Below are 72,089 nucleotides of genomic sequence, written 5' to 3' on the forward strand. Positions count from 1 at the left end.
CCGTACAGATGATGTACAAAAAGACTGAGAGAAATTAGAGAAAGAAAAATATTTACACAAGAAAAACTCAAAACCTTCAAATGCAAATTTGTGTTCATTAATACAATAAATGTATTTATGAAAAAACATTTTAAAGACCAAGAAACCTTGGGCTGTTTGGGAAAAAAAGCAACTGGGGAAGTGTAAAAATATAAAGAACAAAGTCTAGAGATTTTTGAAAGGTATAAAAAAGAAATATGGACATGGTAAAAAAAGAGAGATCTGATATGGTGCAATATATATGCACAGGTGAAAGCAATATTAATCAACACAAAAAAACAGCCCCACAGATAATCAAAGAGAAATACAGGCAAAAGCATCCTGATATGAAAATTTTCACAATACAAAAAATAAAATCACAAAGAAGCAACGCAGAACAGAACATTAGTAAAGTAGAAGTTATAAAATAGAAGCTGAAGTTATGGAATATCTGCGATGTGAAGGATTTAGTGTAGAAAGTCTAACACAGGTTATATCACAGCATGATGGAACAATGAGTCCCCAAACTAAGGAGAAACAGGAGGAGCAGGAGACATCTGAAGAAGAAATATGGGCATGGGAAAGAAAAGGAGATTTCATACGGTGCAATATTTATGCAAAGGAGGAAGCAAAACTAATCAAATACAAAAAAAGAGTATCACCAAAGACATTTGAAGAGAAATATAGGCAAAGGCATCTGGACATGAAATATTTTACAATACAAAAATAAGAAAACAAAGAGGAAAAGTAGAAAAGAGGATTAGTAATGGGGAAACTAAAGAAATAGAAACTGAGGTTATGGATTACCTAAGAAGTGAAGGATTTAGTGTAGAAAATCTAACTCTGATAACATCACAGCAGATAGACCAATGGATCCCCAAATTAAGGAAAACCAGTGGAGTGTGAAACACCTGATCAGTTGCCATATGAATATACTGTGGAGCCTTCCACAGGAAACCAGTACAAATGTCCAGTTGAAGTAGCACAGCAAGGGAAGGAACAGGAAACTGTGGCAACTGTGATGCAGTCAATGTTATGGAGTGATAGGTCAGTGAGTTCCTGTATGAAAGAGCAATGGATAACACAGGATGAAGCTGAAGAGAATATGGCACAGGAAGATGCTCTAGAACTTTTTATAGAATGCCCACAGGAAATGGACAACAAAGAATGTGCCCTCAGTTTACAGGAAATGATTTAAGAGAGGAGTTGCTTGATTTAATAGCGATGTAAGGACATATTAAGATTTATGAAAGATATGGACTACAAAAAGTCATTAAAACCCAAAAAGTTAGAAGTTTGATAAAACAAATGAACACAGTAATTAGGATTGTGCATAAAAATTCATGCAATATAACAGAAGTAAATAGGATATATTACTGTGCAGCTAAATTAATAACAGATAAAGTCTTGCCACAAAAACACAAAGCAGTGAGGGAAAGGAAGGGGAGAAATCAAATGCCATCATGGAAGCTTTGAATAGAGAAAACTATAAAGCAATTAAGACAAGACGTGCTACTGTTAGAGTACGGAAGAGGGAGCAGATCAACAAAAATACTCAGAAAGGTGTATGTGAGAAAAGCAATGCACAATATCAAAACAGATCAGGATCTATCGTGTACTATCGCAAAAAATAAACTAAAAATATTAGCGCAGATAGAAAAAAATTAGAAGATACACAGATAAGTATAAAGTAGAAGTACAAAACAAGCAATTTATTGATAATCCAAAAAAGTTTTATAGAGAATTGTGAAACAAGGCAAAAGGAATTGAAACATCACCAAAAAAAGAAGAAATAGATACAGGTTGGAGAAATATCTATGAAGATCCTGTGGAACATAACAAGGACACTGAATGGACAGAAGAAGTAAAAGAAAGAATAAGAAGTTAAAATGTACAGGATATGAAATGGAATGAAGTAATGGCCAAAGAAATTGAAACAAAGTTAATAAAAGTCCTTAACTGGATAACCTCAGGCTTAGATACAGTACCTAATGTCTGGCTAAATGTATTAACATTTTTACATGAAGATTTACCAATGAGTAAGAATTATTTATATGTTCACCCTGAACAAGTTCCAACCTGATTAACAGGAAAAACAATACTCCTCCTTCAGAGCAAACTTGGAAGCTATCCTAAAAACTATAGAGCAACAACTTGCTTTTCAAAGAATGTATACACTATACACTGGAATTGATGCCAACAGAGTTTATAGTCATTTACAAGAAAACTCAGTCATGGCAATAGAACAAAAGGGTAACAAAAGAAAGTAATTTGCCACAAATGATCATTTGTTGTTAAATAAAGTCATAATGGAGAACTGTAAAAAGGGGAAAATCTAAGTATGTCATGGATAGACTACAAAAAAAAAAAAAACATTTGACAGTATTCCACTTTCATGGATAAAAGAGTGCTTAAAAATGTGTAAAATACATCCTACACTGATCAAATACATTACAATGACCATGAAACGGTGGCAAACCTCTTTGCAGTTAAGCCATTATAAAGGACAAATTATTATTCTAGGGATAAAAATTCAAAGGGATATATTCCAGGGTGACTCTCTGTCACCGCTGTTCTTTTGTTTTGCCCTTAAACCATTAAGCTGTCTACTTAACAGATTAGGTCATTGCTACAATTTGGCTCACAGAAAACAACAAAGTATAAAGACTTTTCTTCTTTTTGTGGATGATTTAAAACTGTATAGTTCATCTGATGAGGAACAGAATGCACAACTGCAAGTGGTCAAAACTTTTTCAGATGATATAAGAATGCCATTTGGTCTTGATAAATGTGCAAAAGCAACCTTTAAAATAGGAAACCTGCAGCACCAAGAAAACATCAGCCTGGGACAGGAATGTGATATAAAAGAATGTTACCAAGAGGGAGTGTATTAATATTTGGGAATTGTTGAAGGATCAACAATAAAACATGAACAGATGCAAATAAGACTTAGTAAGGAATATTTTAGAAGACTAAAATTAATACTGAAGCCAGCCCTGACATCTAGGAACAAAGGCCAGGCTATAAAGAAATTTGCTTGTCCTTTCCTACCTTACAGTTTTGTAATGATTGACTGACCCCAAAAGGTATTGGATCAGTTGAACAGGAAAACAAGAAAAACTGCTTCATGCTTATCAAATGATTTATAAAAACAAGTGTATACCAAGACTATATATTCCCCATTCTGAAGGGGGTATGAACTTCCTCAAAACTGATTACATGTATAGATCTGCAGTCGAAGGACTGCATACATATCTACTCACCTCACAAGACCCAAATGTAGTGAAAGTTTTAAAACATGAGGAGAATAAGTCTAAGATGACTTATTTGCTTAGTTTAACAGAAGCATATTGGTGTCAAGAGGGAATGGAAATCAAACCAGAAGTAGATACAAAACAGACAGCAACTGTATGTGTCACAAAACAAAAGAATGAATATAAGGTGAAGGATCAGATGAGAAGGCAAGCATAGCCAGCCTTAGGCATAGGCCAACTAGGCAGGGGCGCTTTTCCAGTATTTATTTGGTATAGGTAGACCAGGATGGTGGCACCTGGTAGTGTGGTGGTGGGGCGCTGTGGAGCCCTTTTGCCTAGGACACCAGTTGACCTAAAGCCACTCCTGAAGGCAAGAAATACGAAAAATGCAAAAATATAGTGCAAGTACAGAAAACTCTTGGAATAACCTCATGTTGATTAGGATCAAATGCAGGAATGGTTAAGGACAGGTGAAGTTAACCAAAAAGATGAAAGTTTAATATTGGCGGCCAAGGATAGTGGACTACATACATGCTGGTTTACAAAATCCATTGAACATGTGGGAGAAACAGACAAATGTAGGTTTTGTAAAATAGAACTGGGAGCAGTCACACATCTTGTTGCTGGCTGTGGTATACTAATGGCAGAAGGACTGTATACTGAAAGGCATAATAATATGACAAGACTGTTCCATTGGGGACTGTGTGAAGTTTATATCACATGGGATCACCCATTACCAACAGTTCAAAAAATAGATGTAAGAAAACCAGATATAGTAGTCCATAAAAAGAAGACAAAAGTAGGATTGATCATTGAAATTGCTACACCCAGTGATTACAGTGTCATACATACAGAGAGACACAAAGTCATAAAATACCAGGATTTGCAGGCAGAAATGAGGGCAATGTGGAAGGATACCCAGACATTTCCAACACTAGTATGAACAATGAGTTTTATTTAGATATGCTACCAATACATGTAACTCCATATGAATTGCAGGAGACAGTTCTGGCCACATTGTGGGTGCTGTGAAGAGCACTTCTGAATAACATCAAAGACTGAAACAATACGAATTTCATAAACTTTAATCATACTTTGAGTTTGAATTTGGGGCCATTCCCGTCATGGTATTAGAAACCCAAAAAAACAAAAGACTTGGAAAGATTAAAAAATATATATATTGTGCCCTGAAACCTGTTTCTGTTAAATATGGAACAATGTGGGTTTTCTTAGGGGAGATGTTGCTCTTTGGATCCTGTGGCATTATTTGAAAAAGTAATAGCAGCACTCAACAAAGGAATGGCAGTGCATAGTGCTTATCTTACCTTTCTAAGACTTCTGACACAATAACACATGACTGGTAAATTAGAATAATTAAATGCCAATCCATGCATTGTGCAAGAATGAAAATAGCAGCCGTATTAAGGGTTCACAATGGTGTTCTGAAAGTAAGGGCTGCTGCCTGATTTGCAACACGCATGTGTATATATATATATATATATATATATATATATATATATATATATATATATATATATGTTGTTTGCCTTTTCAGCTTTTCCCAGTTCAGGGGTCACCACAGCGGAACTCCAGTCTGCTAATGATTGGCAGTCGATTTTTATGGTGCCGAGTTGCCAGCCCGATGCTCAACCTTCAGCGAAGGCACGCCCATTCATGCGTGTCTTTTGGAGGCCACTCGACTGCGGGGAGGACATGTAGACTCCACACAGAAGGCGCTCCAGCCGAGAATTGAACAGGAGAACCTCTTGCTGTGAGGCAACAACGCTACCGCTGTACCATTTGACACAATACCCCACTCGGGCATCATAGATAAGCTATCCAGCCTAAATATAAACCCCTATGTCACAAGATGGGTCGCAAACTGGCTCAAAGACAGAACCCACAGAGTCAGAGTTGCTGGAGCCATGTCAGACTCAAAACCGGTCACAAGTGGCGTCCCACAAGGTTCTGTCCTGGGACCTCTCTTGTTCGGTATTTACTTTTCTGAGGTACAGGCCAACGTGGGAGGACTATGGCTCACCAAGTTCGCAGATGACTGCAAACTGGGCACCATAATCGACTCTCCAGCTGACACAAACATCCTTCAAAAAGGTCTCGCAGAGATGGATAACTGGTGCCAGAGCCATGGTCTAAAGCTAAATGCCAAAAATTGTATAGTCATACCCTTTGGCAAAAACAATGTGCCCACAAATTACCACATAGGTGGTAACCCATTAAGCACAGAGAAAGTAATTAGGGATCTGGGGACCCAAGTTGATAGCAATCTCTCCTTTGACAACCACATTGCCAAAGTGGTTAGAAAGACCTTCTACATAGCCCACCTCATCATGAAAGGATTCACATCTAGATCAAGAGAGGTAATCGTGCCCCTTTATTCATCTCTCATCAGGCCCATCATAGAATACAATGCCCCCTTTGGGATGTGCCTTACCTGACACCTGCAGCAATTAGAAAGACCCCAAAAGTACCTCACCAGGAGGATCAAGGGACTCAAACAGATGCCATATGCTGCTCGGTTAAAAAAACTCCAGCTCTACTCAGTTGCATACCGCCTACTTCGAGGCGATCTATGCCTGACATATAAAGCTATGTCCAACCCAGAATTAATGGACATGCTCCACCTCAGTAAATCTAAATCCCTTAGAGCCACGCGATTGAGGGACTTGAACCTCAGCACAGAAATAAATAGAACATGCTGGAGGGACAGATTCATAACCCAGAGGCTCCCTTCGCTCTGGAATAGAATTCCAATTCATGTTAGGCAGAGCACCTCACTGACTCTCTTCAAGAAGAATCTTGATGAGTGGATGGGGGATCGTAGGTTTGTCCCGGGGATTACTTCCGTGTCACTATTAGACAGAGGCACAGTAAACTAAACTTTAAAAAGGGCACAGTATACTCAAATCAAGGGGTGGCGTAAGCCAAACACAATCGGGCTAGGCTTATAAATGCCCCAGGGCAGATAGCCTAGTATGAACCTATGAACCTATGAACCACCGCGGATATATGTGTATATTAAAGTTAAATATTTTATGTACACTTTTTTATTTTTAGAATTCAGGTACATAATGCAAAACACAATTGGGTGAATGACATAAGCACCTAACATAACTGACATCTAAAGATACCCAACTTGGCAGGGTGGCCTAATGGTTAAGATGTTTGCCTTACAAACGCAAGGTTCGAGTCTCACAACGGATAATTGCTAGGCTTAAAATGACTTGCAAGGGCAGTTAGCCTATTACTAATCTATGAACCTATGAACTAGATACTTAGGAGATGCAGGAAAATATTCCAACCAAACCTGGCTTTGCTGTAACAGTCTTTATTATAAAATACACAAATGCACGAATACAATTTAAAAACATGAAACACTTAACTTTTATCATCGTCTTTTTTGTCCTCTTCTATCAGACTTCATCAGACAACTTCCCATATACCACTTCACAGAATATATACCCACACCTCACTTAATTAATGAAAAACAGCTAATTATGCAAATAGGTTTAACAATTTAATTATATAAACCAATATAATTGTGCATTCATGCATTTTATAATAAAGACTGTTACAGTGAAGCCAGGTAAGTTGTGCAAAGGCATGGAGGTTGGTGGGGGTGTTACTGTGTGCTTGTGTGTGAACATGTGTGTGCATGTCTGTTGGGACATGCATGAAGTTGCATGAATGTTTGTGTTTGTAAGTGTGTGTTTACCTGGATAATCAAACTGGGGCTAGTTAGGGAGATAAATTAGAAGTTAAGAATTATACAATAAAGGCTCATTACTTTTCAAAAACAAGCATGCTGATTGGACAGCCCAACCAGTATGCCCATTGTAAATCCATCACATACCACTAGAAAAAAGTCTGGCTACTGAAGTACCACTGAGTGGCCAGACTTTCTGTTGGCATAGACTGAGTGATTGAACAAAATAAGAAAAATCAAGTATATTTACAAAAGTAATGAAACAAAAACCTCCCTGATTTTTCTTTGTATTTTTGCACTGTCCCTTGTAAAATCTATATTCTCCATCTCTTCTCCTGCACTGCACTGATGTTCTGTGCAAGCATGAGAATGCAAGCACCATACACATGCAACATACATCAGCATGACGAGGACATTGTTGAAGAGGACTGAATTGCTTTTATACAAAGACATTATTTAAAAAGGTAAGCAATTTCTTTCTTAAATAATGTAATTGTATAATAGCAATAACCCACTCCTTTGTGTGGGTATATCAGGATTTAGCAATAGTTGCCTTTGTTTACTCACTTGAGATTCTCTCTCATGATCAAACCACACCATCCATTGGTAAACCCTGATATACCCACACACAGTCATGGATTATTGCTAAATTATGCACACTATTTCTAGAGCTCAACAGCATACAGTTGAAAGAGATCTTAGTGAGGAGACAAATATGAGTCACAGACTAGTTGAAGTAACTACCAAAATACATACGAGGTGTAAACTTGTTCTTTAAGGCAGTTAACACTGTCTCTTTTAGAAAATCTTCCTTCAGCTTTGATCTGGAGTGTTTGTAGTTGTTAAGGCTTCATAAAAATGGTTGTAGTAGTGTATTTCAGGATGCAGGAGAAATCTTATAGAATGCCTTTTCACTCATTTTTATAGTGAATTATGTTCTGCTTAGGAGGGCACCATCTTGATTTTGCAATGGATAAGATGTTATTTTAAAACTGAGTTTATTCCGTATGAGAGTGCTATAAGACTCTTTTAGGAGTTTAAATGTAAGGAATTTTAGTAAAATTAATGCTCTTAATATAACTGGCAGCCAGTTTGTTTCCTTTAATATCATGCAATGGTATTCTGATGATGAATAACTAAAATAATCTTAGTTTCTACTTTTTGAAATAGACAAGAATTCAGGGCTATATTTAGTGAAAGGAAATGAAAGCAACTGCAATTTCAGACCTTGGAAGTGGGATGTTAATGGCAGAACCTTTCCTAGCCTTCTTAGTACATTTGAGAATAAGTATGCATACTTGAGTTGGTTTATTGCACTGCAGACCTGCGCCTCAGTTTGTCCTTGCAGCAATAATTTCCGATCATGTAGCAAGCCCAAGGATTTTACTTGGAAATGTTGAGAATGGGAATTCCATCGGGTCCTCTTATTAATACTGATTGAATAGAAGGTAATCTTTGAAGGTTACACACGAACATAAGCATTATCTTTGATGGGATTAATGATATGTTTGCTGATTAAAAATGTTCAAGATATGACTGAAATCTTGTAGAAACACAAATTACAAGTGTCAGGAGAGATTTTTGTGAATTGTTTATTTTTTACTTTTTTTATTTGTTGACTAGATTAGTCCGATTAAGCTGATAGCGTCTTTTCAGGATAGGTGGTATTTATACTAGTAGCGGAAATTTGGCCAGGGCATTGGGGAACTTCCTCTGCTCTTTTTGGTAGGTGCTGTGGGATCTTTTGTATCTACCTGAGTTACCACCAACTCAAGCAGATGAATGAATTTTCTTTTGGCTTAGTTTTATTTATTTATTGACATTTGATTACCAGGAAAGTCAGACTTGGTAGGAGCCCATTTTCAGTGGAGGCCCAGTGGAAAAAACTCCAAATAATTACAAAGCATTTTAAGAAAAATGTTATAGTCTTTAAAAATAATACAAAAAGACAAGTACGGTTTAAATAGCTATACCAAATTAGACATGATATCAAGATAACATGGTTAAGAATAGATGCAAGTTATGTGACAATGAATTAATAGAAAAAAATTGCTAGTTTATAGATAAATTAAATGTAAGTTAGTATAATATAAACAGAAAATGTAATATGAAGTGAGAGAAAAGCAGGCTTATGGAATATTAAAACAGAAAGTGAGGGGAGAGAAATTGCTAGAAGTAAGGAATTAAGTGAAGAAGGGAGACTAAGGAGATATAAGGTATGAATAGATATTTTTTTCACATTTGGGGATATAGTGTATCCTGGTGTTGAGGAAGAACAGAACCAGTTTTTGGCTGGGAAGTCCTTCAGAATGGTTTTGAATAATGGGAGGAAAGGTATTGACCTGATGGATACAGGTAAGGAGTTCCAGGCCTTTTGTAGCAAGATGCAGAGATGGCTTATGGTACCAGACTACTGGGCTGCATCCCCCCAACTTTCTCATATAAAAAAAATAAATAAATAAAAGAATGTAATTACTATTTTTTTACACACTAATAGCAGTTCAAACTGCAAACTAGTGTGTAAAGCCAAAGATGCAATGCCACCCAGAACTCAGAGCACCAAACATGAGAGCTCGAGTTCTGATAAAAAAAAAAACATTTTTTGTCGCCGGACAGTTTTTAAAACAGTCCAGATTGGGAAAGACTGCAGGTACCAATGAAGATGCCCAGAAGTCATTGCAGTTTGAATCTCAGGAAGTAGAAACATGCCGAGACTGTTAAGTCAGCAGTCTGTCACGTAATATGAGTATGTGACTTGGCTTGCTGATTAGTCCTTTTACTCTCATGTTCTCTTCACATGCTTTAACTCGATATAGTTAAGTTGCAAGGGAGAGAGCGAGAGATGGAGGACTCTTAGAAAAAAAGTGAAAATTGTTTACTTATTAATCGGAGATTCAGAACCAAAGTATAAAGTGAAAGAAGACAAGGTAGGCTATTTGTAAATTAGCCCCCCCCCCAAGAGATAAATTAATAAATTAAATTCTTATTTTATTTTTTCCTGGCAGGGTCAACCAGATACTTTCTGAATTTATTTTTTTTCCTGGCAGGTCAACCAGATACTAGTAGTTTGTGTGTTTTGGGGGCTGTTGATGACTTTCTCTTTTTAATATAATGCACTGGCGGGATCAACGAGATACTAGTGGTCTGTGTATTTTGGTGGCTGTCGATGACTTTTATAATGTAATATATATATATATATATATATATATATATATATATATATATATATATATATATATATATATATATATATATATATATCAAATATTATATTTTAATATAATATCCTTGGATGGTTAACCAGATACTAAGGAGGCAATGTGTTTTGGGGACTGTTGATTTTTTTTAATATAATACACTGGCAGGATCAGCCAGATACTAGTGGTCTATATGTTTTGGGAGCTATTGATAACTTTATTTTTTAAATATAATATCCTGACAGGCTTAACCAGATAGTAAGGAGGCAGAGTGCTTTAGAGGCTGCTTGACTGTGGATGTTTGTTTTCCTAAGAAAATATCCTGGCAGGGATCAAATATACTAGGTACTCAATGTTTTTTAGGGGATACTTGTGGATGAACTATTTTTTTAACCTAATCTTTTTGCAGGGTCAGTCAAGCTAGATTAGGATGGTGTGTGGATGTTTTGTTGTTGAAACTCTAGCCATGTATGAGTAAAGTGTGCATGGGTGAACTGAAGTAAGATCACCTACAAGTTGTTGACTGTGTGATGCTAAATAATTACAATAACGCAACTGTTATCCTCTCTTTTCATTATTTTAAACCTGTATGCTCAAAGCAGATATTGTGGGTAAGCAATATGGCTGGGGGCCTATGCCTAGCAGATGTGAATGAAATTACTGGCCTTACTGTAGTACTTCTGACTTGCATTGCAAAAGTAATGTACAACTGAGTGAAGTAAGATCAAACACAAGCTCTGAACTCTCACTATTGTTTATGTGAAAAAATACATATATTAATAACATGGTTGTCATTTATCCTTTTTTTTGTCTTTTAACCTCATAAGATCAAATCAGATACTGTGGGTGAGGTGGGCAGTAGGGATTGTGGCTATGTGTGAATGAAGCAACTGGGCCCGCTGTTTACTGTTGTAATTCCAGCTTTGCAAGACTGTAAAAGTTGTCTGTACTTTCAGATGAATGTAATCTAATTATAAAATGTATTAGTCATTCTTAATGCATGTTATTTCATAGCTGTTCATGTATATACTGAATGTCTGCTTAAAAATGTTTGTAATATGTTAGAGCTTTTCCCCCGGACATATGCTGAAAAGGGTTTTTTGACTATAGACAGTTGGACAAACCTGGGTAAACAAAAGTAAAATAAATGAATTGAAATGTGTATTTGTATAAGGCGAGCTGGCACATATAAGTTGCGACTAATGTTTCTGTCAACCAAATGAAATGAATGCAAGTGTGTTAATTTAATCCTGGCAAGGCCAAAGCAGATAATTTTGTGTGGTAATGGGGAGGGGGTTTGTCAGTGAATGAAATGAGTTGACTAGCCCTGCTGTTTACTGTTGTACTCGTTTTGGAAGATTAATGTGTATTTTGGTAAAGTCAGGTGCCGTACAAACCTGTGTCAATGTCTCTCAGAACCACTGGCATATTACACATTGGCGTGACCTTGAATTGTGAATAATAAATTAGGATAGTACAGTGGGGATTCCAAATATCACTTGGCATTGTAAAAAATTAGATTACCTGATACAGTACAGTCTATGTTTACTGCGTCATGTGTACTCATAACAGTTTCATGCAGTCAAAACCAACCACTTTTTTACTGTTTAGAGATGTTTAGGTTTTGTGCTGTTACAGCATAACCTAAACACCTCATTAGATCTGAAATGTGATTTAGTCAAGTATTTGGTAGACTATTCAGCATGTGGATAGTGATTGAGCAGTTATTTTATGTAAAATGGTAAGCACAATCACTGGTGTCCCCACTGTATCATAGCTCCACCCTGTCGAGTTAACCCCACCCCTTTCTAGATGGCCCCACTCCATTGAGGTGTCTCCTACAGCCCCCCCCCCCTTTGATTTGAAATCACCAGTCACCACTGGCAAGATGGTACAAGTACGGACAAAGCCCAGCAGATTTGATAGGTTTGTGGACAGACAAGAGTTTTTGGCCATTGGATTATAATGACTGACTGGGAATATAGCTGTATAAAATGTTATTCAGTGCTGTATAAGCAGATGGATTCTGGATAATTTTATAAGTGGTAAGAGACCATGTATATGTTTGTTGATGGGGTACTTCTAACCAATTTAAGCTTTTTAGTTGTATACAGTGGTGGGTTCTGAAAGGGATATTTGCTGCAAATTTAGCAATGTTGTTAAAGCATTGCTCACGTTTTGATTTTTGTGATGCCTGAACGTTAGTTTTTACTCTATAAAGCATCCCTAGGAGCACTAAAAAGACATGTGGGGAGGGGATAAGTAGTGGCAAGTGTAGTTTTAGTTATGTCAGTGAGAATGTTTTTTGACTCTATAAAGCATCCCTAGTAGTTGATGAGTTTTTCTTATGCAATTTTGTATATGTAGGTTGAAGGTAAGATTGTCATCCACTATCATTCGCAATAATTTGTATGAGAAGTGACTAATGGTTGTACTATCAAGAGACAGGACTTTAAATTTTGATTTGTCATGAGAAATGGATTTGAGGGAAACAGTAGGAGTTTTTTTAAAGGGTGAGTATGAGTTGTGATTTACAAAGCCATATTTCAGTCACTTTTGAAGCTTCCTAAGTAGCTTTTTGGAGGTGTGCTATGTTGTCAGATTTGCAAATGAGTGTGGAGTCATCTATGTACTGTATTAGAGAGGACTGTTGTTTGGAAGTTATCTATGTACTGTATTAGGGAGGACTGTTGTTTGGATGTGTGGAGGGTGCTGGTGAGAATGTTAAGGACGACAGGACCAAAGCTAGAGCTTTGTGGTACACTGGTGGTGACTGGAAGGTATGGAGAGAGGGTGGAGTGGCATTTTACTGAGTGATGTCTATTTAATAGGTTTAACATCTCATCTGTAGAATGGCACACTCAGGATTGCAGTACCCCACTCCTTATGCTGCACTTCAGTGTCAGTGGTCAATCTACTTGCTGTGGGAACAGAACCCACAGTGTTCTGCACCAGAGATGATTGTGCTACCTGATGTGACCCTGACACTGCTAGGGCAGTGTTATCTGCATATGGAGTACAGTTTATATGTAGTAGACCCAATAAAAGACCATTAATATGTAAAGACAGAGGTAAAGGACCAGCACTTACCTTTGTGAAACATGCTTTGTTAGAGTACCAAGTTCTGAATAAGTGTGATTTCAATGATTCAAAACATTGTGTTACTTAGCCAGCTAGAGAACCATCCAAAGGCATTCTCTGAAAAGTCACGGTAAGAAAATGTTTGAACTAGAGTACCATGATCCTTCTTCACAAAGGTCCTTTTGTGAACTAAAAAGTTAGCACCTGTGGTAAATTCTTGTACCATATTAATTTATATTTGGTTGGTGAGAGGGAATATTGCAGTAATAGTGAAATATTTTGGGTGTAAGCCATGTTGTTCAGCAGTAAGGATATTATATTTGTTACTATATGCCAGAAACTGGTTGTAAAAATGTTTTCTAATATCTTTGTCAGAGAACAGATACTGGCAATTGAATGGTAGTCATTTATAATGAAAGCTGATGGAACGTTTGGTTACAGGTGGATTATGTCAAGCTGAAGCTATACGGAAGGAAACCAGTGGTGAGGTCAAGAATTAAGGTGTTCATCAAGGGCTTACTTAGCTGTCTACCTTTAACACTAACCTCATGATACAGAATGTTATTGCCAGGATTGTTGTTTTGCAGTAGCTTATGCACATTAGTAAGAATGAATGTTTTGGTTTTAATTTATTTATTTTGCTGTTAATTACTGGAATAGTCCGACTGTATTAAATTCCCATTTTCAACAGAGGTTTGGAGAGAAAATTTCCTGGTAAGGAATAAATTTATTAGCACAGTTAAGGTGACTCTTCTAGTCTTGTCATGCTGTGTTTTGAAATTTTATTTGGTGTCTTGATTCAGTAGTTATCCAAGGGGTAAAGCTTCCTGTCCTTCATTTTTGTACAGGGAATAATAGGATGTTGTTCATAGGTCAGTGCTAGACTAACTCCCCTTGTGGGCCATTTTAAGCCTAGCCAGTTATCCCATTTGAGAATCAAATCCTGTACCTTGTGTTTGTAAGACAAACACCTTAACCATTATGCCAAACCCAAAGTTCAAGTTGAGTGAGCAAACTGTATCAGATGATTCAAGGATACGTCTTGCATATGTTGTTATTGCTGGAGTTTTACGGGTGATTGAAGACCGCTGTGAAACCATAAGGAGATCACAGGGCAATAATTGCTGAGTTTGGTAGGACTTACAATAAAAAAAAATGTATTGTGACACAGTATTTCTTAAGACACAATTAAAAGATCACACAGTTTATTAGTGCATAAATAATCTGATATGCAATAAGTCTGTAGGTTTTCCTTTATAGGTTCTGTAATAACACATCTTTGATCTGTAAGGAAAAAAAATAAATTAGAGATAGCTATGGGTTTTAAAAGAAGAAGAATTGCAGAATGAGATTTTCTCTTTTTTAAGATGTGCCAGCAAAACATTTTCATATCCAAAATTCCATATATGTTAGAGTTTGAAGATATGTCCAGATATGAAACAGTTAGGGCTATTAAACCTGAACAGTTATCTGCAGGATAAAGTCCGGGAAAAAAATCAGTTTCCTGTAACTTGAGAACTTATGCACCATTGCATTCAGAAAAGACTGTACTTTGTTGAGCCTTAATCCATGTAAATAGTAAACAGATCTCTTCAATTTAAGCAGAACACAACATTTATCCATGATGTTTTTGTTTATATAATCTCATTCTTTTCCCTCATGGTGCAAGCAATAGATGCTGCTGCTGTAAAGTTGTCAGTTTGGTTGGCCTAGCTTTGTGTATGCTGCGTAACATAATACAATTCCTCCAGGTAACTTTCAAAGTAGACATAAGAACAAGCACACTTGACTATTGTGCTGTTACAGCAACCCCTGGTTTCTCCTCATTATCAATATTGACTCCTTCAGGGATTCTATAAAGCTCAGTGTTTCTTACTCAATGACTGACTCTGTTTTTTGAGATTTGCAAGGCCACTCTAACCGGGTCTATATTACCACATTGAAAAAGCTATTAATCAAATGGCTTTATAATTGAAAATTATGATAAAAGAGCTGTGTATTGTGAGATCACAGTACAGTGAAGATCGGAAAATGCAACCTTTACTCACTGTAGTGCTGTCTAGCAGTTGGTATATATATTTAGTGGGTGGTGTGGGGGGTGCAGCCTATCACCAAAGGGAGTTCTATTAACTGCATTTTCAGTTATAAATCCGTTTGATTAATGGCTTTTACGATGTGGTAATATAGACCCCTCTAACCCTACTCCCCTATTTTAATCATCATTCCTTTCAAATGACATGCCTCCCACTGATGTTAGAGGCATCTCTCTCTCTCTCTCTCTCTCACTGCAATTGGAGGTCAGATGTTGGGTTCCTCTTGTATGTTAGTTCTGCTAACAGAAATTATCACAACCTGCCACGTACCTATACAGAGAAAGCAGTAGTTTTACTACTGCGTTAACATCTGGTAACACTCATGAAAATGTGTGTGGGGGTTAGGTAAAGGAACTGCTAAGAGTCAATGATAATTGCATGTTATACAACTGCCCCCCATTAATATTCAAAAATGTGCATGCTGATTGGTCAGCGTGCATGTTGTAAATCAGAGTTATAGAAACGGAAAAAGGTCTGGTCGCCCGGACTTTTTCCATTACTATAACTCTTTTTTCACACTGTTTTGCTATATTAAACGAGTTTAACATAGCGAGACAGCTTTAAAAAAAGCAACGGAGATTCTCCGTTGCTTTTTTAAAGCTGTCTCACTATGTTAAACTCCTTTAACATAGCGAGACAGTTTGTAAAAAGCAACGGAGATCTTGCTTTCTCCGTTGCTTTTTTCAAAACTGTCTCGCTATGTTAAATGGGTTTAACATATTGAGACAGCTTTAAAAAAAGCAACGGAGATTATTTGTTGCTTTTTTTAAAGCTGTCTCACTATGTTAAACCAATTTAACATAGCAAAACAGTTTGTAAAAAGCAACAGAGATCTTGCTTTCTCCGTTAATTTTGCCCACAGTTCTGATGTACTGCATAGGCATACGCATGTGCAGTACATCAGAACTGCCATAGAATACCAGACAGCTGCGGATGGGTAGCAAGGAGGCATTATACAATGTCATTATTTAAAAAAAGTAATTATTTTTTTTTCTTAAATAATGTCATTGTATAATAGCAATAACCCACTTCCGGGTGTGGGTAATGCTTGATTTACCCATGGTTGGCTTTGTTTGGCCACTCGGGCTTCGCCCTCATGACCAAACCACGCCAACCGTGGGTAAATCCAGCATTAACCACACCCAGGCATGGGTTATTGCTATAATAACTATAATGAGAAAGGGCATCATAGGTGGCCATATTTATGAATAGAGGGTCACAATAAATTGTATTGAAAGTTATGTCTTTACAAGATCACAGGGATTACAAGGCAACTGTTTCACATGACCATTTACATCTTGCCAGTGCCCATCCTCAGACCATGCCCCTTCTCTCAGGGAGGGCCAGGACAGTAAAACTAAAACCAGGAGTGAATTTATGAACACCCGTCCAGTCATCCAGTTCCTGTTTGAAGGAATGGCAGCAAACTGGGGAAATCAGAGGAAGGTGAGAAAAGACAAAGAAGGGAAGATAGTGGAACAGGTAAACAGCTTCAAGTATCTGGGAGGGGGGGGGTTGAGGAGATGGGAAGTCTGAATAGAGAGGTCAAAGCTAGAATCAGAGGGGTTGCAGCCAACTGGCATAGAGTATCAGGTGTAGTCTATGACAGAAGAATGCCAAAGAAGCTGAAAAGTAGTGTACAAGACAGTGGTGTGACCAGTACTACCGTATTTTACAGAAACCTGGGCAGTAAAGGCAGAACAGTTGAAGAAGCTAGAGGTGATGGAAATGAAGTGCCTGAGAAGGATGGTAGGATGCACACTGTGGGACTGATGAAGAAATGAGGGCATGAGAGCAGAAGCCAGAGTAGCTCCAATTGCAGAAAAGATCAATGAGAACAGATTATGGTGGTTTGGACATGTGCAGAAAAGCAGAAGGCAATCTGGTGAGGAAAATTTGGGACAGACAGGAAGAAGGTAAAAGGAACTGAAGATGTCCAGCAAAGAGGTGGATGGATTATGTGAAAGAAGATCTGTGACAGTCAGGCATGAGTGTTGAAGAAGGCAGGAGTGTGGTACTGAATCGAGAGAGTTTGTGAAAGTTAACACAATACCCTGTCCCCATGTAGAAAAAATGGGAAAAAGAGGGCTGAAGATGATGATATCTAGTCAGGTAGATCTCAAATGGGGCATCTTGGTCTATGATTGGCCTAATCAATGTTGAGTATAAGGGAAGATTGATCTCTTTAAATCTGGATTATATTCTTATGGCTATTAGTTGCACTGAATATAAACATTTCTTGAATATTACATGGTGATCAAAAATAGGAAATTGTCAACCCACATGCTAAAGGTCTCTAACAACATTTCCATTTTGGAGTGGTAGTATTGTCTATGATTTATGTCATGTATATACCAAATTTGATACTGCTACATTTTTAGCATTAAATTGTACACCCAGTATTTACAAAAGTAAGTTCTTGCAGAATTGCTTGGGTATCAGAAGGTTACTTGAGAATGACTCTCAATTTACAGTCATCCAAAAACTTGGTTAGCCAGAGGTCTTGGTTAGTGGTTTGGAGATCAGAAACATAAATTCCAAATAAAGGAGGTCACAGTGTGAGCCTCGTGGGACACCTCTGCTGTCCTTCCTACTCTTTGATGATGCTCCTACTAACAGCACCGCTTGGATTCTCTCCTTTAGCCAAATGGCTACCCATCTTGCCACATAGGGTTCTCATCTTATTAATGATGGTAATATTGAGGATAGTGTTAAATACTTCATCCAGGTCAAGGTATGTCATGTGGACAGCTTGACCACTGTCAACAGCTTGTGTTACTGTTTCAAAGAAGTTGATCATGTTCATTAGATAGGATCTACCCTTTACAAAGCCATCTGCTGCAGGTCTTGTCTGATGATATTTTTAATGTCATAATTTATTAGGTCAGTTATAATATGTTCCATGGCTTTGCAAATAATAATCATTAGGCTAATGGGCCTATAGTTACCCGGTCAGTAGTAGGGCCACCCTCGTGGAGTGGCATCACTGCTTCTATATGTCAAACCTTAGAGACAAAGCCAATGGCTGAACTTAGGTTCGGAAGTTTATAGAGCATATTTGCCAGGACATGTTTTATGCTGTTTGTTAAGCAGCCAGGTGTATTATCAGGTCTACGGAGGGGTACTTTTAGTCTTAGAGATTACCTTTAGTAAACATTGTGTAGTAATGATGGGGAATCTGAGGATCACAGGGACTGGTGGGCAATGCATAGTTGTCTCTGGTGAAATTAGGAGTTCGCTAGTGTTTATAACATCTATTGGGTCTGAGTATGTGGTGCTATTTTGGATAAATTCAGAGCAATGTTGAGTTTCTAAGTTTTCTAACATAGCTAAAGAAGGATTTATAGTTGTCCTTAGCTTTGAATGCTAACCTATGTTCATGGCCTGCCTTAGTAGTCCTAACAGTATTTTTTCAGTTTTTGGTCAATTTTCTTATATTAAACTTGGTTTGAGGGTTTTTTAATCTACTGTATATTTTAAGTTTTTTTTTTTTTCTATAACGTTTATTTATCTTGGTGGAACACTAGGGCTGTTTACCTTTAAATTTCCCATTATATCTAGATCTGGTTGGGGCTGTCAGTTCTATACAATTATCTAAGTGGGAAGAGAATAATGCCCACTTAGATAATTGAAATGGAATATTAACAGAATAAATAATCATGTGAAAAGCAACAGGATATGTTGACACTTGTTTTAGCTTGGCGGATCCTATTTGGGCTTCCTGCAGACTACTACAGCACAAGAAAATGAAGGAGAGACGTTTTGCTGATTCTAAGTATCCTTTTGGCTTTTTCTCGACTGTATTTGCTTATATCACTTTAAAAGCCATTTATACTGTGGTTCTTTCTTTGATATTTTTTGCTGCATTTTACTGTTAAATCGTTTTACTGTGTGTGCACTTTGATTTTCAGCTTAAAGTTAATAATTTAAACTGCATTTACTACAGTAGGCATCACACTCAAGTGCAACTGCCTTTTCTATGTATAATTATTGTTAAATTGTTTCTAAAAAAAAACAAAAAAATGCAATCTGTTTTGCTCGTTTCCCACCTTTTCCAATACTAGAATAGTCCAGATCTCAGATTTGCAGGTTTCAGGACTTTAGTTTGTGTTTCTGAGTTCTACAGACCTTGTTGTGGTAGTGGGAAGTCTTTCTGCTTATCAGTGAGAGTGGTAAGCATTGAGCAGCCTATCTGTCGCAAGAGGAGTGGTTTCCAGCTGTGACATTGAACCTTATTGGCCATTTTGGGCTGCTTTCTATCCCTTTCAACTTTCTGAATTAAAAACCCGTGTTTTCATAGGGTTGCACTTGTTTTAGCTCAGCAGATCCTGTTTGGGCATCCTGTAGACTACTACAGCATCAGAAACGAGAAAGAGAGACTTTTTGCCAATTCTAAGTATCTTTTTGGCTTTTTCTCGACTGTTTTTGCTTATTGCACTTTAAAAGCCATTTATACTGTGGTTCTGTTGATATTTCTGCTGCATTTTACTGTTAAATTGTTTTACTGGGTGTGCACTTTGATTTTCAGCTTAAAGTTAATAATTTAAACTGCATTTACTACAGTCGGCATCACACTCATGTGCACCCGCCTTTTCAGTGCATGATTACTGTTAAATTGCTGTTTTGCTTGTTTCTCACTTTTTCCTATAGTAGAATAGTCTGGATACCAGATTTTCTGGTTTCAGGACTTTAGTTTGTGTTTCTGAGTTGTCCAGACCTTGTTGTGGTAGTGGGAAGTCTTTCTGCATATCAGTGAGAGTGGTAAGCATTGAGCAGCCTATCTGTCACAAGAGGAGTGGTTTCCAGCTCTGAAATTGAATTATTGGCTGTTTTGGGCGGATTTCTATTCATTTCAAATTTCTGAGTTAAAAACCCGTGTTTGCGTGGATTTGCACAAGTTTGCTAATCGCGCAACACCGCTTAGATAAGGTTAAACTATTCCCAGTGCCATAAAGTCTGCTCTTTAGTTTTTCCCTTAGAACTAGCCAGTTTCTTAGTTTTAGCATTTGAATTTGCTTTCTTGTGCTCAGCACTTGTTTAGAACTTGCTGTAAGCACTAAGCAAGCTGCAAATTATTACAGCACTCAACCTTCCTCATTACCTAGAGGAAAACAGTTTTAGAACTTACTTTCCTCACCTGCCTAGTAGAAAAACATCTCATGTACTTACTTCCCTCACTTGTCTAGAGGTAAATAGTTTTTCATTCAGGAATGTGCAAGGGTCAGCTCCCGGTGCTCTTTCCTGTCTACCTGATGAATCTGGGCATCTTGGGGCAATGTAGCAATTGCCTCATGTACACAGAAAACCCTGTCCTCCTACCACCCAATACTACAACCTGTGAGAGATGTACTTATCTAGCCAAACTGGAGGCAAAGCTCTCTCCAACCAAGACTAAACTCGATAGTCACGAGGAGAAGGTAAACACTTGCACCAGACCACACTCATCACATAGTCCCACTAAACCTGCACCACCAAAAACCACACATAGAAACACAAAAACATTCGCGGAGGCTCTCAAAAGTAATTTGCGCAAGCAACAGAGTCCTACAAGGCAGAAACGCAAGAAATCTCCACCCCCCCCAACACAACCCAAATGACACATAACCCACAGATTCAGTGTGTCACTTAACCACAGCCCATAAGGCAAAATAACGTACTCAGCACACTAGTCATCGGTGACTCTATAGTTAGGCACACTGATGTCCCACTCACCTTGCTAAACAAGGAGAAGGTTACTGTCAGCTGCCTGTCAGGTGCCAGGATCCGCCACATTACCAATACACTCAGGTCACTCCACAAGTACAAATATGACTCTGTCATTATCCATGGTGGTGTAAACGACCTGAGATGTACCGCCCTGGACTACATGAAAAGGGACATGGTATAGCTCTCCGATCTTGTAGTGCAGACAGGTATGACCCTAGCCCTGAGTAACATCCTGCCATCGCCCAGAATGATACCACAGTACAAGGACAAAATGATTGACTTCAACAATTGGATTCTGGTGTCATTCTAAGGGGATCCAGTATCTGTCTGCCTGGGCCGACATGGTTGACAAACCACAATGCTTTGCCAGAGATGGCCTGCACCTGCCACCCTTGGGCTCTTGGTGCCCCTATAGTGCCTTTTTTTAGGCAAGGTTCAAATGACAAATTCACCACCATAACAGGTACAGGCAAGCAAAAACTGAGGGTAATGCTACTCAATGCTAGAAGTCTAAACCTCAAAATGCACTCACTCGAGGCACTCCTTAAAATGGAGAACATCGATATCTGTGCAGTGACTGAGACCTGGTTCAATGCTCCAGAAAGCACCCCTGCATTACCAGGCTATAACTCATGCCACACCATTTGGCAATCTAACCTGGACCGGAACACTAAAGGCGGAGTGTCCATATTCATTAATGATATCTACACCTCCAGGCTAGTTGCTCAGCATAATGCATCCGAGATTATCCAAGTGCAACTAACTCTGGGCAAAACTGCAGTTCAAATTGAAGCTTGCTAGAGATCCCCCACCATGCCCCAGGACTCCCACTCCTCTTTTCTTGATATACTGGAAAATATTAGGGTTCAACCAAACACCCTAATAATAGGCAATTTCAACTACCCCACCATTAACTGGGAAAACTACTCATGTACCAACTCCTTCACTCAATGCTTTCTGGAATTCATAAATTCCAATGCCCTGGATCAACTTATCCACACCCCCACCAGGGGGAACAATATCCTAGACCTAGTCAATACAAGCATGAGTGATCGGTGTTCCACACCTGAAGTCAACTCCTCGCTGGTCAGATCTGACAATAAGCTAAGCACCCTAGATAGCCACATCCCTCTCCCACCCCCATTAAGGAAACCACTGTAAAATATTTCTCCCAAAGCTAACTTCATGCTTCTTAAGACAGAAGTGGTGAACTTCATGACACCCATGCAGAAGGACAATACAGTTACGACTGCTGAATCCTCAACAAATGCACTCTACAAGCACTTACACAAGTGCATGGATCGTGCTATTCCTAACACAACCAAGATGCTATCCTCCAAAAAAAGGAAGCCAATCTGGTGTTCCCCTGCCATAAACAACCTCTACAACAGAAGAAAGAAACTGTTGCAAAAGAGAGTAAAATCCCAAGAGTGTAGGAACTCCCTGGTTAGTCTCAGTAAGAAGCTGAGATCCCTCATGAAATCCTCCAAAGATAGCTATGAAAAAAAAATCGCCACTGATTCTAAGGACAACCATAAAGCATTCTATTGCTATGTCAAGAATCTCAATGGCAACACCCAGATCTGCTTTGAGTTACAGCACAATGGCACGAAAATTACAGAACCATCTGATATTGCCAAGATCCTGGCAAATAGGGTCAGTGCTAATTTTACCCCCCCTCTCACCCCCTAAAGAGCCCATATCTATACTGGAAGAATGCAGAGTCCCTGTAATCACAACTATGCAGGTAAAAACTGCACTATCCAAAACCAGGAACACAGCATTCATGGGACCGGACAACATCCCAGGCTGCATTCTGCATGAACTTCAGTACGAACTGGCTCCCCATCTAAGCACCATGTTCAATCATAGCCTCACGTCAGGCTGTGTGCCCATGGTATGGAACGCAAAAACAGTTATCCCACTCCACAAAGGGGAAGCCACTATTAGCCTGACGAGCCTGGTCTGTAAGGCCATGGAACATATCATCATGCAACTTATAAACAAAGACATTGGTAACCTCTAACTTTGGACCCCACCCAGTTCGGGTTTGTGAAAGGCAGGTCATGCCTTCTGAACCTGATTGACTTCTTTGAAGCAGTCACCAAAGCTGTAGATGGGGGTAAGGTGGTTCACACAGCCTATCTTGACCTCGCCAAGGCCATCAACACCATCCCTCATTCTGGAATTATAGATGAACTCACTAAATTAGGCATAAATCCCTACATCACAATATGGGTTGCTAACTAGCTCACTGACAGAACCCACACTGTAAAAGTTGCAGACTCCAAATCTGACTTCAAACCAGTGACAAGTGGAGTACCACAGGGTTCAGTCCTGGGTCCTCGCCTGTTTGGTATCTACTTCTCTGAAGTACAGGCTAACACTGAAGGTCTCTGGCTAATGACGTTCACAGATGACTGCAAACTAGGAGCAATAATCAAGTTCCCATGATGTGGACATCCTACAAAAGGGCCTCACTGAGTCAGACGTCTGGTGTCAGAGCCATGGCCTCAAGCTCAATCCCAAAAAGTGCATTGTCATCCCCTTTGGTAAAAACTCTATACCCATGAGCTACCACATAGTCAGCAGTCTACTTAATGCCAAATGTGTGATAAGAGATCTTGGGACCCAGGTGGACAGTAGTCTCTCCTTTGATAATCACATCGCTACAGTAGTCATGAAATTCTTCTACATGGCACACCTCATCATAAAAGGGTTCTCATCCAGGAAAAAAGAGGGCATTGCTCCCCTCTACTCATCACTCATTAGACCCATTATAGAGTACAACACCACTTTTGGAATGTACCTCACAGGACACCTGCAACAGCTGGAAAGGCCACAGAAGTACCTCACCAAGAGGATTACCAGTGTCAAACAGATGTCCTATGCTGACCGGATCAAAAAACTCCTGCTTTACTTTGTAGCATATCGCCTACTCCGAGGTGATCTCTGCCTAACATACAAAGCTATGTCAAACCCAGAGCTGTTGGACATGCTACACCTAAAGAAATCCCAATCCCTCCGAGTTACATGCTCTAGGGACCTAAACCTTGTCACCACAATAAACAGAACTTGCTGGAGGGATAGATTCCTATGCAAGAGACTTCCCATACTTTGGAACAAACTACCCATCTATGTCAAGCAGAGTTCCTCATTAGCACTCTTAAAGAAAAATCTTGATGAGTGGATGGGAAATAGGAAATTCACCACGGGGATAACTTTTGTGGCTCTGCTCAACAGGGGCACAGGAAATAACTTTCTTGGGTGGCGAAAGCCAGGAAACCTTGTTGGCTAGGCTTGCTCAGGCCCTTGGGCCGATAGCCTAGTACCTACCTATGAACCTACCTATGAACACCTAAAACTACTTTTACCAGATATAATTATTTTTAAGAAAGCCATCTTTCTGTTACTGAGATCCACAAATTAGATAGAATGGCTTATGAGGTGCCTAACCAATCATCTTATATATCACATAAATGTAAAAGGGTCACTATTCTTGTAAAAAAATATATACTCTGAATTTCAGGAGTCTCAATTAAGTACAAAAGGAGTTTCTTAATAAGAAATAAAGTGACTTGGGGGAAATAAAGAGTGTTTCTTCATTGTATTTATATCCTGGAATGTACAATATTAATTTCAAATTATTGTTTAATAAAACTCTGTGTTATACACAAGAACTATAGTCCTGGCTGGGATTTTAATATTGTAACTTCTCTGATTGATTATAGGTGTTCAAGGAGAAGGAAATGCACCTAAACTCTTCACTTCTGTCAAAATCCTCAGTGAGCCTTTCCTTATTGAAGTCCTGGTTTAAGAAAAGCCATTATTTTGGGGATATTCTGTCAATGACTAAGAAAGGTAAAATCAGATTCTGGAAGCAGGTCTGAGGTGCCAGCAGCTCCAGAATTCTGATACCTTTTCACACACACTAGGGTATCAAAACATCTGTATGACCCATGGACAGAAAGATGATTAAATCCACAGTAGTATGTGTTAAAGGTGATCAGTTTTTAGACATCACAGACTAAACAGAGGATTTGATATTACACAAAATATATTATACAATGCAATTTGATTACAGGTTCATATTTACACATTTGAATAGAGTGGCTCTGTTACACAAGATTGTTTATTTTATGAATTTTAACAGTATGATTTACAAGACTGTGGGTCCTAAACCCTCTCTTTGTCCTCATCAAGACCTTTCCTCTTGCCCTTCAGCTTCCTTAGCCCTCACAGAATTCCTATTTTTAAATAAAGAGGTTTAAAAAGCTTAAAAAGACATAATTTCTGCAATTCTGTCAGTTCTTCAGGGGAACATTAAGCAGCTATGAAAATAAATGTTTTAAGGCATTATACAAGCATTCCATGTTTGCCATTGTGGATAGGGAATGGACAGATATTTCTGAGGAATGAGGTTTGCAACAGACCCTTTTGTCCTGGGACATCTTCAGTGGTGTTAGATACATGGGATTGGAGGGATTAAAAGAATAAGGGTAGGATAGGGTTAAATGTGAGGGAGGGATGTTAGGAGGAAATGAGGTAAGAATAGGGAGGGGATTAGAGGGTTTTGTCAAGTGTAATGAGAGTAGGAGTCTCATTTTGGCGTGAACTTGCCGCCCTCCCTCCCCTTTTTTATTAGCAGGGATTTTGTGTATTTTAGTGGGGAAGGCGGAGAAGAGGGGCAGGTTTGCCCTTTTCTGTTCCCCCTCTGGCAATGAATGTGCAGTTCAATAAGTTTGGAAGGAAAGTGAGCGGTTGTTCTGGTGGACAAGTTAATAAACAAGCTGAGCTGCTTGTATGGGTTGTGGTGTAATTCAATAAATTGAAGGTGAGCGTGAACGCTGCCTCGTTAGTGCAAGGATAAGTGAGCAAGTGGGGGATACTGCTTATCAAGGGTGAGCGGTTGCGCTGCCCTTATGGTTATTTCATGTCTTTTTCCATGGGTATTATTATCACCTGTCATGTTTTGGTTGAAATTTATAACTACTGGTTAACAGTCATGTTTATGGAATTTTAATAAAGGTCGGCAAATGTCATTCGGTGTTGTGTGTTTATTGAAGTGGAACAGGACAAGCCTGTTTTAATTATTTGTGATGATCACTGGAGTCAAAACAGATACTTTGAGCAGATAAAGTGAATGTGTTAGTATTTAATGTAGCCAAGTACCCTGCTAATTTAGATCAGCCTATATAGTGTATTCACATTTCAAAAAAGTTAATTTATAGAGACTACATATAAAAATGCAGTTATGCATTGTGGAATGCCTGGCAGGAATTGCTTAAAGATTCACTCTGCTCACAAACCAGCCCTCCCATAAAGTTGTTCCACCACAGTGGGATACTGAGCGATCATATGGATCTAAAAGTGGCATGCAAACAAATCCATCTGCTGTATTAAATATATATTACGGACAAAATACACAAAGCAAGCAGTGAAGGTAAGCTGTCAATAGGTATAGTTAAAATTTAAGCTTCAATTTTGTCCACAGATGAACAATCACTGCCAAATTCACAGAAAACATAAGTAGTGAAGACTGTTTCTTTCCATAACTGACACCATCACATTAAGCTACAGTAAATTTTCTATATCAGTGATCCTTTTGAAAATATATTTTATTTTCAATAGAACAGGGTCTTTAATTCAATCTCCTACCAGTAAGGAGTGTATTCACTGTCCCTGAAACATGGGTTAGTTACATTTAAAAATTCAGGCCTTATTGGCTCCATCATGGGTTAGTATCTCCTACTCATGAGCATTTGCCTATTGTGAGTTTACCCAGTAGTCCAGTTTGAAAGACAGTACTTGTCTAAATGTTCAGACCATCTAAAGAATAACTACACTATAAATATAACTTGTCTCATCTTGTATTACCTTCTGTATAAAATTATTCTAATACTGTCAAATGTAAAAAAACGTAGTTATCTCTCCACTTTTGTGGCATTTCTGCATAGTTCAGGTTGCTCAGCATATACCACACTGAGTTTGCATTAAATATCAGAAACAAAAATACCACTGCTAAAAGATAGCAAAGCTAAATAGCTTCTAGCCAGTTAAAGGCCAGATCTCATGCTGGCCTCTCAGTTATTTAGATTCCACAATGAAAAACCTTCACTCCCATAGACTCTAAAGTTTCCCCTAAAAATATCCTTTCATAGTCTCAGATATCAAGACCACAATGGACTTTTACCCAAAACTCCCTCATTCACAATTCCATGCACCAGGCATAGTTTCTTTATACTGGGGCCTCAACTCTGGGAATCACTCTCTCTTAAGGAAATGACCTCATAGCCAAAGTTCAGCACCTAGATGAAATCCCACCTTTAAACCAATCATAATGCAGCTGCCTTTAAACAGAACCTTTAATCTCACGCCATCATCCACCTTCACAAATAACATCCTCTAAATAGTTTCCATCTGACATATGACTCTCACTACAGTTCATGTACTACCCTCTCTACTTTCTTTCTTCCCTTACACCCACTTCACTTAGCATTACCTATCTCCCTCTCCTTTTTTAAATATTACTATACATGCTGTAAATATGTATAATTGAACTGTCCTCAATGCATTGTCTGCTGTCATTATGATTTGTTTGCTGGTATAACATTAATATCTGTTATGTATTAAGCTTGTCTATTTGCATATGTTCCACTTACTGCAATGTACTTCTTTTTGTCTGTATTTCTAGTTTCTTTATTTAGGCAGAGACTGAAATTGGTCTGTTGTGATGAGGAATTTACTGCAGTCGACAAATTTAAGTAAAAGTAAATAAATAAATGTGTCTGCTAGGCTCCAAGTCATGCTATCACGTTTACAGTTAGCCCCTCGGAAGGGCATACAAGGTTAACTGGTTGTAGCCCTTCCATCTTTCCCTCCCAAGGAAGTCATAAGGCTGTTGAGTGTCTATTGCCTTGGGATTCACAGCATTGTTATTCGACAATGTCAATCATAGCTGAAGGAACAAATGAGGCTGGACTTTCATGAAATTTGATACTATTGGCAAACAGAGGGAGTGAATGGATGAAGGACTTCCTACAACTAAGTAATTGTCAACGTTTACATAAAAACAGTGTAAATTAAAGGACAACCACAAGTCAAAAATAGATAGCTAGTAGTTATTATTATTTTGCAATTTGTTTTTCCAAAATGGTCTGATGGGGGTTGCCATGCTGATATGATTCCATTTTACAGTCCAGGTTTTTTCCCTCCATAGCAAAATTTTATTGGGAACATTGGGTGCACTATGGTGAGAAGAACATTTACTGAGATAGTATCTAAAACACTGGGTACACTATGGTGAGAAGAACATTTACTAACATAGTTTCTCAAACATTGGGTGAATTATGGTGAGAAGGACACTTACTGAAATAGTAGCTCAAACACTGGGTGCACTACAGTGAGAAGAACATTTACTTAGATTGTATCTCAACAAAATTTTACTGTAGCTGCACTCATAGTTTACACAGAGTGACTTTAAGACATACCTGGGAATATATCACAGGTGATATTGCAACAACATGCCCCTAGTTTTCTTGAGAAAAAAAAAGTGAAACAGAGCAATGGCCTCTGGAATCAAACCTAGAAAAATACTAAATTTCAAAATTCCACAGATATGCAAACAAGCACCATCTGGGTTTCGGTGATTTTGACATACAATTGATCAAATGTCCATGCAGAAGGTTAGACGGACAGCACCTGCATTAAAATAAAAAAAAATACGATAGTTAAGAAAGAAGGTCACAATTAAATTCTCATCCCCAGAAACAGGCCAAATATCAACACCATACCTCTAATCACATTACCTAACACCACTGTTATCACCCTACCCAACAGACTTCCATCACAACATCCTTCTCATTGCATAGATTACTCATGGATTACTATGTCACCTTGTGTGTGTGTGTGTGTGTGTGTGTGTGTGTGTGTGTGTGTGTGTGTGTGTGTGTGTGTGTGTATATATATATATATATATATATATATATATATATATATATATATATATATACCTTTATTTATACACTCCTTGTGTTTAGTCACTCATTGTAATTGAGTATTTATATTTTTCTGTAACATTCTCCCCTGGTCTGACACTGAAATTGGTCATATGTGATCAGGGCTCTACCCCATTTAACAGATTCAAATAAAGTAAAATAAAATTAAAGAACTAATTAACTAACTAAGTTACACAAATAAATGTTTTACTGTGCCTACTTCCAATTCCTCAGTCCCTTGCTACCCTTTCAAAAAATGGACACAAAAATGGAGTTAAGGGGGTACCAGCCCCCATTTACTGTATTACAGACTACATGGAGTGTCTTAAATAACTGAGAGCACAGCCCATAGTGCAAATCATGGGTATGGAGTGCTCTGCAGCTCAGTTCTACACAAGCCAAACTTGAAGAACAAAGTAGGGGGTTATGTATAGAAAAAAAAATTGACTTACAGTAAGAATAAAGTGGTTGGTCTCATATTACAACAGTGGATATCACATTGTCACAGACAGTTTTACAACATCAATGGTGCTAAACAGAAACAAAATCTCAAAAGCAATCTGCACAAAATAGTCTTAATTAAAAAATGGTACAAATATTTGCTTATCCCAGAACTCCATACTTAAGTACCTTTAGGAATGGCCCTCAGTGGAAAGTATAATTCTTTGACTTAATAAATTCAGCAAATTACAATGCTTTCTGTTACAGTAAGCTGCAGTGGTGCAGCAGTAGTGTTGTTACCTCACAACAAGATGTTCTCCTGTTTGATTCTCGGCTGGAGCACCTTCTGTGTGGAATCTGCATGTCCTCCCTGCGGTCGAGTGACATTCAAAAGACATGGGTGTGCCTTCACTGAAGGTTGGGCATCAGGCTTTCACCTCGGCACCGTAAAAATCTACTGCCAATCATTAGCAGACTGGAGTTCCGCTGTGGTGACCCCTAACCGGGAAAAGCCGAAAGAAGAAGAACAACACTACTTTCTGTTGCAGTTTTTTTTATTGAGCCTACAATAAAAACAGATTTGTCAACCTGCATTAAAAACAAATAATGCAGCGCCCCCTCTCTTTGAAAAGAGAAATTGTCTTTTCTAATGATATCCTATGAGTTTTGTGCTAGTGTGGTGCACTGCATTTTAAGGTATATTTGAATGTCAAGCTTGAAATAGTAGTTATTTAGCTATGTTTATTACTCTAACTCTCAATGGGTGTGGCTGAGCCTTTTAAAACAGTGAAGGTACTGCCTCACAGTTTAAACAAATGTTCATATTTCTAGAACAATAAGTGTTGCTAGAAAACTAAATAACAACTTATTCAATACAAAGTAAGCTTTACAGTGGCTGTGTTCATTCAATTCTAGGTCTTAAAATTGATTTTATAAACCAGAATAAACTCAGTATATATTATTTGTTGTATTGGATGAACAGTTTATGATATTTCAGGAACCTTTCAAGTAACACACATCCTGCCAGCAGCATTTTGTTCATACAGTTGTGAGCTTTATACAAGGCTAAGCAATTCTGTGTCACTTAATTGTTGAGATATTTAGAGAACTAGGATAATAATTTCAAGTAAACAGCAGACAAATAATAATCTCTCTTTATTTGCACTACATAGAAGAGAAATATCAAAACGTATGTGCTTGCCATTGTGTAAGCTTTGAGAGCTTCTAATATTTTGTATGTAGCGTGGTTTTGGAATAAATAATGCAAATGCGAACAATCAGAATTTGATGCCTAGAGGTATCACTAAGAAGTAACTGGAGAAACAATTGGATGCATCACTCATCTGTAATGAATTAGAGAAATCCCCAAAGATCGATGCATTGGGTGGAGCTCTAAGAGGCCAGAAGGAAAGGATGACTATGTGTGGTTAGATTTTATGAGGGAGGCAATGACACTGGTGGGGGGGGGGTGCACAAGACAACGACTATATTAGTAACAACAAGATTGAGAAGTTAAGCACTCTCATACATTATATTCCTTCAAAGAGTACCTGGATGACTGAATGCTTACCTTCATATTACCCCCAGGTCTAATTGTCCAAGCCCTCTTTGAGAAAGCTGGTACAATCTGAGTGTAGATATTAGCAAGGAATTGATGGTTATGAGACTAAATTGCCTTAGAACGCCAATGAAGCATATCAGTCTTATGAGACAGTCTGCACCCCTACTGGAAAGTTTAATAAATTGTAATGACACCCATATTTGTAATGGGGTTGTTACACAATAGAGTTAGTTGTAAAAAGTAATTTTGCAAGGTCTAAGGAAAGTGCACAGATACAACAGTTTCAAATTTAGTGCAAAGAAGTGTACAATAATATATAATGGAAGTAAATAAAACCTAGTATGATTAATATATAGTCAGAGGGATGATAAGAAAAACAAAAAAATAAAAGTCTTTCGACTTTACCCGGTTAGGGGTCGCCACAGCAGAACTCCGGTCTGCGAATGATTGGCAGTGGATTTTTTTTCTTGCGGTGACAAGTTGCCAGCCCGACACCCAACCTTCAAAGAAGGCACACCCATTCACGCATGCACCTACCTGCATGTCTTTAACATCACTCGACCATGGGGAGGACATGCAGACTCCACACAGAAGGCACTCCAGCCAAGAATCGAACGGGAGAACCTCTTGCTGTGAGATGACAATGCTAACCACTACACCACCGCGGCCCAAGAAAAACAAACAAAAAAATAAATGAAAAAAATGGTCTGGTGGTGATGCTGGGAAGTGAGGTTATATTTTGTGAGCTAATGTTATGCAAGAGATGTAAAACAGGTATGATGGGGAATGGTACATGGATGCACTGAATAAGATGTCACTTACAGCTATCCCATTGTACAGCTGGTGAGTTCTGCCACACGTACACATGATGTATACATTTCCAAAGACCCTTTATCCACAAGGACATTGAGGGAATGACAAGATAACTAGGGTGCAAACCTAGCGAGCATCTACAAAACAAACTATGTAAAAAGATAGTAAGTGAAGTTCCTTTTACTGTTACTGTTTTGAGGTCAGGAGGATGGCTAAGGAGTATCAAACCTTAATACCTCAGACGTCAGCATATTTCAGTATTGTAGTAGCTCTGAAAAAAGTGATGCCTAAAGAACAAAAGAATGCAATCTGAAGACAAAGGTAGGATGTTTAAGTGCAAATGTGAATCCTTTGCTTTACCAGAGGGTGGTGGATCCATGACAGTGCCATCCTGAAAAGCCCCTGCCATTAATGCCACTGTAGCAGTCCAAGAAGGCAGTGGACTGCTATAACTGAATTTTTACATGGTGTGGAAGTAATTAGATAGATGATTAACTACTGTCTGTGCTTAATTTATGTAGTGAAACAGGCATTCCAGTTGGGCCACACTGTCCTTAGCTGCCACCAACATTCTTTTAGACTTAGTCTAAAGTCCTGTTTCACATACGCACAAGTAACACACACACACACACACACACACACACACACACACACATATGAGAGTGCAGAAACACAGACACTGGAATAACAGATTTATTTTATTCTGGAATAACATAACCGCTCCTGGGCATGATTTTTTTTCACCAGCTTCTACATTAGCTATGTGGGTGGATGGAAAATGTCAACGGGCAAACAAAATCCTGTATTCATTAGAATGAATGGCTCCAAAAGCCAGCTTAATTTGCTGCATAAAATGTTTGACAGATTTTGTGCTTATAATTTGTTCTGTTAACTACTAGTAGTTCAATGATGTGAGGAAGCTGTCAAGAAGAAAGGCTTTATAATATGCCAGTGAACATATTTGCTTTCACCAGGCAAGCATGGATCCATGCAAGCCATTCACAAGTCCACAGGATGCCTGTCATCTCAGACCATAGAACTGGCTACAGCAACCTCAATAGCATTCACTGTCCACATAAGCTATGTAGCCTCTCTGTTGAGCTCAGACTGATATAAATTACATGCACAGACTGATTCAGACAGGTATGTCTGGGACAAATGCCATCCAAAGTCTGGTATTAGAGCACAGATTAATAAAAAAATACTGTGTTAGAAAAGCTGACTAACACAGATTGTTGTGTTACCTGATACTGACACAGCCTGCCCTGCCAGAGCACAAATGTGTATGTGGTGTGTTAGAGGTGCTAAGGCATCTTGTCATTTTATTAATATCATCAACCTAGGTTTTCCTTTTTGTAGTTTTTAGTTCTGTACTGCTTCCTAACTGCATATTTCAGATCAAGATTTGACATGTTTGTTACTGGTATATTCTTACAGAATTATCATAGCTAGGAATAATAGCAATCTCTTAGGATTATTCTACATTGAATATATCCCCACCTTTTGTAAACTCTACGCGGCCTGCAGGCCAAATAAATTTATAACACCGATACCAGTGCTATTTACTTCAGCATGTGGATATCTGTTGTAAAATAACTATTCTTATTATGAATAAAGAATTTTTAGATATTTGTCAGAGATTTGGGATGCATGGCTAGGCTTAAAAAGGTCCAAAAAAATCATTAGCCTAGTAAACACCTATGAATCTATATGATGGGAATTACCCATTCAGGGGAAGCAGATCCTGTGATCAAACAACAGGTGTCTACATCAGTATAACACTCACTCTGGTTAACCTGATGACACTTGGGTATGAAACCTTGATGGTTTAGGCTTGGTAGAGCAGTCCAAGCTAGTGTACAGTGAGATGATACTTAACACTGGAAGAATTTTCTTAACACTCCCTCCCAAGTTTATTAAAGTGTGTTATTGTGAAGTAAGCCTGAAGCATAGTCCAGCATCCAAAAGCTGAACTCCTTCTCTCTCTAATTCATTTAGAGCCATTTAGTTTGAAATTATTTATTTATTTATTTATTTATTTGTTACCTAGGTAAGTGTGCAGGTCTGTTTTGGACCCCGTTCTGCCATGAGCACGGTTGGATGGGTAAGGGTAAATGTAATATGTAAAGACAGCTTAGTTATTCATTGAGCATCTGTTTGGAAAGAGAAAAGAAGCAAAATGCCTAAACAAGACACAGATGTGGGGAGAACATCTCCATAAACACAATAACTGGAATTTAAGACTTGAGTTGTTGAGACAAAAGCCCAGCACTGTCTTACTGGCATTTTATTTATCCTAGAAAAGTATTCCTTGTTTATTTTGTTTGGTTCCTCATAATCTGATCTTTACATTAGATAGCTTATTACAGTATGGCTGCTCTCCTGCTGGCTTCACTCCTTGTGAGGACTGTCATTCCTTTTGTCGCCATCTTACCCTACCTTATTATTTTATCACTTCTCACTCAACATAGGCCAGAAGTACTTTCCTTATCCCAGTGAATCACTTGGATTTCTTTCCATTTCTTGTTCTCATCAATCATGTGTTACTTTTCAGTCTGCCCCATTTTCCATCTGCTGATCTAACAATATCATTGTGATAGAATATTAATCATTTTCAGGCTCCTAAGTATGAGCAACTACTGCCTCGATGATCTCTGTTTTTTATTGTAGAAGTTTAAGCAAAACATAGCAGAAGTCTACAGCACCAGCTGTATGATATAGATGGGTACTGCAGTGACTGTGACCAAAATGATCTAACCTCAATTAATGGAGTAAGGGGGCAGGATGGGAAGGAGTAGTATTTTTTCAACTCGCCCACTGGAGGAAAGAGGGGCAGAATTTTTGTCAGTGATCTTGCACTCTGCAAGAGATGGGACTTTGCCATAATTGCAAGCCAGATTGCCATTACAATTTGGCATTAGAGGTTAGGGCTTGACCTACCTGAAGTTATGTACAGTGATGCTTGCGACATCAGTAGTTCGAAAATCCACACTCCTCCACAAACTTGGCGATATGTATGTGTGTATATGGATGTATATATATATATATATATATATATATATATATATATATATACACGTATATATGTATATATCAGACTCTGCAATAAAGTCCACTCCACATTTTTACTTCTTTCAAAACCACCTATGGCTGAAGTGGTCACAACTTGGGGGGGATTTCATACCAAGGACTTTTACCAGGGTAAGAACAGTTGGAGTGAAATGCAGCAGATGGTCATCAGGAAGGTATTTTTTTCATTATGCTACCCTTTGGCTTACCATGATGCTGAAGTAAGCTTATGTTAATGCTTCCAGACATGAGCCACAACTATTTGAGTAGCAAGCTGCCTCAGTCACAGTCAAACTGTGTTTGTGGGACTTGTATAAAAAGGGGTCATTGACCAGCACACCTTTCTGCTTAATGAATCGTAAGAAATTAAATAAATCATCGTATTCAGATTGTAATTTATGTCTTGTTACACTAACCTGGAACTGTGCAAAACAGCATGCAGTTCAGTGCTGTAAGTTGTTTGTATACTGCTTATGCAAACGTCTCATTGATTAAATGCAAAAAAATAAATAAATAAATGTCTGTCTTTCTTTTAGTATGTGTGAACCTTGTGTCATGGTTGCAATATACAGATATACTCATTTATTGCCAAATAACTAAATAACTAAATAACTGCAGTGGTCTGAATGCTTCCAGAAGAGGCAGACATGCACTCTCATTTGCTTCTCTGGTTTTTGACTGGGTTGGTACAGTGTGACCATATTTTTTGCCAAATTACAGCCCACACACATGCAGAACCTCTAGTAAGATTCGCATGAATATTGGATGAGGCTTATCTGCTTGTGTTATCCACAAATAAAAAAGAAAGAAGAAAAAAAAATGGATCCTTACTGCTGAGGGATTAGAAGCCTGTTGTACTCCAGATGACTAGAGTTTTATTGGTGCATCTGGGTCCTGGAGCAGCTGCCTGAGACGATGGAAAAAGTGGTCAAACTCTACTTGCCCATGTCAGGGAGAGATTCATGGCAAGGCCTTATTGTTGTATGATGTCTGTCAGGGAATAGGTGCAACAGCAACTTGCCATCAGAATATTGTATCTGTCCTGACAAGCAGGGCACTGCATTGTAGGTGTCCTGTGTATGTAAAAAGTTTCACCCAGCATCATTACTGTAGGTCATGTTTTAGCACTGTCTATGCTTTACAGCCACAATGGTAATACAGAAAATAAAAAAAACTCAGTGATTTATCAGAGAAGCTGACAGGTTGAAGCTGCGATGAGCTGGTAACAACTGTATTATCAGGAGCCAGTCAATCAATTTTGATTGGAAGTCAGTCCAATGGAGAAATGATGAAGAAACAACTTTCACTGTTAGTGGTGTTTTTCCGTTTTCCCACTCTTGTGTGATGTTGGAGTAGGTATATATTTTGGGGTATGGAGTACTGTCTCCCCACATGGCGGTGGGGGGGGGGGCTGCAAAAGAAATTAGCTCTGAGTTTCAGAGAAAGTTGTTTTGGCATAATTTTTTTCACCTTTCCCAGAAATTGCATTTGATAGAGTGATATGCTTCCATATCACCACTCTAAGAATGTCCCTCAGTACAAGAAGACCTTCTTGATCAAGAAAGTAAGCCAGCCTCTGGATTGATGGAACAAAAGATCTACTAGGTAGGCTGATGAGCAGAGCATCACCGGGGCAGAAAAGAAAGAAAGAAAGAAAGAAGAAAGAAAGCTAGAAAGAAAGAAAGAAAGAAAGAAAGAAAGAAAGAAAGAAAGAAAAAGAAAAATTGCCCACCTTTTGGTTTTCCAGGGAAGCCATATCAGCTTTTTATGCAACCTTGAAAATTTTGGATTCAAAAACAAATTTCTTATCAGTGGATTAAGAAAACTGTGTAGGTTTGCCTCCAAAACAACCACACTTTCACTTGGTGTTTTATTGCAAAAGTAAATTCATGCACACTGTAGAAACACTGAACAAAAATGCAGGGTTAGCCATTCACATCGAGATCCAGACCCAAATCTACAACAGAAACCTACTTTCAAAGCTTATACCCTTACAAGACATTTATGAAAGTTAACAAATATGGGCTGCTATAACTAGGTTTTCTTACCACTTATAGTCCTTATGATTAATATTTATCCATCTTTGCCAGGGCTATGTTTTTTCAAGGTCAGAAATTTGTGCTATTACAAACTACTTTAATAGTAAAGTGTTTCTTTATAACTAAATGGCATGTCATGGCAGGGAGTGGATACTTAATATTTAATTCCCTTGGTGGGGCTGTTGTTGGGTTATGGTAATGCTGAATGACTATAGTTCCTCTACCCTCCACTGTAAGCTGAAATATGAATTAGCCATGATCCTTTTGTCATGTTCTGCTATTATAAAATGGCATTATATTCCAGTGGTTGATCTTACCTTTTTAAAATAAGGCTGCTATTTAATCTGATCTGCAGTACTGTTTCATTTCTCTCTCTCTCTCTCTCTGCTGATGCAGGTTTGCGAACATATGCAGCAATAATCTTGCAATACAGTTCTTTACTGCAGTTGCTGCTATTTGTGTGGCATTAAAAAAGATGTAAAGAAATGTTTATAAAGTGAAAGACTGGAGTATTTTAAATTTTCATTCTATAACTAGGTGATCCATTTGAATAATAATAAATATTTCATGAGGTTTTCTAATAGAAGAAAACTTGTTAATTCAGTTTCACTACTTGCCACTAAGAAAGCAATTGTGCCTGTTTTTTTTAAAAAAATGTTTTGATTTCAGTGGCAGCATAGTGATCTGTCTTGCAGTGCTACTACACAACTTGTTAGTGTGGGATACTGGATTGTATCTCCTGATTGCTGTGCGGTTCACTTCAGTGGGAAGTAAAGTCTATCTGTTATATACCCTTGAAATATTCATTATTTCCCTGAAAAACCCACCCTAGAGCCATTTTTGTGCTTAGAAAGTGGGGTATCTAATTCCCCTGTCTACCATTTCAAAGTTGATGTTGGATATTTCATTGTTGTTAGATGTATTTTACATCTAAAATATACATGATCTAAGTATTGGATAATATCCATGTACACACATGCACACAGTTAGTTTTATCTATATCTGTCTATATAGATAGATACTGATGTAGCTATAGATATAGATACACATACACTCATAAATAGATGCAGAGGTAGTCTCCACCATAGTTAGACATCTCTTGTAAGAAACATATGGAAACAAACTTACGCAGAAACATACACAACCCCCCACATATACACCCCAACACACACAGATACAAAGAGATAGATTCACACACAGATGCTAAGACACAGACAGGCTCACAAACATATACATAAAAAACACATACAAATAAAAACATTCAGAGGGATAGAAAGACAATATACAAATACATCAAAACACACACATATACACTGAAACACACACATGCACACACACACACACACACACACACACACACACACACACACACACACACACACACACACACACACACATATGTGCCCAGTAATTACTGCAACCTTTTGACTATACACACATCAGCTGTCTTACTGTGATCAAATAAATGAAAACATGTATACAATACAGTACACTGCAATCCCCAGCACACACACACACACACACACACACACACACACACACACACACACACACACACACACGTGTGTGCTTCTAATTGCTGCTGCTAACTGCACGTATTTTGTATAATTTATTCATTTTTCCCACACTCACTAAACACAGCTCTTTAAAGAGCCACGGACAGCAAGAAAAAGTAAAACATCAATTCTTTGTAACTGCTGCTGCTGTTGTAGTCATCTTTGTTATTTTTCTTTTTACTTATTTATTTTTTCTGATTTATTTGATGCTCACTTAGCAGCCGCATTTAGTGAGTACAAACAAGATGACAGCCATTTATTTTTTTCCCATGTTTCACATTGGTTTAATATACTGCCATGAAGCAGTGGGCTTGTTACCGGTCTGTGCTCATACAACAAAACCCTGTTGAAGAACATTTGTTCTTCAATAAGGTATCATGTTTAAGTCATCCCATCCATTAATATACTTAATTTCAAGCACTTTAACTTTATATTTCCCTATCCCAATCAACCTTTCCCCAGCTTATCCAGTGGGAACCTCAGCCATTCATAGCTAAGCTAAAAGATACTCAAGTCACTCCACAACAAGTATAAATATGACTCTGTCATTGTCCATGTTGGAGTGAATGACTTGAGACGTACCTCCCTGGACTACATGAAAAGAGACATGGAAGAGCTCTTGGATCATGTGGCCCAGGCAGGTATGACCCTAGCCCTGAGTAGCATCCTGCCTTCGCCCAGAATGATAGCACAGTATAAGGACAAAATGACTGACTTCAACAATTGGCTAAACTTCTGGTGTCATTCAAAGGGGATCCAGTATCTGTATGCCTGGGACGACATGATCGACAAACCAAGAGCTTTGCCAGAGATGGTCTGCACATGTTGCCCCTGGGATTCAGGTTACTGGCTAAAGCTCTTGCCACCCCTATAGTGCCTTTTTTAGGAAAGGTTCAAAGGACAAAATCACCACTGTAACAGATACAAGCATGCAAAATCTGAAGGTAATGCTACTCAGTGCTAGAAGTTTAAACCTCAAAATGCACTCACTCGAGGCACTCCTTAAAATGGAGAACATCGATATCTGTGCAATAACTGAGACTTGGTTCAAGGCTCCAGAGAGCACCCCTGCAATAACAGGCTACAACTCTTAAAGCACTTTTTGGCCACCAAACCAAGACTGAAACAGTAAAGGTAGAGGAGTGTCCATATTCACCAAGGATATTCACACCTCCAGGCTAGTTGCCTAACACAATGTCTCTGAAATTCTCCAGGTGCAACTAACACTAGGTAAGACTGAAATCCAAATTGTAGCTTGCTACAAATCCCCCATCATGCCCCAAGATTCTCACTACACCTTTCTAAACATACTGGAAAATATTACAATACAACCAAACACCCAAATACTGGGTGATTTCAACTACCCTGCCATTAACTGGGAAAACTACTCGGGTACCAAAACCTTTTCCCAGCGGTTCTTGGAATTCATAAATTCCAATGTCCTGGATCATCTAATCCATTGTCCCACCAAGGGCTCCAATATCCTAGACCTGGTCATTACCAACATGGGAGATAGATACTCCACACCAGTGGCCACCCTCTCATTGGTCTGGTCTGACTATAAGCTAATCACCATTGACATCCACTTCCCGCCCACACCCCCCAGTAAGGAAACCTCTGTAAAAAACTTCTCCAAAGCCAACTTCATGCTACTCAAGTCAGAAGTGAAAAACTTCATGACACCCATGTAGTTGGGAACTGAAGGTTCAACTGCTGAATCCTACACTAAGGCACTGTACGAGCACATCCACTTGTGCATGAATCATGCCACCCCCAACAGAACCAAGACACTCTCCTCCAAAAAAAAGGAAGCCAATCTGGTAGTCCCTTGCCATAAACAAACTTGGCAACAAAAGGAAGAAACTGTTGCAGAAAGGAGGAAAATCCCAGGATGCAAAAAACTCCCTTACCAGCCTTAGTAAGAAGTTGAGATCCCTCATAAAATCCTCTAGAGCTAGTTACGAAAATAAAATTGCCAAAGATTCCAAAGACAACCACAAGGCATTACATAGCTATGTCAAGAATCTAAATGGCAATTCTCAGATCTGCTCTGAGCTACAACAGAATGGCATTAAATATACTGATCCCAAGGATGTTGCCAATATCCTTGCAGATTGATTTATTGCCAACTTCACTCCCCTCTCACTCCCTAAAGGGCCCATCTCAATACAAAACAATTGCCAAATTCTGGTAATCATGGCCACACAGGTACAAACCACACTGTCCAAAGCTAAGAATACAGCATCTATGGGACCAGATGACATCCCAGGCTGTGCACTACATGAACTACAAAATGAACTGGCACCTCACCTAAGTGTCATGTTTAATCATAACCTCACCTCAGGCTTTGTGCCCACTGAGTGGTGCACAGCTACAGTTTTCCCACTCCACAAGGGAGGATCCACTTTGGATCCCGGGAACTACTGTCCCATCAGTCTGACAAGCCTGATCTGCGAGGGCATGTAACGCATTATCATGGAACTTATAAACAAAGACATTGGCAACCTTCAAACACTGGACCCCACCCAGTTTGGGTTTGTGAAGGGTCAATCTTGTCTCCTGAACCTGATTGACTTCTTTGAATCAGTCTCCAGAGCTGTGGATGAGGGTAAGGCGGTCCACACCACCTATATGGACCTTGCCAAGGCCTTCAACACCATCCCTCACTCTGGAATCATAGATAAACTTACTAAGCTGTGCATAAATCCCTATGTCACTCGACGGGTTGCCAACTGGGTTACTGACAGAACCCAGACTGTAAAAGTAGCTTACTCCAAATCCAACTCCAGACAAGTGACAAGTGGAGTACCTCAGGGTTCAGTCCTGGGACCGCTCTTGTTTGGCATCTACTTCTCTGAAGTACAGGCCAACACTAAGGGACTCGGGCTAACAAAGTTCGCAGATGACTGCAAACTGGGAAACATTATTGAATCCCCAAATGATGTGGATATTCTACAAAATGGTCTTACAGAAACAGATGCTTGGTGCCAGAGCCATGGGCTCAAGCTTAATCCAAGAAATGTATTATTATCCCGTTTGGGAAAAAACATGTACCCATGAATTACCACATAGGTGGCAGTACACTAAACAAATAAAGTGTGATGAGAGACTTAGGGACACAGGTGGACAGTGGTCTCACCTTTCGATAACCACATCGCCACAACAGTTAAGAAATCCTTCTATGTGGCACACCTCATCACTAAGGGCTTTTCATCCAGAAAAAAGGAGGTCATTGTCCGAATGTACTTATCCCTCATTAGACCCATTATAGAGTACAATGCCCCGTTTGGTATGTACCTAACAAGACATCTGAAACAGCTGGAAAGGTCACAGAAATACCTCACTAAAAGAATCACAGGCCTAAAGCAGATGCCCTATGCTGACCATCTAAGAAAACTCCAGCTATACTCTGTGGCATAGCGTCTACTCAGTGGCCATCTCTGCTTAACATACAATGCCATGTCAAACCCTGAGCTGTTGCACATGCTCCACTTAAAGAAGTCCCAATCCCTCAGAGCCACATGCTCCAGGAATCTAAACCTTGTCATCACAATGAACAAAACTTGCTGGAGGGATAGGTTCCTGACCCAGAGACTCCCCATACTCTGGAATAGACTGCCCATACATGTCAAGCAGAGAGCCTCCTTGGCCCTCTTCAAAAGGAACCTTGAAGATTGGATGGGAGATAGGTGATTCACCCCAGGGATCATGTCAGTCACCCTGCTAGACAGGCATCCAGGGAAGTAAATATTGTGGGAAGAAATATCCACGGAATTGTTATGGCTAGACTTATATAGGCCCTAGGGCAGATAGCCTACTACCAACCTATGAACCTATATAATATCTCTAGCATATTACCTGGCACAGAGTCCATAGAAGGCACATAGAGGGTAGCCTCATTGGGTGCCCAAATAACTTCAATGATTCCTTACAATTTGGAGAAGCAGTGGTTATATGCTAAGATCTTCTGCTTGCTAACGGTCCTGACCCTAATTTCTATCAGTTCAATGTGTGATCTAATGCTTGCAGTCACAATCAAAATTACTTTGCCTGCATTATAAACCACAAAAACAGTTCCTTAAAACCACAAAACCGAAAAAAGCCCAGTAGTATCTTGTTCTTCTATTCACCAGATGTATTTTATTCCAAAATAAAAATTTCTTAGCACCTCGGCCACAACCAGCCTTTACAGAGTAAAATTCTTTTCTTCTAAAATTTCCTTTTATACATTAACATCACCAATTAATTACCTTCAATTAATTAATTACATTCAATTGACTAAAATCAAATAAACTTTTTTTAAAGCTAAAATATCATTGAATAAAGCTTTGCCAATTACATTCTTTATTCAAACCATTAGGTTGTAGGGTATTTTATTTAATAATAAAAATAGATTCCTTTTTTCTAAGTGAATGTTTTAACATTTCTACACTTCCAAAATATTGTAAAACCTGCTCTAAAACTGTTACTTTTAAATTCTTAATATCACCTAGATGTACTTTATTAAAATGTTCTGCTATGGGACTAATACCTTTGTTTTTCTTAATATCCCTAACATGTTCTTTTATTCTTTCACTTAGGCTTCTTCTAGTTTCACCTATATAGTATTTATTGCACGAACATCCCATGGCATAAATAATTCCTCTACTTGTGCAGGTAAAGGTCCCTTGAATCTCAAACTTTTTTCCTTTTATTTTCTCAAAAGTTGTTGTTATATGTTGGCAATTAGAACACTTTCCATAAAGAAAGGTTCCAAATTTTATTAGACTCTTGGTAACTCTTTCTTTTGGTTTAAAATATTTACTATGAGCCAAGAAGTCTTTTAGATTCCGTCCCCTTTGAAATGAAAAACTTAAATCTATTTGTGAAAGTGATGGAATCTCTTTTTTCACCTGTTTCCAATACCCCCTGATTATTATAATAGGGAATTATAAAAATATAAATGAAACATCAATGAATAATTTTTTATTTTTTGTTTCCAAATACACCCTTTTTTCAGACAGGTTTAATGAGTAAATAAGGGGGTATTGGAAACAGGTGAAAAAAAGATCACCTATCACTTCACGCTTGTCATTGAATCACTCCACGCTAGACATGACAGTCACTTAGGAGTAAGGAATTCTGGTCATAGCTTGCTACTACCACTGAAACTACCACCAGTGCTTTATTTTCAGAATATTATGTCACTAAACAGTTCAATCCACTTTTATCCATATTGCAGTATAACTGCCAGAAAACTGCAGGATTTATTTTTTGATCAAATGACAATGAATCCAGAAATAACCGACTTGGATGATGCAGTCAAAATTCTAATAGATATTATGGATTTTATATTTATCTTATGAGATAAAATGATCATTATTTAGGCATACTTTAGAAAAATTAAAAATCAGTATTGGTTATTGATAACTGTAAGAATGATGATTGAAGTCACATAAGCACTGAATGAATAAACATGCAGCTGTTATCATAGACATACTCTCTCCCTTCCTTGCACTTGTTTACTTTTTCTTTCTAATGTGAAATGCTGCAAACATGCTTAAATTATTTATAACATACTTCGATATTTTGAATAATTTAAGAGTTTTGATTTAGGAGTTTTAAAGCATGTATGCATATGTGAGACTTTACACTCTTTGAGCTAATATAAAATATTATTCCTTATCTTGGTGGTAAACATCTGTATATGTACTGCATTAACAAAAATATTCAGAATACCACCTATCACAGGGTTATGCCAAGTTTGCAACATTTTTACTGAATAAGTTTAAAATATACTGTAAAATAATATTCCATTCTTGGAATTTCCTTACTTGATTCAAAATTAAGTAATGCTAATTATTTTATAGTAAAAATCAGTTGTTTTTATCAATAAAATAATCATTGAAAATAACACACAAAAATGCCTGCTTTACTGAAGATAATATGACATTTTACTTATTGAGAAGTTTGGATACAAAGATGTTGTAAGAGATGTTGCAGCTAAAATGGATTGAGCTATATGGTGTGTGTGTGTGTGTGTGTGTGTGTGTGTGTGTGTGTGTGTGTGTGTGTGTGTGTGTGTGTGTGGACAAATATCATGATCATCATCCTCATCATTTTGGGTTGTCTATTTCGGTGTGCCTCATTTTTTATGTCAGTTGTTTTACAGGTGTACTAGAAATGCCAAGTACCAACATGCCAAAAAAAAAAAAAAAGATATGCCTGACATTAGTTTCATGAGTTTATATTCTCACCGCATCTGTCTAATCAATAAAAAAGGGCCTGCTGCCATGCATATGCACTTTCTGATTATCTCTGTTACCAGCTAGGTGGATAAGGGCATTCTGAAGCAATGCAGAAATTGCCTCAGTTTACTGACAACCAGATAATTCTCAAAGAAACTGATAAAGTATGTGAGAGATGTATTTATACAATGTCACTGAAGGCAAAGCTCTCACATAAGAGCATTCCTAATGTCAATCAGGTTGTGAGTAGTGTGGTGTATTTAATGGACTGAGTTGTTTTGCCTAGCTAATGCTCTTTGGGGGCGGGGAGGTGCATGACGTAAGGACTGTGAGACAGGAAGGATGTTGATTGTATTGTACGCTGGCTTGTCAATAAAGTTTGGAGTTGGTAGCAACAGCACACAGTTGTCCCGCGTCTTCCTTTCTTAAGTAAAAGAACACGACATGGTGTCAGAAGTGCTGTGTGGCTGTGCCTGGGACTGCTGAACACTTGCTGAAGACCGTACGAGTGGCCTAGGGCCGTGGGGGCGGACATGTCGGACGAAGAGAATGGTCGGCAGCCGCGAGCTAGAATTAACATGGCGGCTAGCGCTCCTAATGCTACGTTTAGCATTCAGCCGCCTGAGCCCTTTGATTTCTCCAAACCTCATGAATGGACACGTTGGATACGCCGCTTTGAACGGTTCCGTCAGGCCAGCAATTTATCTTCGAACCCAGAAGGGAACCAGGTGAACACCCTGATATACTGCATGGGCGATGAGGCAGACGATGTCCTGAGAGGCCTCAAACTAACCGATGCAGAGCATCAGGAGTATGCCAAAGTGAAAGACGGCTTTGAAAGATTTTTTATTGTCAAAAAGAACATTGTTTATGAGCGTGCACGATTTAACATGCGGAAACAAGAACTGAATGAGACTGTTGATGCTTTTGTTACTGCTTTGCATGCTTTAGCTGAGCACTGCAATTATGGGACGCTGCGATGAGCTCATAAGAGATAGAATTGTTGTGGGCTTGGCTGACACCAGACTGTCCGAGCGGATGCAGATGGAGAAAGAGTTGGACTTGGAGAGAGCTGTAAACATGGCCAGACAGTCGGAGGAGGTAAAGAAGCAGCAGACGGCTTTGAGGTGCGATAGTAGTGCCCTGCAGTATAACGTGAACGCTGTGCAGACACCACTCGACACCAAACGCCGGCTGGAGACCTCGAAAGGTTGGGGCAAGGCCTTGACGCCGATTTTTCAGCGACAGACGCAAAAGGGTAAAGACGCTCCGATTTCGCAGTGTTACAGGTGTGGGGGCCCATTTCATCATAAACTCCTATGCCCGGCGACTGCTGCAAGATGTCGCTCGTGTGGGAAGAAGGGCCACTACCAGCGAGTCTGCAGGCAGATTAAGGCGGTGCAGTGTATCGAGGAGGACGAGGAGCTTGGCGAGCGTGAAGAACAGGGTTTTTTCCTTGGTTCTGTCTCCTCCGGGAACCATTCCTGGATTGTGGAGGTTCAAATAGAGGGCACATCTATGACTTTCAAGCTTGACACGGGGGCGGATGTTACTGTTATTTCCAAGTCAGACCTGGACAACTTGTTCAGTGGGAAGGATGCTCCTCTGCTCCAGCAGCCGGAGAGACCCTTGTTGGGGCCTGGAGGGACGCCACTGGAGGTCACAGGATCCTTGGTGCTTCAGCTTGGTTATGGACAAAGACAGACATGCGAGAAGGTGTATGTTGTTAAAGGCCTCCGCACGCCGCTTTTAGGTCTTCCTGCTATTTTGGGGCTGGGTCTCCTGAAGCGGGTTGACACTATTACCATGGAGTCTTTGAAGGCCTCATACCCTGAACTGTGCTCGGGGCTGGGGGTAGTGCAGCGGAAATACCATATAAAGCTTCAGCCAAATGCGGTGCCATACTCTTTGAAGACCCCCAGGAGGATACCCCTACCTTTGATGGGGAAAGTGAAGGAGGAGTTAATGAGGATGGAGACGCTGGGTGTCGTTACCAGAATGGAGGAACCTACTGACTGGTGTGCAGGCATGGTTGTCGTCCCAAAGAAAGACAGTAACAGACTGAGACTATGTGTAGACTACACTAAGTTAAATGAATACGTATGCAGGGAGAGGTTCGTGCTGCCCTCGGTTGAGCAGAGTCTTGGGATGCTCGCCGGGCTTAAGGTGTTTAGTAAACTGGATGCCAATATGGGATTTTGGCAAATTCCTTTGTCAGAGGAGTCGGCTGCTTACCACATTCATAACCCCTTTGGGCGTTTTGCTTCAATCGCCTTCCCTTTGGCATTAACTCTGCACGAACACTTTCAACGCATGATGGCAGAGGTCATTGAAGGACTAGAAGGTGTGATTTGCCACATGGACGACGTGCTGGTCTGGGGTCGTTGCCAGGAGGAACACGATGCCCGGCTTCATGCGGCATTAAAGAGACTGGAAGAGGCAGGCATCACGCTGAATGTGGGGAAATGTGACCTGTCAAGGAGCAAAGTGACCTTCTTGGGCCATGTCATCACAGATTCTGGCATAAGCCCAGACCCAAGGAGGACCGTGTCCATCACGGAGATGGAAGCACCTGCAACAGTAGGAGAACTCAGGAGTTTCCTGGGCATGGTGAATCAGGTGGGGAAATTCATCCCTCATTTGGCTGAGAGGGATAGAGCTCTGAGAGACTTACTATCAAAAAAGAATAGCTGGTACTGGGGGGGGGACCAGGAAAAGGCATTCAGTGACTTAAAAGATGCGATCACCTCACCTCCAGTTTTGGCTGTATACGACCCGAATAGGGATACGAAGGTTTCTGCGGATGCATCATCCTTTGGGTTAGGGAGCGTGCTGCAGCAACAATGGGAGGACGGCTGGAGACCTGTGGCCTACGCATCGAGGTCACTCTCACCTACAGAGCAACGATATGCCCAGGTTGAGAAAGAGGCTCTAGCGTCTACCTGGGCATGTGAACGCTTCAGAGATTACCTATTAGGTAAATCGTTTTGCCTAGAAACTGATCACAAACCCCTGGTTTCATTGCTTGGAGGTCAGGCTGGATCTTCTACCGCCTAGAATCCAACGCTTCAGGATGAGACTGATGCAGTTCTCATACACAGTGCAGTACGCTCCAGGGAAATCACTGTGGGTGGCAGATGCCTTGTCACGTTCTCCACTTAAAACCAGGCTAACACTGGAGGAAACAAAGTTGATGGAGGACACGGATATCTATGTGAACAGTATTGTGGAAAACATGCAGGTGAAGCCTTCCTTCCTCCAGACACTACGGGAGCAGCTGAAAGCAGACAGTGTGTGTGTGCGGGTTATGGAATTGTGCAGTCAGGGGTGGCCGCTGTATGCGAACCAGGAACCCTTGCTGAAAAGCTACTGGCCAGATCGTTCTACATTAACAGTGAAGGATGGGTTGCTGTTAAAAGATTCATGCCTTGTTATCCCCTCTGCCATGCGTAATGAGGTGTTGTTGAAATTACATGAGGGACATCAAGGTATCGTGAAGTGCAAAGCCAGAGCCTGTCAGACTGTCTGCTGGCCTGGGCTCAGCCAACAGATAAACGACATGGTTTCGGGATGCAGGACGTGCATCTCAGGGAGGAGGAACCATCCTGAGCCCCTCATCCCAACTGAATGTCCGGACAGACCATGGCAAAGAGTGGGCACGGATTTATTTGAACTAAAAGGACATACTTACCTTCTTGCTGTGGATTACTTATCCAGGTTTCTTGAGATCGCATTGTTGAAACATAGCAAATCCGACGAGGTCATCACCCACCTAAAGTCCTTCTTCGCTCGCCATGGTATCCCAGAGGTCCTCGTGTCCGATAATGGCCCTCAGTTTTCAGGCCAATCTTTTGCGGACTTCGCAACGGCTTATGGCTTCGAGCATGTTACAAGCAGCCCCAGGTTCCCGCAGAGTAACGGGGAGGCGGAACGTGCGGTTCAGACTGTGAAGAACCTGCTTAAGAAAAGTGTCGATCCGTACATGGCTCTTCTGGCATACAGGACAACGCCACTGCAAAATGGCTATAGCCCTGCGGAACTTCTCATGGGACGTCGGTTGCGGACTTCTCTTCCGATTCATCCTTCGCAGTTGGACCCGGTGCTGCCCGACTGGAGAAGGCTTGTGGAGAAAGAGGAGGAGAAGAGGGTGTATAATGCGGCAAACTACAACCGACGCCATCGGGCAAGGCCGCTGGGTGATGTGTTGCCCGGGGACCAGGTGTGGGTGACAGATATGAAGACCCCAGGTACTGTAGACCAAAAGCATTACTCGCCGAGGTCATTCAAGGTAGACGTGCCCCAAGGGACTGTGCGGAGAAACCGTGTGCACCTGATTCCCTTGCCAGAGCTTGAGTGCAAATCAAACCCTGTGGGTCAGGAGAGTGAGTTAAGTAAGACCATTGAGGCCTTGCCACCTTGCAATGGCCTTTCCCCGGAAACCCGGGTACACAGTGATGTTGTGAGGACCAGATCAGGAAGAATTATTAACAAGCCGGACCGATTGGATTTGTAGTGAACAGTCTGTAAATAGCAATGTCATTTGTGTTATAGTAATCTGAACATGGCTAAGTGAGCAGTTGAGGCCATGCACCAAGTTCGTAGTGAAGGCGAAGAGATTGAATAGATCTGGGTTTTGTAATAAGGGAAAAGGGGCTTTATAGAAAAGGAGATGTGGTGTATTTAATGGACTGAGTTGTTTTGCCTAGCTAATGCTCTTTGGGGGCGGGGAGGTGCATGACGTAAGGACTGTGAGACAGGAAGGATGTTGATTGTATTGTACGCTGGCTTGTCAATAAAGTTTGGAGTTGGTAGCAACAGCACACAGTTGTCCCGCGTCTTCCTTTCTTAAGTAAAAGAACACGACAAGTAGTACACACACTGCACCTGTTACATACAATTCAAGTAGATGCATAAACCTGCATATGCATGAGGCACTTAAATGTAACCTTCCTAAACCCCAAAGATCTCCTAAACAAAATGCACATTACAAATACCATCAGCAGCCCCAAATGCACTCTTTCCAAACAACACCTACATGAACACATATAACCACATCTCATGAAGCCTCTATTACTAAGCCCATAAGGCAAGCCATCACATAAGCCAACATTCTGGTCATTGGAGAGTCCATTGTGAGACACACTGTTGTCCCACTCACCAGGATGATTAAGGAGAAAGTCACTGTCAGTTGCTCATTAGGGGCCAGGATTCGCCACATTATACACGTACTTAGGTTATTGGACCAGATGTAACAGTGTGACTCAGTCATAGTTCATGTGGGTGTAAATGACCTGAAATGTACCCCCCTAGGCAATATGAAGGCAGACATCATGGAGGTCTCAGAATATCTGTCCCAGGCTGGTATGAGCCTAGTACTGAGCAGCATTTTACCTTCTCCAAGCATGATGCCAGTATACGAACAGAAGATGACTGACTTTAACAATTGGCTTAGTTTCTGGTGTCATTCTAAGGACGTGCAATATTTGTCAGCATGAAAGGAGATAGTCAATAGCCCATGCTGCTTTTCCAGGGTTGGTCTGCACCTCTCCCCTCTAGGCTTTCAAATATTAGCTAAAACATTGTCCTTCCCCACTGTGCTTTTTTAAGGCAATGCCAAACTTAAAGTACTTCTGACACAGTAAATCAAAACCAAGAAAATCTAAAGGTGTTACTGCTCAATGCTAGGAGTCTAAACAAGAAACACCACTCTCTACAAGCCCTCCTCACCCTAGAGAATGCTAACATCTGTGCAGTCACTGAGAGACATGGTTGAAAGCTGTGGAGAGCACACCGGCAGTAAAAGGTTATAATGCCTTCCACACATTTAGTCCAGCTACTACACAGACAGGGACTAAACATGGATGTGTCTCAAGTTACATCAAAAATAAATATACCTGAAGGCTGGTCAAACAGGATAATGCACTTGTGCTTCTCCACATTCAAATCACCATAGGCAAAAATCCCATACCACTTCCTTGCAAGTTATAAGTCTCACTCTATGACTATGGTAACCCATAACATATATTTAAGCTTATTAGAAACACTCACATCCAACCCAATGCCATTTTCATGGGTGACTTTAATTACCCCACTATTTACTTGGAATCATATATGACACCAAATGGGCAGGCATAGAGATTCCTTACTTTTGTAAACCCAAACTCCCTGGACCAGATTTTCAATACACCGACCAGGGGTACAAACATACTGGATGTGTTCCTCACTAATATGGGAAAGTGATGCACACCCCCTAGTATTATGTCTTCTCTGGTAACATCAGACCACAAAACCATCTCCTTTGAAGTAAAAATAAAACACAGAACCCCAGCTAACTGTGGAATGTTCAGGAACTACTGTAAGGCTAATTTAGTGATAACCCATCAAAATGTCAAACCCCCATAAACCCTGAGAGCACTGTGGAACTGTTGACAGAAATCCTATATCTTAATAGCTGCATAGAGGCAACTGTATCCTTCTTGAAGGCGTACAGAACTAATGCAACAAACGAGCCACCCTGGTGAAATCACAACATCAATAGACTGTATAACAGGAGGAAGAAAAATCATGCCAAAATTTAGGAGGTGTAGCACCCAGCAGGATAAAAGCACTCTCATTAAAGAAACAACTCAGAGGACAAATAAATTCTACCAAAGCCAAATATGAGTGAAATTTGGCCTCCCATGCTCAGGTCAACCAAAAGGCATTCTTTAGCTATATCCGCAACCTCAAATTCAATACACAGTTGTGTACGGAGCTCATTGTTAATGAAACCACTTATACTGATATATCTGTACCAAAAGAAATAGCAAACCTACAGGTAGGGAAATCCAACTCTAACGTTACCCCTCTCTTCCCTTGAACCGCTCCTCAAAGAATACCATCAAATATAACTCTTCCTAATATCGCTAGGGAACAGATCATCAATGCTCTCTTTATGGCCAGGAACACTGCATTAGTAGGAATAGACAATATCCCAGGATGCCTTCTAGATAGCATGAAACATGACCTCTCAGGCCCTCTGGAATTGCTGTTTAGCTGTAGCCTCCAGACAGGCCTTGGGTCTCATGAATGGAGAACAGCAACAATCATCCCTCTGAACAAAGGTGGGCCATATATAATTTCTGGAAACTACAGACACATAGGTCTCACTAGTCTTATATACAAAATCGTGGAAAGAATTATCATGGAAATGATTAATAATGACATAGGAAACCTTCAAACAATGGACCCAACCGAATTTGATTTCATCAATGGCAGGTCATGCCTACTTATCCTGGTGGGCTTCTTTGAGAAGGTCACCAAAGCAATGGATAAGAGCAAAATATTTCAGACCACCTAACCAGATGACTGCAAATTAGGCGCAGTCATAGAATCCATGTTCTCTAGGAAGGGCTGACACAGACAAATAACTTGTGGCAGAGCCATGGACTGAAACTAAATGCCAAGAAATGAGTAATGGCAGTTTTCAGGAAGTCATCCACCCCTGCTAACTATCATATTGACAATGCACCACTAAGCATCAACCCAGTAGTCAGGGACTTGGGGAGAAACGTAGACAGTAATCAAATATTTAACCATCATGTGTCTACAGTAGTGAGGAAATCATTCTATATAATATAATAACTAAAGCTTTTTGTATAAATCACAACAAAGAATGTTTGATAAGTCTAACATGTTCAATCTGAATATTATTACACAATACACAATTTTGAGAGAAAAATTGCCATGGATTCAAAGGACAATCATAAGGCCTTTTTCAGCTATGTTAGGAACCTGGGTGGAAACTCCCAGATATGCTCAGAATTAGTCCAAAATGATACAAAAATCACTGAACCCACAGACATTGCCAACATACTGGCAGACAGGTTCAGTGCAAACTTCACCCCTCTCCCCTAAAGGAGAGATAACTATCCCAGCCGAGTGTAGCCTCCCGGACATCTCAAATGCGCAGGTGAAAGCTGCTCTCTCTAAAGCTAAAAACACAGCATCAATGGGACCGGATGGTATCCCCGGCTGTGTGCTACACGAGCTAAATGAGGAATTAAACCCGCACATAAGGCAGCTGTTTAATCTCAGCCTTACCACAGGATACGTGCCCAAGGAGTGGCGTATGGCAACTGTGGTCCCACTCCACAAAGGCGGCACCTCTACGGACCCTGGTAATTACCGCCCCATAAGCTTAACAAGTCTGGTCTGCAAAGCTATGGAGAGGATCATAATGGAGCTCATAAACAAAGATATAGGGGACTTGCAGACATTGGACCCGACCCAGTTTGGCTTTGTCAAGGGAAGATCATGCCTTTTGAACTTGGTCGACTTCGAAACAGTCACCAAGGCCATTGATGAGGGAAAGGCAGTCCATACAGCCTACCTTGACCTTGCAAAGGCTTTCGACACAATACCCCACTCGGGTATTGTAGAAAAACTTACCAGCTTAAATGTAAACCCATATGTCACAAGATGGGTTGCAAACTGGCTTAAGGACAGAACCCACAGGGTTAGAGTTGCTGGCGCTGTGTCAGACTCCAAGCCGGTCACAAGTGGTGTCCCACAGGGCTCGGTCCTTGGCCCCCTATTGTTTGGCATCTACTTCTCAGAAGTACAGGCCAACATGGGAGGACTTTGGCTGACAAAGTTTGCAGACGACTGCAAACTGGGCGCCGTAGTGGAAAGTGCATCGGACACGGATATCCTTCAGAAGGGACTCACGGAAACAGATAGCTGGTGCCAGAGCCATGGCCTGAAGTTAAACGCCAAAAATGTATAGTCATACCCTTCGGGAAAAACAAGGTAACCCCAAGCTACCATATAGGTGGCAATCCACTAAGCACAGAAGAGGTTATCAGGGACCTGGGGACCCAGGTTGACAGTGGCCTTTCTTTGACACTCACATTGCTAAAGTGGTTAGAAAGACCTTCTACATTGCCCACCTGATCATGAAGGGATTCACATCCAGATCTAGTGAGGTCATTGTTCCCCTGTACTCTTCACTTATCAGACCAATGATCGAGTACAATGCCCCATTCGGGATGTATCTCACCCGACATCTGCAGCAATTGGAGAGACCCCAAAGGTTCCTCACCAAAAGGATAAAGGGACTCCAAAATCTGTCATATGCTTCCAGATTGAAGAAACTCCAGCTCTATTCAGTCGCATACCGTCTGCTCAGAGGTGACATGTGCCTGACATACAAGGCCATGTCCAACCCAGAATTAATGGACATGCTCCACCTCAAAAAATCCAAATCCACCAAAACCACTAGAGCAAGCGACTTAAACCTTAGCACGGATATAAATAGGACGTGCTGGAGGGATAGATTTATCACTCAGAGACTCCCTATGCTGTGGAATAAAATCCCAGTCCATGTGAGGCAGAGCACCTCGCTGACTCTGTTCAAGAGAAATCTAGACCTGTGGATGGGAGATCGTAGGTTTACCCCGGGAATCATCTCTGTGTCACTGCTGGACAGAGGCACAACAAACTAATGGGCACAGTATTTTTTCATATAAGGGGTGGCGTAAGCCACAAAAATTTGGGCTAGGCTTATAAATGCCTTAGGGCAGATAGCCTAGTATAAACCTATGAACCTATGAACCTATTAATCAAATAAATTCTATGGACATAAATTCCTCTGAAGTAAATAACGGCGTGAATAAATGGTAGGACATTGAAAACATTTGTGAAGTTCTTTTGTCTGGATCTAAGAAAACAATAACTAACAGTTTACCAAGGAACACACCTCCATGGCGGGATACTGGTCATACTAAACTGAGAAAAAAAGGGAAGAAATTTAGGCTGTGGAAAAAGTTCAAGAGAAATGATTTAATACAGGCCTGTAACTTAGTCTCCAGAAGGTTAAATGCCTCTTTGATATTAGCAAAAAAGTAAATTTGAAGATAATTTAGTTAGTAGCCATTGCTCTAAGAAATGTTATACTAGATATATCGGTAATAAGGTTTCAAGCAATTTGTGTACGAAGTTAAGTGCTGAACACTGGAAAATTATTGGTGAGCTTGCTCAATAAATACTTCTTTGCAGGAGATGCTACACTGTTTGACATTTCTGATATTAGAAATTTAATATAAGATGTTTGTATTTGCTCGATTTTCAATTTGACCCTTGTGTGAGTATCACTGAGCTATATTAAAAGTGTAGTGGTATAGGACCTGATAATATTCCAGACATTTTCTGGGCATATTGCAGTAAATATATTTTGGCTACTATCACTCAATGTTTTAATAACCTGTTGTATTCTGGCATTGTTCCTGCTAATTGGAAATTTGCAGACATAATTCCAATTCAGAAGGGGGGGGGGGCTCAATGGATAATATAAGTAATTATAGACCTACTAGTCTTACTTCACTGGTGGAGAAGACTTTTGAGAAGTCTATTTTCCTTTCTTAATCAAGATTTTCAGGGATATTTAATGGACCTCACTCAACATGTTTTTATAAAAAAGGTTTTACTTTTGCTAATTTAATTGAATTTTATGATGCACTGACAATTGTCTTAGATATGGCCATGTCTGTAACAGTGGACTGTCTGGATTCATCTAAAGCTTTTGATAGTGTCCGTCATTCTGCTATCATTAATGCCATGCTCAAATACAAACAAATCCATACATTGTTTGCTGGTTGACTAACTGGCTTTGTGGTTGATTGCAGAGAGTAAGGGTAGGAAATTTCACATCAAGCTGACTTGAGGTGAACAAAGGGGTCCCCCAGAGCACAGTTCTAGGTGCAGTATTGCTCAACTTTGTGCTTTCATTTATTCCTAAGATATCTAATGTTTGGATGGCCAAGTAAGCGGATGATGTTAAACTAGGTTGTGCTATTACATGGAGAGGATATTGACCACTTCAGCACTTACATGTGTTTGGTGGCTGAATGATTAAACTTAACTGGACTAAATGTTAATACAGATAAATGCGCTACTTTGCATTTTGGGAAACCAATGGTTGAATATCAGATAAACTTATGTCCCCATGAGTTATAGAATTTATAGAATATAAGGATTTAGTTATTTACTGTATGTAGTAATTTTAGGTGTAGATCTAATACCTTAAAGTTAAAGCTAAGGCATTAAAATTCAATGGTGCAATTTTTAAGAACTTTACAACAAAAAATAATGAGTGTCATTTGAGGATGTTCATAACATATGTTCAACCCATCATTGAGCACACTATGTTCATTGTCCATGCAAGAAAGGTGATCTTCTGGTTTTAGAAGGTATTCAATGAAAATTTACAAGGCGCATCATTACATGTAGAGATAAATCATACCTATCTGGAATGAAACATGTAGGCCTCTATTAAATCAGTTACAGCTATCTGAGGCGTAAGATTGGTTTAGTCTACAGGGGGTTCTGGAATGAAGAATATCAAGCTCTACTAAATATTGAATTGTTGAATACAAGCATATTAATCAGAGGTACATATTTTAATTACAGATTTTAGGACTCAATGTCGGTCATAAGCGCAAACTATTTAAAGCAATCAGGTCGACCTTGGAACAGCATTCCTTTACAGTCTTCTTCTTTGCAGATATTCAGAAAACAACTTGATATCTGGTTGAGTCCTAGGATATTTACATTCATTGAGAAGTCTGAATTCTGAATGGCCTTTGGTCTTTATACAGGAATTAATGAACACTTGAACAATTAAACCTATGAACAGAAGTTCTTATGAGGATGGATAAGTAAGTTGACCATTAAGTAGGATTTTCAGTTTATATAATAGGGAGGGAGTAGATAAACTTAATAGGACAAGCAGCCAATGTCTGCCATCAAAACTGATGTTTCTGTATTTTTTCTCCTTTAAGAAATGAAGCTTAAGCAACAAATAACACTGCACTTCTGATTAACTAAAGCAATATTTGCTGCATAGCTGTTTAAACTGTGTGAATGTATTTTAGGTTAGTGAATTGAATCCTTACCTCTGTTCTGATCTTTGTCTCCTTTTTGTTTCTCTGCATGTTCTGTCCATTTTACCTGTTGCTGCACTTGAAAAAGTCTAGCACAGAACTGAATCTAGTACTGTTTGTGACCCTGGGAGCTTGTAGTACAGTTAATCTTTTTCCTAGAGAGGTCTAGGTGTTTCTTTGTGGAGGGGGGCTCAGTTTGGTCTGATCTAGCTAGAGTTACTGCTACAGGGTTCTGTTTAGGGTATTTTGACTGGTAATTTGAACTTTGGTAATTCCTGTTTCTCTGTTTTAAATAGCCAGTGTTTAAACCAGTTTGTGCTTGTTTGCTCAAAGCTGCAGTGAATTAGTCCTTTTACCCTTGCTCTGCAGTTTTATAAAAACCTGCTGTGAGACTACAAAAGATAAGTGCTTATTTTCAACTGTTTTCTGAACTTCTGATTAACTAAAACAATATTTGCTGCACATCTGTTTAAATTGTGCAACTGTATTTTAGGCTTAGTGAATTGAATCCTTACCTCCGTTATGATCTTGTATCTCCACCCATCTACCTAACTGTTGTTGTGGTCTTAAAGCTTGGTGGCTTTTGAGTTGCCTGCCTCTACTTCAAATTTGATATTGGAAACTATTCCCAGTCCCATTGCATCAGCTCATTCTTCTGAGTACAGTATGATCTTAGTCTCACCTCCGGATATGTACCCAGGGAGTGGCGCACAGCGACTGTGGTCCCACTCCACAAAGGCGGTGCCTCCACCGACCCTGGAAATTACCGTCCCATTAGCTTGACAAGCCTTATCTGCAATGCCATGGAGAGGATCATAATGGATCTCATAAATAAAGACATAGGGAATTTGCAGACTTTGGATCCAACCCAGTTTGGCTTTGTCAAAGACAGATCATGCCTCTTAAACTTGGTTGACTTTTTCGAAACAGTCACCAAGGCCATTGACGAAGGAAAGGCAGTCCATACAGCCTACCTAGACCTGGCGAAGGCTTTTGATACAATACCCCACTCGGGCATCATTGATAAACTCATCAACTTAAATGTAAACCCATACATTACAAGATGGGTTGCAAACTGGCTAAGTGACAGAACCCACAGGGTCAGAGTTGCTGGCGCCATGTCAGACTCAAAGCCTGTCACAAGTGGTGTCCCACAGGGCTCAGTCCTGGGCCCACTCTTGTTTGGCATCTACTTTTCTGAAGTACAAGCAAACACAGGAGGGTTATGGCTGACAAAGTTTGCAGATGACTGCAAACTGGGCGCCGTAGTTGAAAACACATCCGACACAGATATCCTTCAGAAGGGTCTCAAAGAAATGGATAACTGGTGCCAGAGCCATGGCCTAAAGTTAAATGCCAAGAAATGCATAGTCATACCCTTCGGGAAAAATAAGGTTACCCCTAGCTACCATATAGGAGGCAATCCCCTGATCACAGAAGAAGTTATCATGGACCTGGGAACCCAGGTGGACAGTAGCCTTTCATTCGACACCCATATTGCTAAAGTAGTTAGGAAGACCTTCTACATTGCCCACCTTATCATGAAGGGATTCACATCTAGATCAAGGGAAGTCATAGTCTCCCTATACTCATCACTCATCAGACCAATGATCGAGTACAATACCCCATTCGGAATGTATCTGACCCGACACTTGCAGCAGCTGGAGAGGCCACAAAAGTTCCTCACCAAAAGGATAAAGGGTCTCAAAATCTGTCTTATGCTGCCCGACTGAAAGAACTCCAGTTATATTCAGTTGCTTACCGCTTGCTCAGAGGTGACCTATGCCTGACATACAAGGCCATGTCAAACCCAGATTTGATGAACATGCTTCATCTCAAAAAATCTAGATCCCTCAGAGCCACAAGGGCGGGAGACTTAAACCTCGACACGGTTATTAATAGGACGTGCTGGAGGGATAGATTCATCACCCAAAGACTCCCTATGCTGTGGAACAAAATCCCGATTTATGTGAGGCAGAGCACCTCGCTGGCCTTGTTCAAGAGGAATCTTGACCAATGGATGGGGGATCGCAGATACACCCCAGGGGTTACCTCAGTGTCACTGCTCGACAGAGGCACAGCAAAATAATTGGCATAGTTTCTCCAAACTAAAGGGGTGGCGTAAGCCACAAAACTATGGGCTAGGCTTATAAATGCCCTCGGGCAGATAGCCTAGTATGAACCTATGAACCTATGAGAAGCCCCATCCCTTTAGGTTCTTAACCTTAAATTATCTTCTGTTTCCTCACTTTCTACTAAAAAAAGAAAAAATGTGCCTCTTCCTACTTCATTTTGCTAGTGCTTAGGTGTTCAACTGCATTGAGTTTGCCGCATTTATTACTGCTTGCTGGTAGCCTGATTAAACTGATGACAGTTTTCTACTGAATTGCTGCTTTATATGAGCTGTTTTTTTTTTTGTTGAGATTGTGAGCTAATTTATCACATTTGCACTGTTTCAAAGCAATTTACTGATTAACTGCATTTCATTACTGTTTAATTGTAGTTCATTGCTATTTACAGCAATTTTACTGTATTTCATTACTATTTAACAGTATTTTTCATACTGTGAGTTCAGTTTTTGTCTGTAAGTTATTAATCTGTGTTTTTTGTGAGTTGTATGGTGTTTTCAACCCTTAAATTGAGTAGCATAGTCTGGATACAGGTTTGCTGTATCCAGAGCTGCTTGCTTTTGCCTTCTGTGTTTCTGGCAGCCATCTTGTGTTTGCCTTCTATGTCTTTGGCAGCCATCTTGTATTGGTAGGGCCTGTCTTCTCTGTTAGTGAGAGTAGCAGGGCTGTCTGGACCTTGTCTGGCATAGGCTGATTGGTAATGAAAGCAGGGGCTAGCAGGATTGACTAGACTTCTGTGTTACTAGCATCTTCTATTTTCTGTGATATTTAAACCTGTGTTTGAGCTGGTTTGGGCTTGTTTGCACATCACACACCACAGCTGCACTGTTTTTAACCCATTGTGAGGTAATCCAGCTAAAATTTTTCCCTTAGTAGCACTTGTGTGATCACCTAGTAGTACTCCTCTTAGACCTTCCACACTTTGCTCTCTCTGGCCTCTCCCCTCAGATTCTGACAAATATGGATAGACAATTTCCTACAGTTTCTCCTGCCAGTTTGGTTGATATGGGAATCCTGAGACAGTGTAGCAACTGCTTCATGTACATGGACAACCCTCTACTACTACCACCTAGGAACACAATTTGTGAGAGATGCAATTACATTAAGAACATATAATCTATGCTCTCTTCCTCACAAGCCAGTATATCTGGCACTGAGAATGTTGTCAACAGAAACACCATACCTCAAACACCATCCACACCTACACAACACACAACCACATGTGCAGAGGTCCTCAACAAAAACATACCCAAACAAAAGAGTCCGCCGAGGCAAAAACACACATGAACTCCATTGCCCACCATACCACACCACACTACACATAGTCCACACACCTGTGTCTCACAGCCACTGAGTACTAAACATAAACCCAACATATTAGTCATAGGATACTCCATTGTCAGACACACAGATGTGCCCTTACCAGGCTGGATAAGGAGTAAGTCACAGTTAGTTGTTTGTCAGGTGCCAGTCTGCCATATCACCCATGCACTCAAGTCTCTCAACAACAGGTACTGTTATGATTCTGTCGTAGTCCATGTTGGCATGAATGACTTGAGATGTACTTCCCTAGATGATATGAAGAGAGACATGATTGAGCTCGCTAAATATGTGTCCCAGGCAGGCATGTTTCTAGCCTTAAGCAGCATTCTACTGTCACCCATAATGATGCTTCAATACAAACAGAAAATGATTGACTTTAACAACTGGCTTAGTTTCTGGTGTCATTCCAAGGGGATCCAGTACCTGACAGCCTGGGAAGACATGATCGACAGACCACAATGCTTTGCCAGAGATGGCTTGTATCTGTCTCCCTTGGGCTTCAGTCTTCTGGCAAAGGCTCTTGCCTCCCCCCATATTGCCTTTTTTAGGCAATGCTATGAGGTCAAAACTACCAACATGAAAATTTCATCAAAATGCAAATTAAAGATCATGCTGCTAAATGCCAGGAGTATAAACATGAAACTGCTCTCATTGCAGCCATTCATAACTGTGGACATTTGTGCAGTCACAGATACCTGGTTCAAAGCTGTGGAGAGCACCCCAGCCATACAGGGTTACTCATCCTATCATACAGTCAGACCCCAAACCATGGGCAGCAAAGCAAAAAGATGTGGAGTTGCAATATATATTAAAGACATACACACCTCCAGGCTGGTCAAACAGTATGACACACATGAGACACTCCAGATGCAGTTAACCATTGGCAATGCCCCTATTGAAATCATAGCTAGCAAAAGGCCCCCCAAATTTGGCTCAAGATGCCCACTCCACCTATCTGGACCTCTTCAAACCTATCAAGATTCAACCCTTTACCCTAATCCTGGTAAACCTTAACTATCCAACCATAGAATGGAAGAACTATTCATACCAAAACACAAATGCCCAGAGATTCCTAGATTTCATCAGTGCAAATGCTTTGGACCAACCGGTCAACATTCCCACAAGAGGTGATAATATCTTGGACTTGGTATTAACTAACATGAATAATCACTGCACCATCCCTACAGTGTCATCCTCCCTGGTAAGATCCAACCACAAAGCAGTCACTTCATGGTCATCATCTCCCTGAACCCTCCCCCAGCTAGTGTCAAACAAAAAAACTTCTCCAAAGCTGTTTGCAACCTACTGAGAGAAGGTATAAACAGTTTCATAGCCCCCTCCCCCTCCATATTAACTGGCACATATGTCCAAATCTACACTAAAGTACTATATGAAAAGTTATATAGCTGCATGGAATCAGGAACACCTGACAGGAAAAAATCCTCCTCCTCCAGGAAGAGTAAACCTGTCTGGTGGACATCTGCAATTAATAAACTCTATAATAAAAGGAAAAAATTGCTGTCCAGGACCAAGAAGGAGCAGGTGCCTAATTGAAAGCAATCTCTCATTAGTCTGAAGAAGCAAATAAGAGCACCAGTGAAATCCTCCAAAGCAAACCAGGTCCAAACTGGCCACATCTACTAGAGACAGTCATAAGGCCTTCTTCACATGCCCACAATCTCAAAGGAAGTACTCAGATTTGCTCAGAACTGGTGGTCAAGGACACCACATACACAAACACCGTAGATATAACCAACCTGCTGGCAGACAAGTTCAGTAAAACATCACCCCTCTGTCCCCAATCAGTAAATCATTACATCCCCAGCACCTGCCCCCTCCTCTTATCTCTAGTTAGCAAGTCATCACTGCCCTCTCAAAGGCAAAAAAGTACAGCCTCTGTGGACCCAATAACATCCCAGGCTGCATCCTGCATGAACTCAGGCAGGAAATTGCACACCATTAGGCACCCTATTCAACCAAAGCCTGAATACCAGCTTCCTCCCAGATGAGTGGAGGAGAGCCACTGTCATCCCTTTGCACAAAGGTGGAGCATCCACCAATCCAGGAAATTATAGACCCATCAGCCTAACTAGCCTGATTTGCAAGGCCTTGGAATGGATTATCATGGACCTCTTTAGCAAAGACATTGGCAACTTCCAAACACTCAATCCCACACAGTTTGATTTCATCAAGTGAAGCTCATGCCTGTTAAATATGGTTGACTTCTTTCAGACAGTCACCAAAGCCATGGATGAGGGGAAGACAGTGCACAATGCCTACCTTGACCTGGCCAAATCCTTTGATACTATTCTCCACTCAAGTATAATAGATAAACGCTCTCAACTAGGCATCAATCCATATGTTACCAGATGGGTAGCAAACTGTAATATGGATAGAACCCACCTAGTCAAAATAGGGGAAGCCACATCAAGCAGTACAACTGTAATCAGTGGTGTACCCCAGGGATTGGTCTTGGGTCCCCTGTTGTTTGGGATATTCTTTTCTGATATGCATGCCAAAACCAGTGGGCTATGGCTGACCACGTTTGCAGATGACTGCAAGCTGGGTGCTGTCATCAATTTCCCTAGGGCATCAGGGCCAATAGCCTAACACCTTCCTATGATTCTATGATCCTAATATCCACAAAAAAAGATATAGAAAAAATATATGGAGAGGGGATAATGTTTGAAAGGAGTTGTGTAATATTGTTAACACCTATATCACATTTTATTATGCTTGCATGGCACATTTGGAAGGGTGTTACTTAATTTATAATAATTAAAACATATATATCTCTGGTGCTTTTTATTGTCCTCGGATTTCAAGCCACCAATTAAGACTGATAAAAGTATCAGCGGTGCAAACTCTGTATTGTAGCATTTACCTCACAGAATACAGAATACAGTCTAGGAAAATCATGTTTGCATGGATTTTTTCCTGATAAAATTCACATTAGAATTTCAAAGGGACATGTGACAAAGGAATTTGTTCCAGTGGTATGAAACAAAAGGATGGATATGCAAAATCTCCTGAGAGATTTGATATCTAATATAAAACAATACTTCAGCTGGAATCTTCAGCCTCTGTTACAGAACAGATAGCCACAGTGTCTTCATGCAGCTGTCTTCCAAACTATAAACTACCTCTCCCAAATTATTTATTAGCTCTCCAAAATTATTTACCAACTATCCAATGATATGTTAACCATAGAAACAGAATAATAAAGCAGGACAAGGAAGAAGCCATGGAGACATCTTATGTGGTACTTTTTCAGATCCCAGTATGTCACATCTGTGGTATCACTTTTTACAAATTAGTGGCTATGTATATCAGAGCCAGATTTGTTACTGGTAGTGTTCTTATATGTGAGATTTCATAACTCGGAAAAGAAGAGAAGGTAAGATTCTTGTTTTTAAATGTTTTGTCTTTTCTCTGAGTTCATTTGACCTCAGAGATAGCATATATAGAGAGAATGAGTGGATTGGAGTCAGAGCCCTCATATTAGGGATGAGAGCAGCTTCTTGCAAAAACATGCTGTGCAGTGTTTTGCATGGTATTGTTGCACAGTTAATTAACCTTGTGATGTTGTGTAGCTAAGATGTTTTAGTTGTGATGTTTTGCATCTAGAGTACGTGATACTCGGTGATTGGTATTATTTAAAATATTGTAAATATAGAGAGATTATTTTTGCTGACTTTCAACTTTGTCCCTTAATGTAACCAATTCCACTGGGGGTGATAGAGTTTTGTGTATCTTCTATAAGAAGCAAACAGCTCTGTATGTTTATTTTATTAGTGTCTGAATGAAGTTAGCCATCAGGTGCATTGGGTAATGTCTCAGAGGCTCCATCTGTCTTGCAGGCATAGCTAATAATAACCTAATCATGTGACACTTCTTCTATAATGATGAATTCTACAAAGAATTTTTGCCAAAATCATCCAAACTTTGAGAATGGCACTAGTCATACATTACTGCTGGAGTGCTGAATGAGTCTGTCATCTATTTTGGGGTACATAATAATGTCTGTATTACAACTGTCATCCAGCCATTGATACCTACCTTCCTCAGGACATGGTATTGCTCATCTTCTTCAGTTATGCCAGGACTTTATTCATGTATTCCTTTTGAGATATGCCTCAAGAATTGATTATAGTTGGGATGTACTATCCAAAGAACCAGCAAAAACTGAGCTTGTGAAGGGGAGAATAGCATAGGCCTTGTGGGCCACTTTAAGCCTAGCCAGTTTCCCTTTTTGTGCTTGAAATAACTTCTCCCATTTAGTTATAGATTGGTCTTACCCATCCCATGGTTGATAATTCTATACTACCCCTAATGGGAATAACTGGGACCATACCATAGATAATTTGGGGGACCCATGCATGGGATAAATCATTTAGGAGCTACCTCTGTTCATTAGTAGTACAAGGGGCAGTCCAGGGGAAAATTTTCTGTTTCTGATACATAAATCTAAATTGCACTTGAATATCGGCAGGGATAAACTTTGAAAAATAAACATAACATTTATTGTAGTAGACAAATTAAGATGAATACCAAGCTTTTTGTGTAGTGGGAAGTTCAGTTTGCCATGAAAGTGAAGAATCTTGTCTTGTAGAAAGAATGCTGACACTACCAATGATGCTGTCACTGGGCATTTAGTCTGAGCTCAAATTGCTGTTGAAGGACTGAATACAAAGCATTATGATCCGATTTCTGATTGTATCCACATTATTATGTGTTTGAGTAATGGATGCCAGGAAATGTACCCCAAGAGTGAAGCTTGAGAGGTGAATCTTGGTATTTATGTTGAGAGCGCATAATAAGCAGGTTATAATTGGTGACCTGATCATAATTCTTTGTAGTGCATGGTGCTTTATCTGCTTCATGTATTACTGGTTCTGAAAAAAAGCACTAAGTGTATTTAGATAACACTGCAATGTCCACAAGGTTTTACTGTTGTGAAAAGCAAAGCACACTATATGCACAGGGGGTTTCCTCAGTGTTCTACTGTCTCATTCAGGGATATGTTGTCCCCTGTTTCATCAGTGTATGAAACCCCTTCCTTACTTAATGCCACTCATTCTGTCTAGACACTGTACCTTCCACACTAACCACCGTTTACTGGGTACTAATGCTGCTATAACTTTTTCCAATATGCATCTTCTGTGTATTGTGCTTCTTGCCTTTGGTACCTACAAATATTTACCTTTTGATACTATACCTCTCATCTGTCCAGATTTTCCTAGAATGTATAGAGTTTTGCATCTTATTTTTGTTTTGTTGGTCATAAAATCTGTGGTTTTGTAGCTAATCATTGAGGATTGAAATCACTAAATAATGACATACATTTGGGTTTCAGAATTCATATAATTCATAAAATGCATACTAAGGCAAAACCTTTTATTCTAACAACTTCCTAAGTTTATAAGAGCAATATTTAAAACCTGTCCCTGATTTCAAGCCTTTTTCCTGCATTATTTTTGGATTTGTCTTGATTTCTTGTGCTTAGAGGTTGAGAGGTATATTTGACGCAAACCTATTGCACTGGAGTCTCACCCATTCACAATCTGGTGATAAGTCCATGATGAATCAGTGACCCTTTTTTATTTTAAGAATTGTGCAAAATATGCAGGTTTCTTTTTTTGTCGACACCAAGAATTCTGGAGTGCAAAGCTGTGTTATTACTTAGCAGTACTGGGAAAAAGAGAAGCTGGTTAAGCACTTCTCTGCAACACCTAATTTTAACAGCACTTACAAAGTTGCTCAACAACTGTTAAGCACCTTTGTAAGTGCTGTTAATATTGGGTCTCACACAAGAAAACCACTTAACTTGTCTTTTTCATGATACTGCAGCGTTGTCAAGGCGGTCAGTGAAATACATTGATACTGGGTCTTGTACTACAGATGCGCTTAAACAGCTTGTGTTTTTTCCTGATATCGAAGCAGAATCATGGTGCTTCATGCACTACATAGAGGATTATAATTAGGTCACCAATCATAATCCATTTATTATGTGGTCGAGACATGTATGCAAGAGATTCACCTCAAGAGCAAAGCTGAAGAGGTGAATCTCTTGGCATGTCGAGAACACATAATTTTAGGTTATGATTGAGATCATAATTCTTTATAGTGCATGGAACTTTACCTACTCCATGTACTGCTAGTTACAGGGGGAAAGAGCCGCCAAGTCTTGTCCTACTCCATGTACTGCTAGTTACAGGGGGAAAGAGTCGCCAAGTCTTGTCCTACTCCATGTACTGCTAGTTACAGGGGGAAAGAGCCGCCAAGTCTTGTCCTACTCCATGTACTGCTAGTTACAGGGGGAAAGAGTCGCCAAGTCTTGTCCTACTCCATGTACTGCTAGTTACAGGGGGAAAGAGTCGCCAAGTCTTGTCCTACTCCATGTACTGCTAGTTACAGGGGGAAAGAGTCGCCAAGTCTTGTCCTACTCCATGTACTGCTAGTTACAGGGGGAAAGAGTCGCCAAGTCTTGTCCTACTCCATGTACTGCTAGTTACAGGGGGAAAGAGTCGCCAAGTCTTGTCCTACTCCATGTACTGCTAGTTACAGGGGCAAGAGTCGCCAAGTCTTGTCCTACTCCATGTACTGCTAGTTACAGGGGAAAGAGTCGCCAAGTCTTGTCCTACTCCATGTACTGCTAGTTACAGGGGAAAGAGTCGCCAAGTCTTGTCCTACTCCATGTACTGCTAGTTACAGGGGAAAGAGTCGCCAAGTCTTGTCCTACTCCATGTACTGCTAGTTACAGGGGAAAGAGTCGCCAAGTCTTGTCCTACTCCATGTACTGCTAGTTACAGGGAGAAAGAGTCGCCAAGTCTTGTCCTACTCCATGTACTGCTAGTTACAGGGGGAAAGAGTCGCCAAGTCTTGTCCTACTCCATGTACTGCTAGTTACAGGGGGAAAGAGCCGCCAAGTCTTGTCCTACTCCATGTACTGCTAGTTACAGGGGGAAAGAGCCGCCAAGTCTTGTCCTACTCCATGTACTGCTAGTTACAGGGGGAAAGAGTCGCCAAGTCTTGTCCTACTCCATGTACTGCTAGTTACAGGGGCAAAGAGCCGCCAAGTCTTGTCCTACTCCATGTACTGCTAGTTACAGGGGGAAAGAGTCGCCAAGTCTTGTCCTACTCCATGTACTGCTAGTTACAGGGGCAAAGAGCCGCCAAGTCTTGTCCTACTCCATGTACTGCTAGTTACAGGGGGAAAGAGTCGCCAAGTCTTGTCCTACTCCATGTACTGCTAGTTACAGGGGGAAAGAGTCGCCAAGTCTTGTCCTACTCCATGTACTGCTAGTTACAGGGAGATAGAGTCGCCAAGTCTTGTCCTACTCCATGTACTGCTAGTTACAGGGGGAAAGAGCCGCCAAGTCTTGTCCTACTCCATGTACTGCTAGTTACAGGGGGAAAGAGCCGCCAAGTCTTGTCCTACTCCATGTACTGCTAGTTACAGGGGAAAGAGCCAAGTCTTGTCCTACTCCATGTACTGCTAGTTACAGGGCAAAGAGCCGCCAAGTCTTGTCCTACTCCATGTACTGCTAGTTACAGGGGGAAAGAGCCGCCAAGTCTTGTCCTACTCCATGTACTGCTAGTTACAGGGGCAAAGAGCCGCCAAGTCTTGTCCTACTCCATGTACTGCTAGTTACAGGGGGAAAGAGTCGCCAAGTCTTGTCCTACTCCATGTACTGCTAGTTACAGGGGGAAAGAGCCACCAAGTCTTGTCCTACTCCATGTACTGCTAGTTACAGGGGGAAAGAGCCGCCAAGTCTTGTCCTACTCCATGTACAGCTAGTTACAGGGGGAAAGAGTCGCCAAGTCTTGTCCTACTCCATGTACTGCTAGTTACAGGGGGAAAGAGTCGCCAAGTCTTGTCCTACTCCATGTACTGCTAGTTACAGGGGGAAAGAGTCGCCAAGTCTTGTCCTACTCCATGTACTGCTAGTTACAGGGGGAAAGAGCCGCCAAGTCTTGTCCTACTCCATGTACTGCTAGTTACAGGGGGAAAGAGCCGCCAAGTCTTGTCCTACTCCATGTACTGCTAGTTACAGGGGGAAAGAGCCACCAAGTCTTGTCCTACTCCATGTACTGCTAGTTACAGGGGGAAAGAGCCACCAAGTCTTGTCCTACTACATATACTGCTAGTTACAGGGGGAAAGAGCCACCAAGTCTTGTCCTACTCCATGTACTGCTAGTTACAGAGGGAAAGAGCCAACAAGTCTTGTCCTACTACATATACTGCTAGTTACAGGGGCAAAGAGTCGGCAAGTCTTGTGCTGACTGTCCTAGCCCTAAAACACTTAGCAGACACTGTCAGAAAGGCAGTGTTACACACTCCATTACATTTACATTCACCTCCATGCCTCTCAACAGTCCAGATTGTTGTAGAACATAGAGATTATTGCTTCATATTTTTGATCTCTTCCTCATAACATCTGTGTTTTTTGGATAAACTACTCAGGACTGAAGTGTTAAATATTGACTTATATTTGAGCTACAGGGTTCATATACTTAAGAAGATGCTTGATTGTGTTTTTGTAAAAAAAAAAAAAAGTTGTTATTCTGGTATTTAAGCCCTAACTTTGAGATGGTTTCTGTCTATACACACTGAGCAGAGTGGATGAGAGGTGTTGACTACAACTCTTAGCTGAGATATATAAGTATCCTGTTTTTTTCGATTATTTATACTGATTATTGTTTCTAGCAATTTATATATAGCACTTGTATTGCCTGCTGCTTAGTTTTAAGTGTATTTTATTGCTATTAAGTAATCTGCATGGGTAACTGATTTGTTTGCAGTTAAAAGCATTCTGTATCTTTACAAATCTTTATCTGTTTAAAAACTTTCATTTTGTGGCTTTCTGTAGTGCTTACTGTCTGTAGGCTAATAGCTTTAGTATTGTCCCCACCCTCCCTGCTGGTTTCTTGCTGTTATACTTGGTGCCTTTGCAGTTGCCCTGTAAATCTGATCTGGGACACTCCTCCCAGTCTAGTGTCATTAGCTCATTCTACCTAATACAGAGAGAACATTTGATAAGGCCTTCTGTTTCTCCTTCTTCCCTTTCAAAACAAAAAAAAAAATTTTTTTGCCTGAATCTCTTTGTGTTCTGACTGTGCTTCTCAAACATTTTGGAAATATAGAGTATATTTTAGAGCATTTATTATAATTGTAATTGCCTTAATATTGCTACAACTCAAGTGCTCTAGGTTGCACTGCATCTGAAGTGTTTGTGTGTTTTAGCTGCTTTTCTGTATATATAGACTTCTCTGTATATGTAGACTAGCTACTTATTCTGCTGTGTTACTGCCTCTTAAATCATTTTTCAGTTGTGCACTTGCCTTGCTTCATTTAAAAAAGTTTTAAATTGCGAATGTTGTAGAGTTTTAATTGCATTTACTGTTTAGGACTAAACACTCAAGTGTGTTAGTCTTTTCTGTGTTTATTTACTGTATTATTGCATTGTTTAGCCTGTTTCAACAAAAAAAATATATATACTATCTTGTTTGCTCGTTTCCCACCTTTTCTAGCCAGTCCATATCCCAGGCTTTGCTTGTCTCAGGACTTTATTTCCTGTGCTTAGAGCTATCCAGACCTTGCTGTGGTAGAGGGAAGTCCTACTGCCTACCAGTGGGACTGGTGAGCATTGTACTGCCTATCTAACGCTAGAGGAGTGGTTTTCAGCTCTGAAATTGTAATTTTTTTAGCCTTTTTGGGCTGATTTCTATCCCTTTCAACTTTCTGGCTTAAAACGCATGTGTTTGCACATTTTTCACATAGTGCAACACCGTGAGGCTACAGTTAAACTATTCCAGGTTCCAGAAAGTCTGCTCTTCAAATTTCCCTTAAAACTAGCTGGTTTCTCAGTAGTAGCACTAAAATCTGAACCCCTGTGACTAGCACTTGCTCTAGAACCTGCTGGAAAGCACTAGGTATCCTGAAACTGATACAAGCACTCAGCTCTCCTTGTCATTAAGGAGAAATTAATCATAGGCACTAAACAGCCTATAATTGCAAAGTACCTTGCAAAGGTAAGGGAAAACAGCTCTTAAACTTTACAAAAAAGCACCTAAACAGGTGATTTCTCCTGTCCACCTGGTGAATCTGGGCATACTGGGGCAATGCGGCAACTGCCTCATGTACACAGACAATCCTCTCCTCCTACCACCCAACACTACAAACTGCAAGAGATGCACTTACATAGCCAAACTGGAAGCAAAGCTCTCTATGGCCAAGATTGTGCTAGACAGTCAAGAGGAGATGGTTAACACCTGCATTACACCTCAAGCAACTCATAGCCCTTCAAAACCCACACCATCAGCACCCACACATAGCAAAACTAAACCCACATATGCGGAGGCCCTTAACATTAACCTGCCCAAGCAACAAGGACCTCCAAGCGAACGCAAACAAACACCAGTCACAACCAAAGTGACACATAGCTCACAACACCAGTGTGCCACCCAACAACAGCCCCTAAGGCAACATAATGTACCCAATACTTTAGTCATAGGTGACTCTATAGTCAGGCACACTGATGTCCCACTCACCAGGCTGAACTATGAGAAAATTACAGTCAGCTGCCTGTCGGGTGCCAGGATCTGCCACATAACACATGCACTCAAGTCACTCCACAACAAGTACAAATACGACTCTGTCATTGCCCATGCTGGAGTGAATGACTTGAGACGTACCTCCCTGGACTACATGAAAAGAGACATGGAAGAGCTCTTGGATCATGTGACCCAGGCAGGAATGACCCTAGCCATAAGTAGCATCCTGCCTTCGCCCAGAATTATACCACAGTATAAGGACAAAATGATTGACTTCAACAATTGGCTAAGCTTCTGGTGTCATTCAAAGGGGATCCAGCATTTGTCTGCCTGGGAAGACATGATCGACAAACCATGATGCTTTGCCAGAGATGGTCTGCACTTGTCACCCCTGTGATTCAGGTTACTGGCTACAGTTCTTGCCACCCCTGCAGTGCCTTTTTTAGGCAAGGTTCAAAGGATAAAACCACCACCGTGACAGATACAAGCATGCAAAATCTGAAGGTAATGCTACTCAATGCTAGAAGTCTAAACCTCAAAATGCACTCTCTCGAGGCACTCCTAAAAATGGAGAACATCGATATCTGTGCAGTAAGTGAGACCTGGTTCAAGGCTCCAGAGAGCACCCCTGCAATACCAGGCTACAATTCTTACCACACTTTTCAGCCACAAAACCAAGACCGAAACACTAAAGGTGGAGGAGTGTCCATATTCACCAAGGATATTCACACCTCCAGGCTAGTTGCCCAACACAATGCATCTGAAATTCTCCAGGTGCAACTAACACTAGGGAAGACTGCAATCCAAATTGTAGCTTGCTACAGATCCCCCACCATGCCCCAAGATTCTCACTACACCTTTCTAAACATACTGGAAAATATTAAAATACAACCAAACACCCTAATACTTGGTGATTTAAACTACCCTGCCATTAATTGGGAAAACTACTCGGGTACCAACTCCTTTTCCCAACGGTTCTTGGAATTCATAAATTCCAATGCCCTGGATCAACTAATCCATTGTCCCACCAGGGGCTCCAATATCCTAGACATGGTAATTACCAACAAGGGAGATAGATGCTCCACACCAGTGGTCACCCCCTCATCGGTCAGGTCTGACCATAAGCAAATCACCCGTGACATTCACATCCCACCCCCACCCCCCAGTAAGGAAACCTCCTTAAAAAACTTCTCCAAAGCCACCTTCATGCTACTGAAGTCAGAAGTGACAAACTTCAAAACACCCACGCAGATGGGATCTGGAAGTTCCACTGCAGAATCCTACACTAAGGCACTGTATGAGCACATCCACACATGCATGAATCGTGCCATCCCAAATAGAACCAAGATACTCTTCTCCAAAAAAGGAAGCCAATCTGATGGT

The sequence above is a fragment of the Protopterus annectens genome, chromosome 11.part0 (genome assembly GCF_019279795.1).
Source record: "Protopterus annectens isolate FY-2018-M chromosome 11.part0, PAN1.0, whole genome shotgun sequence".
Classification (NCBI taxonomy): domain Eukaryota; kingdom Metazoa; phylum Chordata; order Ceratodontiformes; family Protopteridae; genus Protopterus; species Protopterus annectens.